The sequence below is a fragment of the Corvus cornix genome, chromosome Z (assembly GCF_000738735.6).
Source record: "Corvus cornix cornix isolate S_Up_H32 chromosome Z, ASM73873v5, whole genome shotgun sequence".
Taxonomy (NCBI): Eukaryota; Metazoa; Chordata; class Aves; order Passeriformes; family Corvidae; genus Corvus; species Corvus cornix.
Window position 1 is genome coordinate 45,715,703 of NC_046357.1, and position 72,089 is coordinate 45,787,791.

At 40.6% G+C, this 72,089-nt stretch overlaps 2 protein-coding genes and 1 long non-coding RNA gene across 3 annotated transcripts; 1 reads left to right on the forward strand and 2 right to left on the reverse strand.

The window, feature by feature from the left end:
• Nucleotides 1-10,295: 10,295 nt before the first annotated feature.
• Nucleotides 10,296-46,296, reverse strand: PGGT1B (protein geranylgeranyltransferase type I subunit beta). Its single transcript, XM_039566796.1, is given in 11 exon segments — nt 10,296-14,614; nt 14,617-14,751; nt 16,939-17,047; nt 17,318-17,502; nt 19,210-19,255; nt 24,794-24,926; nt 26,391-26,542; nt 32,260-32,327; nt 40,540-40,658; nt 46,071-46,117; nt 46,119-46,296. Coding segments are annotated over 11 exon segments (1,128 nt in total). The 5' UTR covers nt 46,209-46,296; the 3' UTR covers nt 10,296-14,570.
• On the forward strand, nt 26,790-38,699 carry LOC109144862. The gene is made up of 3 exons (XR_002045859.3): nt 26,790-26,878; nt 27,265-27,360; nt 38,502-38,699. It is a non-coding gene; the product is annotated as an uncharacterized LOC109144862 (long non-coding RNA).
• A 93-nt stretch (nt 46,297-46,389) lies between the features above and the next one.
• Nucleotides 46,390-55,262, reverse strand: CCDC112 (coiled-coil domain containing 112). The gene is made up of 10 exons (XM_039566794.1): nt 55,160-55,262; nt 54,708-54,823; nt 53,430-53,551; nt 51,765-51,854; nt 50,364-50,439; nt 49,389-49,779; nt 48,195-48,593; nt 47,414-47,509; nt 46,683-46,801; nt 46,390-46,605 (listed from the first exon to the last, which is right to left on the reverse strand). Exons 1-10 carry the CDS (start codon nt 55,205-55,207, stop codon nt 46,575-46,577), a joined length of 1,488 nt encoding a protein of 495 aa, XP_039422728.1. The 5' UTR covers nt 55,208-55,262; the 3' UTR covers nt 46,390-46,574.
• Between the last annotated feature and the right edge of the window lie 16,827 nt (nt 55,263-72,089).

Sequence of the window (72,089 nt, forward strand, 5' to 3'; positions counted from 1 at the left end):
GTTCCCTGACCTCTGAATTATGTTGATTCTCCCAGGACAACGATGACAGCTCTAGATTTTCTCTTTGATCTCCTTCTCTGTCTTAGTTGACTTCTAAACTAAATCTGAGCAGCGAAGCCTATTCAGATGTTTTTGTCTTTCTGTTCCCCTAGGACTGTGAGATATTTTCCCATTCCCATTGCACAGGGAATCCAGTCAAGCACACACCCTCGACAGCTGTCTAGCACCATGGTGAGGCGGGTCTTCTCCCACTGTGCTCCTGAACACCACACTTGAACTCGTTGGCCATCATCACCTGAGGAAATATACTTAAAGAGTGTTTGAATCTAGTGGCAGGGAGTGATATGGTTAAGGGCAAGCACAAATAATTCAGTAGAGAGGAGAGAAAGGGCATTTCCATTTTATAGTATGCCAGGGGGCAAATGGATCTGTGCAGATGTACTTGCATCTCAGACAACTCTATCATTGAGCAATGGAGATGCAAGAAAGGTGATGTTAAAGATAGTAGAAAACTGTGCTGGTATTCAGCATGAAATGCTTCACTCTTGAATTGTACACACGAGCAAACATTTGAAATAATGAAAAAAAACCACCTCTGAAATGTCAGTGTGCATGCCTCTGGTAAAGACTGTGACCTGCTTTTATTCTCTGATCAGCATTCACAGGCCTGCATCCAGCTCGAGTAATATGAAAGAGAATCCATGTGAATACTTTATGAATTTTGTATAAACTCCTTCCTTCCGCAGGGAGTGATGTAGATGTGAACTGTCACTGGCAGAATAAAAATTGCCTTGAAACAGAAGATCTGATGGCTGGAAAGGTGTTGCAAGCAGGACAAATGAGACCAAACTATTTCAGAGATCACAGTACCTGCATGCAGACCTAAACCCCATCTCTATAGTTTTTCTAGGCACCACAGGGGCATTTTCCCCCCCATTTTTTTCCCCGCCTGTGCTGCTCTGGGGTAAACAGAGGAGCAAAAGTCTCTGGACTCTCTTCACAAGCAGTTAGAAAACCGTCTGCTTCTGTTTCTCTTCCACATTTTAACTGAGATCCTTCTCAAAATGGCCAACTCCTGTACCTTCCCCCTGACAGCCATGTTAATAAATTCCACTCGGGATTCAGCCTTAGCCCGGGATCCCCAGATCTCTCTCATGATGCAGCTGCCAAATCACATCTTCATTTTCTGCTGGAGAATTTGATTTTTACCCTTTCAAAGTCTCTAAACTTCCTTAGTGATCTAATTTTTACCCACCATCACCACAGACTGAAACAGGGTTTTATTTATTTTTATATACTTTATCCTAATAGAAACTGGCAAAAACATGAAGGTCACTGAACATACAAGACTTAATATGGCAAATAAACAACAGGAGATACTGAAGCAGTTCTGCTGCTGCTCTATAGCTAACACAAGATACTTGGCTGCTAATGGCCAGATGAAAGATTCTCACCCTTTCCCTGTACTTCTTGCTTCCCTTTCTTCTGGCTGCAAGTCCTCGGGCACAAGCCAAAAAAGAGAATTAAAAAGTGAACTCCAAATCCACGATATATTGGAGCCAGATATTTTGTTCTACTGTGCTGAGACCTTTTTGACACTTGAGATACCTATCTCTAGACTTTTTGTCGTGCTCCCTTTAAGGACCTCTGTTCAAGTTCCATTAATACATGTATTCAGTATTTTTGAGACGCAAACACACAAAAGAAAGTTCAGAGAGAAAACTGCATCTGCACTGTTTGAAAAATTACCTTTATGTATGATTTCCTCCTAGCCTGTCCCATATGACACTAGCAGAGTATCACATGCCCCTGGGAACAAGCTCATTTAAAAAATATGGGTTAAGTATGTAGACTACTATTAATATTTAATGTATTGAGTATGTTATTAGATATTTATGAGGAATAAGCTAAAGTACATAATTATGCATACCATGAATATATCATGTAATTGCCATTTTTTGTTGCAACTACAGTTAATCAAGCTTGACAATACAAAGAAAATTTGGGGTATCTAGAGTTTTAACAATTATTAATTGAGCAAAACACAGAAAGCTTGTGTCTATTAATTTACTGATTCTATTCAGTTACTTAAAAGAATGTGTCTAATGAAGAAATCAGAGACATGCAAATCAGAGAAAGATAAGGGAAAGATGAGCACTGCTGAGATCTGCATGCAAATTGTTGTCATGTATGTTTTAGTAATTTTGTGTGTTTTGCAAAAGAGGCAGGTCTGTAACTGTGAAGGCTCTGAAGAATGAAGCATAGACATGAAAGCTTTTTAGGCTCAGCTGGCCTTCAGAGACTGTTACACCCTTCTACAAAGCCTGTCCAATTCACACCTTCAAGGTTTAAATGCGTCAGCTGGGCTCCGGTACTTTTCTTTCAGCTTAACTATACCAGGATTACATTTGACTTAACTTTCCTTTTTCAAAACGGCATGCTGTGCTCCTGCAATGAAATTCATCCCCTGCATTTACCCATGGGTTAATGAAGTCTTTAATCCCCTCTGAAAGTGGATTTAGCTCCCTGCAGATTGGCTTTGCACAGAGCAAGGTGGATGCAGACCCTGCTGTGCCCAAGGGCTGACCCTCCCAGTGTCTCACAGCGCCAGAACGAGCCTGCCCCTTTACCCGTGTGTCCCCTGGGCATCTGAGGCTCTCCAGAACCTCCACACCAGTAACTCCATTTAACACCAGTATCCAGCTGGGATCAGCATTTAGGCATCCGTCATGCTGCTGCACAAGTCATGACATCTGTCACCTGCCTGCAGGAGCACTGACTTTGCAGCCTCCTGGAAGGGAGCACAGCATTGATGAGAGTTCCTGTGCCTCCTTCCTCCTCAGAAGGATGACAAAGGCGCTGGTGACCTGTCAAAGAACAACTGGCTCAAACAAAGTTGGCTTATGTATATAAAGGGATGTGCACCACAGAGCAAAAGGCCAGAAATGTCACTTAGAGCAGCTTGTCTGAAATCACTACACAGCAAATTGTTCCTTCTAGTGTTAGTAAAGATCCAAGGGTGGAGCACCATGACACTCCTGCTCCTTGGTCCTGTTGTGTGGAGTGTGGAAAGGATCTGGGGCATAAATTTGTCCTGGATCTGAGATGGATGCTAAGGCTGGCTGTCGCAATGACCGCCACTGACCACTGCCCAGGCTAGCTCCTGCGGTGTGCAACAGGAGCGCGGAGCAGCTGGAGGCTCTTGGCTTTAAAGCTGCTCCTCAGGAGCTCAGCTCTGCCCACGGGAGCTGAAGCTCCAGGCACAGCAGCTGTCAGCAGTCCCCGACAAGGGAGAGGATCAAAAGTAGCAAGGAGGCTTGCCACACGGGATAATCCAAGTTTATTGGAGGCAACTCCCAGCAGACAAGCCTCGAGCAGCTCCAGGGAACCTCTTATAAAGAGAGGTGTTACAATGGGGATGGCTTAACTGGGGACCAATAGAAATCTCTGTACTAGGTTGAAAACAAACCAGTGGGAGGCACCAAGTCAGAATAACAATTTAATGGCAATTAAAGAAAAGGAAAAAAAAAGGTAAAAGAAAACACTGTCAAACTGACAGAGTCAAGATACAACCTGACACCCTGTTAGGCAGGGTGGTGGTAGCAGTCTGGTAGAATGGTGGCTGCAGTCCTCTGAAGCGGTGATCCTGTAGTAAAACAGTCTGCTCTTCCTCAGGAAGTCCAGTGGTGGCTGTGTAGCTCCTGTCCTCTGGAAATCCAGTGGGAAGCCAGTGTCTCTGGTCTTCAGCCTCAGATTATATCCACGATGGGATGCTTGGTTCCTCCCTCTGGGTGGAGCATCTCACAATGGGGTAATGAGTCATGAGGCCAAGTGTTGATTAGGCTCATTAACAGAAGATAGTCCGGGGGGAGTTATCTCTGAGTCAGGCGGCAGGACAATGATGGGCCATTAACAGAAAGATAGTCTGGGGGGAGGAGGCAAGGAAACACTGCCCCACCTGATTTCAACAGCTGATGGGGATGGTAATAGAATACACTGCAACCCAGGACAATCTCTAAGGGAGGGATATGGACGAGGATAGACACTTCCTTGGGCCAATAGCCTCAAGGGGAGGAGGGAAAGGGATCACATGCCCCAATGGGGCATCGAGATTTAGCGGATTTCCAAAGGGGGAGGTATCTAGAGGGGTAGGGTCTCGGGGGATAAGGGTAAATTGGGAGGTTTCAGATGATGGACACTGGACCTTCGGGAACAACAGGAGGGGTTTGGGTGATTGATAGGGAAAGAGCTAGAACAAGGGGAGGAGAACGACCATGTAGGGAGCACCGGGGGAGCAGCTTGGGTCTGGGGGAAACCAACTGGGAATAGGAGTGGGGAAGGTAGGGATGAACCATTGGGGTACAGAAAACTTCTGTAAAAATACAATAAAGGTATCGCATCACCACAGCTGGCCAGCAGTATTTGGGGTCCAAACCCCCAAGTCATGGCTCTGCCTGGCTCCCCCTGTGTGTTGCAGTGCAGGGGAACCAGAGCACCACGGGGTGCAGAACCACAGGGTGCAGAAGCAGAGAGCCACAGCCCTGAGTGTTGTCCCACAGACACCACAGTGCAAAGTAAGCTGTTGCCATCCTGGCTGGGTGAGCTTGGTCGCCTTCATTTTATGGGTCACAGGCAGAAGCACAGTCCCCCGTGATGTGAGTCCCTGCCATGGGCCCACAAGCACTTATGCACTATTCTGGAGCTTCTAGAAAATGAAATCTCCCTGGATTCCCATGCAAAGTTCTTTTCATTCCTTTGGCTTCTACAGACCACAACTTCAGCAGTTGTCATCAGCATACTTGAAAAGGCCTCCCTGATGCAGCAGCCTGAGTGGAACAGACTTCCCTCCAATTCAGTTACAAGACACTAAATCCACAGAGGCACACTCACTTTGCCCTGCTGTGGAGAGGAAAGTCAAATGCATGTTAGTGTGTCAAGGGTGACCCCTCTCAGTGTCCTCCCCAAATAACTTGTCAGACAAGGATTTCAAAGAGGCTAAAGATAGACTAACTCCTACTAGTTTGGAATATTGCACTATTTATTACATTTTTACTGCATTTATGTTGAACTGAGGTGTGTAAAATGTTGGCAAAATGGACATTTTAGCCTGGTTTTTTTAGGGCTTTTTTTTTTTACCATTACTTTAAAACAAACAAGAATAATCTGCTCCTGACTGACAGCAGTAGATGAGCAGAAGTGTTTAGGCTAGAGCTGTCTCAACCCATAAAAAAACCACATCTAAAGTGCCTGAATCTTCATTTGCCAGTGTTTCCAGAGCACAGAACTTCACTGGAGTGACTGATATTTACTTACTAAAAAAACAAAAAAAGAGTTTTCTTTACATCCCTGTTCACTCCAAATCTGGCTAGCATCAAAAAGCACTGGAAAGCTCAGTTCGTTCTGACAGGACAAGTGGTCTGTGGGTAGCTGGAGTAGGCTGGGGCAGCCAGTAAGGGAATGGGAGGGGGGTCCAGTCCAGACTGGCTATCAGATCAACAGCTGCTGCAGAGTTTAATTTCCTTTTATAGAAGGGAAACTGTGGGAACTGTGGCTCTCTGCAGTCGGTGGAACCTTTGGCTTAAAAAACTGCCCTCCCTGGGGAACAGATGCTATGTAACATCTCGAATGCCTGCGTGTTTGCTCAGGTTTCTGCCACAGCTAAAAACAGTGTGCTTGTGTTTGTTTTATGCAGGGACCTGTGAAGCATCCCTTTTCCCTGGCTTCTGGACCATGACTTGAGTTACAGGAGATGAGAAAGTCCTGAGAGGTTACAGGCAGATGGTAAGGGAAATGCAGTGTTAGGACCGTCCAGGGGCAGAAGGAGAAATGTGCCAGAAGCCTACCTGCTGCTATGCAAGGGGCCCCATGGGGCAGAGCACGGGCTCGGGTGCCTGCCTGGGTTTGTGCTGGTGGCCACTGAGCTCAGGAACATGCCCGCAGCTTCACAGGGCTGGGGAACAGCTTTCCCACTAATAGCTGTCATTCCCAAGTCGTGCTCAAAGCTGGCAATGCCCCTCAGCAGGAGAAACGTGTGCCTCTGCTGTTCCCTCACTCCTGTGTTTAATAAAAACTAGGATAAACCAGCGCTGGCAGAAGGGAAGGCGACAGGACTTGTCTTATGGCCAGGGAAGCTCACCTTGTTAACACAGTTAACACCTTTTCTTTAGATGCCCACTATCCCAGTCCTACTTGTACCAGCAGCTCCTCATTCTGTAGAAGGAAGTTGTTCGAGGCTGGAGGTTTTTTAGGCCAAAAACAGATGTCAAGGCAGGGAGCCATCAGAAAAAATTGGTGGTAGTAGCAGTTTGCATGGTGTGCACAGGAAGCTATCTATAGCAACTGTGAAGTCACAGAGGGCACGTTATCACCACCCTGCAGGTCTCATTCTGGCCACATACATGGAGTTATATATAGAGCCGTACACAAAAATATAGAAGAGCCCTGTGCCTGTGTTGGAAAGTCTCATCAGAACTTCTCTTGAGCAGACTCCTGTCCTTGGCCTCACCAGAGAACTGCATATTTCAGAGGATATTTTGGAAGGATGCTGGACAGCGAGTACCTCCCAAGGACAGTTGATGTGTAAAGTACAAGACCAGAGTGCATGTATGCCCAGTCTATCTAAGATTTCTGATTTCCTCTGAAGTATTTTTGGGCTATTTATAGAAACCTTCCCCTTGCCCCGCTTTCCCATCTATGTACCTCACAGGCTAGCTGTAGGATAAACCAGAGCAAAACTCTCATTGGTTTAAAAATTCACAGGCTGGGATTTTGGGGGAAGTGGGGGTGGTGTTAAAAAAAATATTGAAGTGGAACTAAAGAACTGTAAGAAATAGTCCAGGAGGGTCCTTAAGAGCCCACCAAAGTGCCCCAAGGCAGGATGAACTGTCCCTACACCATGTCCAACAGTTCTTAAGCTGCTGTGAAAGAGCACCCCTGACAAATGCTCCCTGGGCAGCAGGTTTACACAGATGATGCCTTTCCACACAATACTTCTCCAAAATGAGTCTGAATTCAAAGGAGGCTTTAATAATAAAATAAACAGAATGGATGTTGGGACAAAGATTAAAATGCAATTTGGTCAAGTGAGCTTATTTTAGTAAGGCTTGGCTGTAATTTAAAGAAGGTTGTTAAACATAGACTGCTGGACAGCACAACAGCAAATAAATATACCTCTCTGCTTAGGGTAACCTTTAAATTAACCAAAGGCAGCATGCAATTTCAATAGCAGTCTTGAATATTTAGCTTTCTAGGCAGCATAGGCACCACTCCTGTCCCACAAGCACTCAGTAAGGGTGATAAACCACAGAAAAACTTGTTTTGACTTTTGTCATTTTTACTTCAAATTTTCCTTTTGCAGCTTTCACATAAAAGGATAAGGTGGGATCCTCCCTCCCAGAGTGAGGCAGAGCCTTTGTCTCGTGCTGGAGCAAAGGGAACATCGAGAGAGCCCTGGATGGAAGCCTAGGGTGGATCTTGCAGATACAACCCCGCAAAAGCCTCCATGCTCTCCCAGACTGAGCATCCAAAGCAGCTGCTTAACTGGTGCACAGATGTGGTGGTTCATCTGGGCTGGGCACCAGGTGCCTACTGAGCCGCTCTATCACTCTCCTTCCCAGCTGGACAGGAGAGAAAAATAAGATTGAAAAGGACTCATAGGTTCATATAAGACAGTTTACTAAAGCAAAAGTGAAAGTTTGCACATGCACAAGCAAAGAGAAAAAAATAGGTTTATGTTGGGTCCCTCCCCCTGCCCTGTGGTCCTGGGAGAGGGGCCCTGGTGGGAGGCACGGGGTTTCCCTGCCCCTGGTCAGCCTCGTTCCCATTGGTTGTTTTGTGTTCCCCTGCGCGGGCAAGGACCCTCGGGTCCCGGGATTGCTGCAGTTCCTTGGCAGAGCCCGGCCATGCGGCTGGGGAAATAAACATCTCTGAAACATCCATCAAGAATCAGCCCATATAGATTTCTTTTCCACGGGACTCCTTGTCTGATACACGTGTTGCAGTATCCGCACTGTAACAGGTTTATTCTCTACTTCACATTGGCAAGTGATGTTCAGCAACTTCCTGGGAACGGGGCTTCAGCACCTGGAGTGGTTCCTCCAGAAGGCAAACATTGTAAATAAAAAATGTCCCCTTCCTCATCCTTTTCTTAGCTTTTATATCTGAGCGGATGTCACATGCTATGGAATATCCCTTGGGTCAGTTGACCTGGTTGTGTCCTCTCCCAGAATCTTGCCCAGCCCCAGCCTACTGATGGGGTGAGCAAGAATGCCAGGGGGACAGTGCTGATGCTGTGCCAGCACTGCCCAGCAGCAACCAGAGCACCAGTTATGAGCACCTTTGCAGCTACCAGGGCAAAGCACAGCACTGTGAGGGCTGCTAGGGGAAAATGAACTCAGACAGACTCAATACAACAGGGTGGCTCCTGGTCCTCGAACTACGGCCTGGTTATCATCACTGTTACGAGTTAACATGGAAGCCACCTTCACAAGCAGGCTAAAATTATCAAAACACAGCTACCACATTCACATCTCTCTCCTTGCATTAGTGAATTTAATATAAACAACTTACCTGGCAAGTTGAAAGCTCTTTCCTTAACATTTTTAATTCTCAAAGTGAGAGCATACAGATTGTTATCACACAGATTTTCTCTTCCTCTATGAACTTTCTCTTTTTACTTCAAGTCAGGACCATATTCTTCCTCAGAATTCTACTTGTTCTCCAGTGATAGTGGCCTGTCCAGTCCTATTCCCAAGTACAGAGCCTGTACCTGCAGATAGACATTTTAACGGATGCCAGTCTTACCTTGGTGGAAAGCAAGACCAAGGAGCAAATTCTCCTAGAAACTATGCTAAGGCATGTGGAAATAAGTAGGTGATTTGTGACAGCCAGCATGGCTTCAGTAAGGGCAAATTGCACCTGACAATTTTGGTGCCCTTCTGAAATGGGCTTACATTGATGGGTGTAGAAAGGGAAACTGACACCATATACGTGGACCTGTGTAAAGCCTTTGACACTGTCCCATATGACATCCTTGCTCTAAACTGGAGAGGGTGGACCATTTGATGGATAAGGAATGGTCTCACTCAAAAGGGTTGTGGTCAACACTAAACGTCCAAACAGGAACCAGTGATGAGCAGCCTTACTCAGGGGCTGGTATTGGGACTGGCACTGCTCCACATCCTTGTGGGCAGCAGGGACAGTGGGACTGAGTGCACCCTCAGCAAGCGTGCCAATGACACCGAGCTGCGTGGTGCTGTCCACACACTGGAAGGAAGGAATGGCATCCAGAGGGACCTGGACACGCTTGAGAAGGGGCCTTGTGGAAACCTCATGAAGTTTAGTACAGCCAAGTGCAAGGTCCTGCAGACATGAGTACAGGCTGGGCAATGACTGGATTCAGAGCAGCCCTGTGAGAAGGCCTTGGGAGTGCTGGTGGGTGAGAGTCTGGACATCACTCAGCCATAAGCACTCACCCACAGCCCAGAAAGCCAAACGTGTCCTGGGCTGCATCCAAAGCAGCGTGGGCAGCTTCTGCCCCTCTGCTCTGCTCTGGTGAGATCCTATGTGGATTGCTGTGTCCAGCTCTGGGATCCTCAACATAAGTAGGACATGGACCTTTTGGAGTGCATCCAGAGGAGGCCATGAAGATGATCAGAGGGCTGGAAAATCCCTCCTATGGAAACAGGCTGAGAGGAGGTTGTTCAACCTGGGAAGGAGAAGGCTCCAGAGATACCTTCTAGCACCTTCCAGTATCTGAAGGGACCCTACAAAAACATCAGAGAGGGACTTTTTGCAAGGGCATGTAATGACAGGACAAGGGGGAATGGCTTAAAACTGAGAGAGTAGATTTAGATTAGACATGAGGAAGAAATTCTTCACTGTGAGGGTGGTGAGGCACTGGGAACTGGTTTGCCCAGAGAAGTTGTGAATGCCCCATCCCTGGAAGTCTTCAAACCCAGGCTGGACTAGGCTCTGAGCAACCTGATCTGGTGGGAGGTCTCCCTGCCCATGGCAGGGGGGGTGGAACGAATGATCTTTAAGGTCCCTTCCAACCCAAACCACTCTACGATTCTATGTCCTTACAATGTAGTAATCAAATAAGGCACTTTTCCAGAGCCTCAAAAATAAAGTAGTAGTGTCAGGGTTTGCTGCCTTTAGTGGGTTCAGCTTGAAAACCTTTGGAGGTTATCATTCTCTGTGCCCTCAGGAAGACAGCTCCTCACCCAGAACATGTAATTTGGAAAAAAAGACATGACAAGAGCTACAGTTCAAAAGAAATTACAGTTTTCCCTTGGTTTCCCAACAGTTCATTGAATTTTATTAAACTCAGAAACCAATCAGGCAAATAGAGACCAGGAACACAAAAGCTTTAAAATGGTGAATGGAAAGTGTAAATCTACAACACACTGTAACCACTCAGTGGAGTAATTTAATAACCATTTAGTATAAAGATGTTGAGACTTTCTTCTTTTTCACCCGATACTGTCTGAAATGAGGAAAACTTGTTAAGTAGCCTTTTCTTGCAACAGCAAAAAAAGAGCTTTTCAGAACCACCACAATATTAAACATCAACCTAAACAGACCAATAATCTCATTCAACTGACAAATTTTGGAGATGTCTCAAATTTTGGTTGCAGCAATAGCATCTTCTTACCTAGGCTCTCTCTGCTTCTCATGCATGTCCTGACATCTCTTTCACCCCCACAGGGACACTGATAGCAAGGTTTCTCCAAAATGCCAGGAGATGGGCTGTCCACAAAGGCTTTGACTTTGGAAATCACTGTTTCTCCCCTTCTACACTAGGCAAACCCATACTGAATGGCTTACTCGGTACAAAGTTGAAATGTATTTTTCAGGGAACACAACAGTTTCTACAAAGTATTTAATTTTTATACTGCCATCCATGGAGAAAGCACATTTGATGTAGCTTCTTCTGCTCCTCTCAGGTTGTTTTTTTACCTTGGGCATTAGAGCATGGAGCAAGGTACTCTTACTATGTGCTTCAGAACACATATTTCTGCAATGCCCAACTTACTTGCTAGTTTTTTTTCAGTGATAATGATTGTTCCATTTAGAAAAAACAGTTCTCAAGATGAAAATTCATAAATACAAACATACTTAGCAGCAGCCTTCCAAAATGGTGTTATCATATCTGCCAGCAGCTATGTACAAATCAAGCGGCCCTGAAAGCCTTAGTGACAATGTTTATATCCCCAATCCTCAGATCCTATGGAAAACACACATTTGACTTCCTTTGTTCAACATACCATTTTAAACCCATTTTTCTGGAAGAGAAACTTGGGCCACACATAGAGTTTGGGAGTGTTTCAGATAGGATAGAGGCACACACGTTTGTCAGCCTGATAGCCAAGAGGTTTTACATCCTCAAGCACATGGTAAAGCGATTTAATGCATTAATTTCTTATGTAAGTTCAGTTTCAGCAATGTAAAGTTGTGGTTAACACAAAATTATTAGAGGTAGGTAATAATCACATGGTTTGCTTTTTCTAGCTACATTTAAACTTCACAGTTCACATTTAAATTTTAGCTGTATTTTGATGTATCCCCTTTAAAAGTGATTTTAGGTTACGGACTTCTGTGAAACTCTTGTCCATTGTCTTCTCATTTAACATTTTTCCAGTCAGAAGACACAAAAACCCACAAAAATCAGAGAAGCAATTCAACACAGTCAGAATCCAGATGTCTGCTACACAGGAACATTCAATATTCATCATTTGTTTGCCTGACATCAGTTGGGGAATTTAGAATGGCTAATCATGAATGCAGAGTTGGTTATTAATACAGATTTTTGTCAACTTAAAAAAGATTAAAGATTTCAAACCAATTAGAGTAATTAGACACTCAGCTTGAGGCGAAGGCATACATATTTTGCTGCCTTCATCAAACTTTGGGAGTTAATGAGAAACAAATACACCTCGTGCAACCTTTAGGAAAGGCTAGCTCTGCTAGCCAACATGCAGCCTGAAAAGATGTAGAATAACTGGGGGCCAAGGAGACATGAAATGTAAAATCCATATAAAGAACCCAGGGTAGCTTACAGATACAGAAAGCAAAGCAAGAAATATTATCTGCTTTTTGAGGCAGAAAACTGTTAAATTACTTGCCATGAGAATTTAAATTCTTATTCACATAATATGATTTTTCACTGTTACCCCCTTATTTTCTGCTGAGGGATCCAGATGTCCCTCACAGATGAGAACCTGGTCACATGTAGGGCAACTCAGGAACCATAGTTTAGGATTTTGCAAGCATGGATTTGCCTCACGACAATCAAATACATCATTTTTTATGAAGCTAAGTAAGAACAAATATTTAGGCTGTTTCCCAGCAGAGACTAAGAACACCTTATTCAACTCTTCTGAAATTCAAAGCTACTCCCTCTACTAGGGCATGTAGTAAATGCTAAAAATCTCAAAGATAGTTCACCAGCAAGGCAGAGCAGTAGTGGGGATGGGTAGCTACAATTACATCTCATCTTCATTGCAACTACACCGTGTTCCAGAAACCCATCCTACCCTACCTTGAGTCAACTTGTGGCCACCATCTGATGCAAAGACAAGCAAATACTGTGCTATTTTGAACAATTTTGACTTCAAGATTTTTCTTGTTTGGTTTTAAACGGGTTTTCATCTAGGTAGACCCCCATGACCCAAGAGACTTCTGCTCAGGGAAGCTACTTCAGCCTTTGCTGACCAATATCTGGTTAAGCCCCTCCAGGAAAATGGGATTCCCACAGGAACTGCTGTAGTGAGCCCCCTGCCTGGGAGATCCTCTTTTAGGTATCTCACTAGTTCTTTTTACTTGTGGCTGGATTTCTGGTCATCTCAGCATGTGAGCAGCAAAACTAATTCCCAAGCTCTGTCTTCCTCTCTTTAACTCCCTCATGTTCCTTGAGTCATTACCTTTCTTTCACGCCCCAATCTTACCCTAGGCAGCTCAGATCCTTTCAACCAGTTTGGTTCCATTATTACTCCACATTCTTTGCTCTTGCTTCCAGCCTCAGTATCTCCCAGTTTCCAGTTCTCTTACTCTACAACAGTCCTACTCAAGTACCTCATTCCTCCTCCCCAGTAACAGCCCTACAGTTCTCTTGGTTCCACCCCGTCAGACTTCCTAGTTTTTCCAACTATTTAGTCTCTCCTCCTCCAAATAAAGTGTCTCCTGGGACATGTCTACATCATACATCTTACTGTCCCCTGCTCCTCCTCTGCTTTTCCAAGCAGATCACTATCGCTAGTTATGCTCCCAATGCTGCCATGTAAATTAATCTGCTATAGAAATAAAAACTATTTATTTAGGTAAGAAGGCTTCTACAGGTTTGGACACTGAGATTGTTCTGGTAGCCTAAAGATACCTATTGGATCTCTACAACATGTGTGCTAGGGGTACAACTACACTACCCTTTTCTCTTGCCCTGCATTGCAAAACAGGAATCGTGTTTATCCCCAAAGCTCTTTTTGCTGACCAAAATGGTCTACGATCCTGTCTCTTTGGGCTCAGCAGTGGCAAATGGTGCACTTAATCTGTTTTAAGAAGTCTTCAGCTGTCTTTGGAACCTTTAGAAAAAAAAAGTGCTGGTAATGACTGGCAAGTAGAAAGATGTCATGGTATCTAGTGAATGCACAAACTGACCAGCCACAAATACACCAGCTGCAAAGTTACTTGCTTCAACTCTGAACAGCACTTCAAGCATACAAATTAAGGCACTAGTAAAGCACTAAAGAAGCTGAGAATGTTCATCATTACTCTAAGCTGAACAACTTCAATGTATTGCAAAGGTTTGTCTTTGGAAGCGGGTTCTAATGCTACTCTTGCACACAGCTATGCTTCCAAAAGACTGGGTTGAGTATCTCTTATTGACACACATCAATATCCCTTCACTCCTAGCAAGCTTCACATGAAGAAACTATTTCAGATGAAAACTCTTTATCTGGCTAACAACCCACTGCATCTGTGTAAAACCTACTCAGAAGAATTCTGAAATCCATTTAGTAAGGCCACACAACTTTAAAAGTCCAGTATATTGAATAAAATAATTTTATTTGTATTTAATTAATTTGTTTGTGAAAAACAAAGTTTATGGAATCTGAAAGCTGATGATAATAGGTAACTTTTAACTGAGACTTAATATGGGAGATTCTCTACCCAAAAATATGTCAAACAGTAAGATTATAAAGAACTTCAACGTTCTGTGCTATACTGTATGATATGTAAACAATTTTGAAAATACTTCCCCATTATATATTTTGACACAGTATGCACAAATTTAAAAAAATAAAATTAAAATGAAGTTTAAATGCCTCAAGGGATTTCTTATCAGTAAAGCCATCTGAAAAGCCATTTACAGTCTGCGGTGACAAACTTCTATATAATCATTTCCCTTTTCACAATGCAGAATAACCTGCTGAAGGCAACTCCCTATCAAAGTGATGCCAGCAACACAGATCTGATTGTATGACTCCAGCACTTAAAAGAGCACATTGGTTATACATGGCTTTTAACCCTGGGCTACAATTATGCTACCAGAACTAAATTCAAGTCTAAATCAGTCATGTAGAGAGGCGTGTGTCGTCTGAACGCTGTTTAAAGTCCGTGTGTTCCAGATCTGATGAAGGTGCTGAAGACGCTCTGATGCTCTTGTGCTTACATTCAGGGCGGGATGAACTTTGCAAATACCAGCTTCTCCAATTAATGACAAACCACAGATCCCAAAGTAGGCATGTAGAGCATCTGAAAGAAGGACAGAAAAGAAAAAAAAAGATAAAATTTCAGTCTGTAACAGCCAAGTGTTCCTATACTCAAACACCCCCAAGTAATTATAGCCAAGGAAAACAAATAATCAACTGCTATTTTAAACTTGAGTTTTGATGGAAGGAAAACACTTCTGCCCAAAGCTACCAGCATGAACTAAAGTCCAGATTTCTTTTGTAACAACTTGTGCACTACTTGATTTTTTCTGAGTGCCACAGCCAAAAAAGCAAAAGGATTTAAGCATCTGAAAATAACCAGTCCAGAAAGCAAATTTTTTTTCTTGCAAGCATTTTTTGGCTGGTTACTCCATGAGCAGCTAACTACTGAAACAACAAAATTAGTGCCAATAGCTGCCAACAGCAAGACTTAGAGAAATTGAAGAAGCCATTACTTTTCCTAGCTTCCCTCCTTCCTGAGAGATACCCTAAGGATAGGAATTCATGCAGCTTGATCAAGAGATGACTGCTACCAAAATGGGATACTCTTACTCTCCTATCCCATGCTGCTCCTGATGTCCACCTTACACCAGGGTTACATGTGGCACCCAGACCTGCCCCCAGCACTCGAGGTGAGGCCGCCCCAGTGCAGAGCAGAGCGGGACAATCCCCTCCCTTGCCCGGCTGGTGATGCTGTGCCTGATGCACCCCAGGACGTGGGTGGCTCTCCTGGCTGCCAGGGACACTGCTGGCTCATGTTCAACTTTCCGTTGACCAGAACACCCAGACCCAAGGCCCTTTTTGCAATGGTGCTCTCCAGCCTCTTGTTTCCCAGTCTATCCAGATGCACACCCTGGACTCGCCCTTGTTCAACTTCATACGATTGGTGATTGTTCATCTCCAATTTGTACACTCTGCAAGACTTCTCTGCCCTTGAGTAGCCAACAGCTACTCCCAATTTAGTGTTGTTTGTGAACTTATTTAGTATTCCTTCCAGTCCTGTGTCCAAGGCATTAATGAAAATGTTGAAGAGCACGTAACTGAGGACAGACCCCTGCGGAACCCCACTAGTAACAGGTCACCAGTCTGGTGTCACTAAACCCTTTTTGCCCAATGCATGAGCCAGTTGGTCACCCATCACATGATGTGTTTACCCAGCCATGTGCTGGACAGTTTGTCCAGAAGGATCCTGGAAGGGACAGTATTGAAAGCCTTAGGTCACAACTGGCTTCCCTTGGTCAACTAGGCAGGCAACCTTGTCATAAAAGGAAATTAAGTTTAAGACAGGATAAGGCACTTCACACACAACAGGCGTTTGAAACAGACTTTTCTGATCTCCAACTCACAAGGTAACTGTTTCATTAAGATAAACCAAAACACTCCCTCCAAAAATTCCTCCGAAATTCCTCTGAAATCCTAAACTGATTTTCAGGCAAGTGGCAGAAGCAAACCTATCAAAAGCATGGTGTTGTCAGTGTGGTTTCACCTCAAAAAATTCTGAACTGTTGTTCAAAATGAAATTATGAAAAGATTAAATAACAGGGCACAGATTCTGAACAGACTCTTCCTTTATCATGACTAAATTTTTGTCTTATTTGGTCAGTTTATCTTCCCTGTACAAAATCCCATGGGCAACACTACTGGCACAAGCTTTGTTTTCACAAGTTTGTAATACCCAAACTGAATTCCAACAACTTTTAAAATGAAGAGATTTTAACATCCTTTTGAATTTTTCCTTCAAATTATCCACTTCCAAAAGCATAATAATTAACTTTCAGATATATACGTACAACCACAATCTGCAAATGACAGTACGGAACTATGTAAATTTTGACTGTTTTTACATATATCAATGACTTCTCAATAAGCTGAAATGATTAATTTACTAAAGAAACAAATGTTTTAATATATTAAACTCAATTTACAGAGATACCTACAGCACAATATTCCCTTTAAGCAGAACAGTTAAACACATACTAAATAGACAGTGATACTCTTTTAATAGTAATCTAAACGACAACAGTTCACTTCCTCTGCGGCTGTACAGGGAAAAACTTCATCTCCCTCTTTCTACTTCAAAAATGAAAACCTTATTATACTTTGAGGGCTTTTTTTATCTTTTTTCTTTTATGGAAGAGTACGATTTCCCTTACACCTCTCACATGTCTGACTGCTGGAATGCATTTCTTACTTAGAACACACTCACAGTAATTTTGAAAAGTTGTATTACCTGGATGGCTATCTGGCCACTTGGCAAATCCACCAACAAGGCGATCTTGAGTTGACAGGATGTAATTTCGGTTTTTCTCAAAATTTGTATACTGGAATACGTTCAAGAGCTGAAAAGAAATTAGATCGTTACAGTAATATACTAAGTCTTAGCATATTTTTAATACTAGAATTTAGTGCCTATTTTTGAGATAAGCAGTGACAGCACAGACAGCACTAATCTGGTAAACCTCCATTTCCTGCATTTTTGCAAGATGAAAGACATTGGCGCATATTGGTGCACTTGTGTCAAATATCTAACTCTTTCAAGCAGAGAAAATGGTGCTTAAAGAAATCAAAACAAGTGAATAACTATACTTAATAGCTGTTCTGTACACTACCTTCAATGTTGCTCCCACCCAGAAGGAATAGCAAGTGTCTACAGGTTTGTTGGGACGTCCATGGTAGCCATTCTGTTGTCTCATTATACACCATCTTCTTATTCTGTTCAGTTCTTTTTCTGAAAAAACTTCCTCCAGTTTGCCCATCAAACACAGAGATGCAATACCACAAAATGTAGAGCCACCTGTGAAGAGAGAGCAGGGTTTGCAATGCTTTGATGCAGAGATTTTCACTGAAGACTGTATGATCTCAGTCAGAACTTTAACTAAGTTATTAGCAATTAAATCAGTGGACTTTCAGAAGTATGAAAAAATTAACTTCAAGTCTAAAACTCAAGTAAGTAAGAAGACTCTAGTTCAGCAGGTATGTCAAAAGGGGGGAAAAAAACCCTCAGCCTAGCTCTTGTAGAAATAAACCAGATCATTTTCTTAAAGCTGTTTTTTCTCTCAATGCTGTGCAATTTACATTACACAGCAGTCCAGAAATAAGTAAATGGCATTGGAACAGAAACATTTCTTCATTTGTAACTTAAAAAAGAAAGCCGTTGGGATGCCAGCAATCAGACTGAAGCAGAGATGCCAAAGACAGTCTCAGACACCATCCCTCAGAGGATATAAACAGACAGAAGTGTCTGGTGAGCAGAAGGAGAAAAAAAATTAAAAATAAAACTTAAAAAAAAAATCAGAGTTAACAGTGAAAAGACTCCTGGACTCTCATGGTTGTAATATATACAAACTGTGCTTCCAAGGAATTTTTTGCTGTCAAGGAAACTGCATGGTATATTAGAACATAAACTCATGTTCTTTGTGTAGGCCGGCCATCACTTTTTAAAGCCCATCAAAATTTATTTTGAGTCTAATACTAATACTTTGATATGATAAAATTAGAGGCTGGGAAAGACCATAAGCAAGCTGCTAACACATGACTTTGGCCCCAGAATTCCTTATAATACCCTGGTGCTGGAAGACCTCTGGAGCTGTAAGGTTATTTTCATTCTGATGCTGAAATGCAGTACAAAAAGGCTGCTGGAGTACTGCTATCTGTTATCACTAACACTCTACAGAAAGTTAGTTAACCAATTGTTTTAATACCAAGGGGTGTAATTTAAATTTTTCAGCTTTATTGATCCAGCAGGAAGGAAACACACAAAATCCTATTAAAGCTCAATACTAAGGATAAAGATAGTAAATATTTTGTAGAATCATAGAATCATTTAGGTTGGAAAAGACATCCAAGATCATTGAGTCCAACTTTTGACCAATCACCATCTTGTCAAATAGACCACAGCACTAGATTTAGTATCAGTCACATGAAAGTCAATAGTTCCTCTGTCACAAGCAAACTGCTGCTTCGTAACATAGAAACATTTTGCTGAAAAATACCTTCTTAGTATTTTAAGTCTCTTAGGGATTCCTGTCTTCAGATCTACCAACTTTTTACAAAAATTAATTGTTGCTTCAAGATTTGAGCCCACAACAGATGCTGTATGTATCACAGGAAATCTTTCTAGGTTTTACCAAAGCTGTTGAAATTGGAAATAATCAGTTGCATTGCACAAAATCTCTTGCAGACAAAACCGTCAGAGTAACAATGACACGTGTGGAAAAAGTTTGCTCTGTCAGCAACAGCTGAGATCTACAGCCAACACCTTTCAACAAAACACTCATGAGGTAAGATTAATGGAGGTGATATATTAAGAGCCCATCTATTCAGATATTAAGCTAGCTAAAGGAAGAAGAAGAAGTGATATTTAGAGGCATGTTTTGGATGTGCTCCTCCTCATATCACTTACTTAAAAATCAGAAAAGAAGGAGAGGTATGGCATACCCTGCACCTCTACAGCATTTTCAATACCGGTCTGAAAGGTGTAGAACACTTTTAACATTCTTACCATGAGATTCCAGTCCAGCTCCCTGTGCCAGGCCATTATCATATGACTGAAGAAAAAAAATCCCACAAACCAGTTACTTTAGAACCACGTCACTTTGACAGACATTACAATTTCTTACTTTACTAACAAAATTATCATCAGATCATAGCCACAATTTAATCTCATTAAATTCTGAACCTCCAAAGTTCTTGGCACAAAACAGTTAACAAATCAGCCCTGTTTCAATGCAGGCAGTTTTTATGCCTTTCATGGAATTTTAGTTGTGACATGTGTTAGAAACCTGAAAGTGGAAAAACATATCTTTGCCAAAAAAAAAAAAAGCATGTAATGCAGGTATAAAAAAAAAAAGGATGTGTAATCAAAACAAAACGAAATTAAATAGATAATTTAATCTCTCTCTAATCTAAGAGCAGTTTAACATTAAAAAAGGCAAAATGCAAGGTACTACTGCTGTAGAATACTCAAATCCAAGCAACACTTTAGTAAGAAGCATGTACATCAGGCTTTTAAAAAAATGAGAAGGGAATTAGAAGCAAGAAGAAAATTATAACATACATTGGAATAAGCTTAAATTTGCCTATAAAATATTACTGTTAAAAAGAACCGTTACAGTGCTGAAAAATCACTCTGTTATGTGCAACATAAGGAGAAACTCAAGTCTGACAAAGCACCGAGAATATGACAGTTCACGTCTGTCATGAGTAATCCAGGAACAGCTGTATATGTAAGAACAATAATCTTTCTTCCCTAAAAATCCATTAAATCATTTTACTTCAAAAGAAACAAAGGATCATATCAGAAGTTATTCATAAAGTGGAAAATGTTTATTTTACAAGAGTTCATAGAATACTTAATAAATTATCTCTGAACAAATACCAAATGGTTTAGTAGGAGCAATGAGGTATAACTTTTGAAGTTAAATTACATAGGTCTTACATATTCTAAGTCAACTGCTCAATTAATGATTGGATCAATATCTGATCAGGCAGTTAAAAAGCAGCAAAAATCTTTCCCCCCCCATCCTCCAGGTGCTGACTATGAATTTCTCATGTTTTCTCTAAAGCAGTGGCTAGTAGATACAGGACACCTTGACAAACCACTAATGATTCCCACAGTCCTTACCAAAGAATGGCTACAGGACTATCCTGTCTTTAGAAATTACCTAAGGATTACTTTGTGTATCTGCTTTTAAAGCTGACATTAAGAAAAAAGTAAGCAGAAGTAGACACAGAAGCTACATTAAAACTGTATTCCTAGTTTTGAGTTGTTGCTGCAAGCTGAAGCAACTAAAAAGACTAATATCTGATACACACACTTCAAGCTACAGCTTGATTTCTCAAGCTTGAACTAGTAAATTTTAAGTAATGTCTATGAATTTCTGAATGTTAAAGCACACAGTGTGAGCTCTTCCTTTTGCACTGCCTTTTGAGAATGCAATACAAATGTGCTGCCACACTCCACAGACGCATTAATTGCTAAGAAAAGGCAAGCTGATTAGCAAAGCTATGCTGGCAAAGCTAATTAACTCTACAAACAGCAATTGTAAAAGGAGGTGTCTTGCTTTATGTATGACAAAGTAATTAGCTCTGGAGAAAAGCTGTTAAGTGTGCATCCCAGACACTACTATGTTGGGCTGTACAATTAGCTTCAAATTCTTATAGATAGTAGCTGACCCTTGGCTAACTGATGCCTATTTATTTACAGACAGCAGCTGCTCTTTGGGGACTTGTGTGCACTAAAGAACTAGGGAATACTTTTATTTCTTTGTCCTTTTGAAAAGACTCAAGAAGTCGTATGCAAAAGGAGCTCTTGATTACTGCAACATGAGAACTGCATAATTAAATACTATCCTCAGGAAACGTGTAAACCCAGTTGAGCAAAATTCACTTCACAGTCTACAAGTTTTACAACCAGCTTAAATATATCAACAGACCAATATAACTGCATTTGAAGAAGACTATACTAGAAAAAGCAGATGATATTTTTAAAGCTTTTTGCAATTTCTCTACTTTAAGAAAACCAAGCATTGTTGTAAAAAGCAGTGTTATTGAGTCTCCGGAAGTCATTCAAAATCTCAGCATCCTAGTTGCCTTTTGATTAGTGATATATCTGAGTTTTGAAAGACAAGACTCAACCTACACTGATAAAAATCGTGTGTATTTTACTGAGAATAAAAGTGGCCCAGCACTATTTTTGTGATCAGCATTGTATAAACACATTTTAGTCCAATGACAACAACAGGGCTATTTATTCTGTATCAAGATTCAATTCCTTTTAACATTTTAAACGTTGTTTATGTTCCAATCTTCTGCTGTCCTTGACACACCCAACTACACAAATACACTCTCTCATTCATCTGTATTGAATTGTATGTCACAATTCTTATACTGTATCACTAAAGGCAACAAATTCCAAAGAATAAGCTAAAAAATCCACAATCTTATTACAAAGATTACTGTGTTTAACCAGTCATGCTACTCTCAATCCAGATTAGTTGCACTTCACATGTATGCCAATTTGAAAAACTGAGAAGAGTTCTGTTAACTGCCACATGCTTCATCTAGGTGCAAATGAGTGACAGACAACAGCAAATCAAAACCACACCTTTCTGTCAAAGCAGTTTAGTACTGAGCAGTGCAATCTCTTTTGTTCCACAGTAACAATAATAATTCCATAACAAAAGTGCCAGAATGCGGAGACATTGTAGCAAAACAGGTATAAGCATTTAAAATAAAGCCTATAGCTATATTCATTGTATAATTAGTTACACAAGGAGTAACAAAATAATCTCAAATAGAATTTACTTTGTATTGTTCCATTTTATAGGTTAGTTTTAGCACCATCTACAAAATCTTAATGGGAGAAATCAAGCTAACATTCTTGGATGTCACATGTCACATTCATTGTATTTATTTATGAGATACACTTTAAGAAATACTTGGCTCCTGTGATAGGTAATTGAACCGAAATACATCTCAAGGAAAGTGGTGAAGAGATGAATGAAAGGAAGGAATAAGCACTGCTGTGAAATGATTTTCACAATGGGCTAGTCCCTGAATGTCTGAGACTTCTTCAGACACATCTGCAGCTCTAAATGTGACCAAGCCAGATGCAAAGGTTTTGTGTCTTTTCCTAGAATTGCCAGACACCTTGCAACTGAGTTAATTCACAGAAATACTGGTCTGACCAAGGAGTGCAAACCCAGAAAACACAGACAGAACTAGTATACATGTGCATGCCAACTCTGCAGTGAATTCAAAGCACACTAGTGGTTTAAAGAAGTTCTACTGAACAGAGTGTATAGTTAACCTACAAATTCACAGTAAACCTGGACAAAAATACAGCATGTCTTGCTGCACATTTCTAAATGCTAGGATGACTGCTGCCTGCAGAACACTGCTTATAGGATCTAAGTTACTCTCTGAGCTAGCCAGGAAAAGACACAATCTTTGTGATCAGTGTCTTCCGAACTTTGACCATGCCATGACTCCAGGTCTACTTTACTGGTGAACTGAAATATTAATATGAGGCCTTCCAAGATGTCTTGCCCTGTTCAGGCTTCAATTACTCATTTTTTTTTAAGTGGTATCAATTTTTCCAATAAGGGCATAATGATTGGAATGTGCAGGTACAACAATTAATGCTAAGATCTAGAAGCAAAGTATAAATCTAGTTCAAGATCACACTACACAATAAATCTCCAGTATCATTTCAAAGATCTAAACTTTAAAAATCTCCACTTGCCTGCGCTATTAAAGGCCTCACCTGATGCTCTCTAGTTCTGTCTTAGAAAGAAATAGTTGCTTCTTGCTCCCTTTATTTTTTCAGTGCTACTTGTTACCTTACACACCTCTGTCACACTCTACTTAACAATCTCATGTCCAGAACAAAGACTCCTAGTACATTAAATACTCCTTTTACACAATCTGGTTCATACCTTTCACCATTCAACTCAACTTTCTTTGCCCCTTCCTAGTTCCACCATTTCCTTTGCGATGAAAACTGCACTCAGATATTCACAAGGTTAACTAACAAACAGTGATGTACAGAACTACAATGAGGATTTTGCTCCTGTGTTTTCTTTTGTATTCTTTTGTAATACTTGATTCTCCTTTTGTATCTCTGCAAAGCTATCTGACTAAAGACTCATCTCAGTAAACACAAAGGTCCAGAAAGGGTCAGAGGAGGAAGAATTCTCCTGACCTAATCAGTTTGAGCAAGCAGTCTGCCTAAGCTCCTCCCTCAGACTGTGAAAAGAGAATGGATAAATCACTGTCCTTGGGTGAAACCCACTGAGAGGATTCAGTAGGGATATTCTCATCCTGAGAACCCGTGCTGAGTAAGGTGAGCTACCAACTACAGGAGAAGGGCTCTTATGGGATGCAGGGGAGGAAGATTCAAGGATTGTACAGAAAATGCCCTTGTTATGGACTGTTCTCTGGGGAATGTAGGGGTGTGCACGACTTACTATGGCATGGCTAGGGAAAGGACCAACGGTAAGAAAGCGAAAATCAAAGTAGACTGGGGAAGAACAAGTAAGTGAAAACAGAGGGGAAAAGGGGATAAAAAGTGTCACTAGGGTGTGAGCAGACTGCAGGTCCATATCCTTGTATGACTGAGCCCTGGCCTTGATCACCTTTGTCTGTCCAGGACCATGGCAGTGTGCCAGAAAGCTTCTTGAGGTGAACACTAAGAAATATTAAGGCATCCAACTACCTCCTTTAAAAATAAACAACAAATAAAAAACAATTTGGTCTGAAGCAGGAGATTTTAAAGTCTTTTTTTAAGCTTGTTTCTCACATATATTTTACAATCTTGCTGCTGGCAGCAACTACTGAAAATACTCATTTACAACAGAAGTTGTGTGTCATCATAAATTTGGGTCTTTACCCTATGTTTACTGACACTCAGGGAACTGCAATTTTCAAGCTTGCTCAGCTTCTTTAAAAAATTGTATTTCAATGTTGGAAAATGTAACTCAAACTAATGAAACGACATTAAAAAAAATGGAAAGCTCCTTTACTCCAACCAAATATGAAGACAACTTGCACAGACACAGAAAAAAAGATGTGTACATACTCATGAATATTTTTCTTCACTCCAAGTTATCTAATAAATAAATAATGGAGTGCATGACTGGAAACACTTAAGCATGAACTGGTGTCAATAATTAGCTTATTTGAATCAGTACATCTTTTAAAAAGCAGAACTACAGCTCAATGAAACATGAGGATTTTACTGATACAGTGCTTTACGCACCTTCTCTAAGTTATGCAAACATCACACCTCAGTTTCCAAAAACTTGCTTTTGATTTTTTAATTATTTAAAATAAAGAGGATTTTAAATTTAATTTGCAGTGAGCAAACACAGCAAATAAAATTATCTTGCTAGCACACACATTTCATGAAAATACATATGCAAAAAAAAATGTACTTTGTAATTCTCAACTTGCTAGAGCAGGAAGGAAAAATAAAGAAATTACCAGAATACTTCAGTTTGGACAGAGATTATTTTAGCCATAGTTAAGAAGAAAAGCTATAAGCCTTAAAGCATAGAAAGAAATAACATTTTGTGAACACTCACCATACTTCTTCTAATGTAGTCTATCGCTTTCTTCATATCCATGCCTGACCAGTTATCAAGCATGTAGCAGATGCAGGAAGCACAGTACACAAACCTCATATCATTCTCACTTCCTTCCAGCACTGCACAGAAACTGAAAGAAACATTTCTGTCTTTAGACACTGTTTCGGCTGTTACACCAGAAAATATGAAATGCAGTTCAAGGAATTGCGCAGTGTTTTCTTTGAAGATTAGTTTCCAGTAGTCTCATAAATATAACCCAAAGCTACACTAGATTTTCTTCATAGAAGATGTGATTCTAAGCCAAGGAAAATGAATAGAACTATTAACATTTAGGGGCCTGGGTAACTATTTCCAGCAATGTAATGACACTGGTGTTTATTTATTCCAAGATGTTTATGCTTACAGTCTTTCTCCTATTAGTGTAGATACAGATATATGACTCAGCATTTTACCATTTACTCTTTTGGGCAGAATTCTTTGACTTTCTAGAAATCCTAATAGCTCACAAGGCTTTCCTTCCGTACTGCAACTTCAGGACCAGTTTCCCAGGTATGTATAAAAGTAATTGCTAATACTACCATTTCTAATACAAATGGTAAATGAGCGTTTCATTTCTTATTGTCACAATCTCACCAAACTCTATGAACATTTTACAATTATTGCACCTGGGCTCTTTTGGCACAATCTCAGATACTCCTAAGATGATGAAGGATGCCCTGATTTGGATGCTTGTATCAGAAAGTGGCCACCAGGACCAGGGAAGTGACCATCCGCCTGTATCAGGCACTGGTGAAGCCACACCTCGAGTGCTGTGTTCAGTTTGGGCCCCTTACAACAAAGAAGACACTGAGGTGCTGGAGCATGTCCAGGGAAGGGCAGTGGAGCTGGGAAAGGGTCTGAAGCACAAGTCTGATGAGGAGCAGCTGAGGCACCTTTGAGTGTTCAGCCTGGAGAAAAGAACACTGAGAGAACACCTTATCACTCTCTACAACTACTTGAAAGGAGGCTGTGGGAAGGGTTGGTCTCCTCTCCCAAGTGGGACAGAGGAAGTGGCCTCAAGTTGCACCAGGGGAGGTTTAGACTAGGTATAAGGAAAAATTTCTTCATCAGAAGGGTTGTCTAGCACTGGAAGTGGCTGCCCAGGGAAATGGTGGAGTCACCATGGCTGGAGGTATTTAAAAGACATGTAGATGTGGTGTTTAGGGACATGGTTTAGTGCTGGATTTGGCAGTGCTGGGTTAATAGCTGGACTTCATGATCTTAGGGTCTTTTTCAACCTAGATGATTCTAAGATATACAAAAATAGGTAAAAGGTTGAATTACCTGTGACAATAAATAAACCTTTAATTGTTTCTTCTGCTTGGCAAGCCTCCATTTGGTTCAAAGAACTAGTCAGTCAGTATCCTCTGATGACTTAACAACTTGCAAGAAGCCAGCATACATATTGGCATATCTTCTATGACTGATACAGTTGCCAACCAAACTATTTGCTTATAGAACAAAAAGATTATAGCTACTTTTTAAAATAACATGTTTCTTATGTTTCATTCCACATGTGGGTTGTGAAAGCTGCAGAATATAAAATATCTTTTACCTTCCATCCTCCAGCTGGAGAGCTCTCAGTCCTGCCAGTATGGCATCTTTATTTACTCGACTTAAATCATCCCCAAGAATAACCAGACATGATAGTCCTGTGTAAGTCATTGCTATGTGTCCACTATCATAGGGATGAGATATACCTGGACCCTAAAAAAAGAGGAAAAAAATAGAAATACTGAAACATCACAAGATCTTATACTACAGCAATTTTTTTTTTTTTTTTTTTTAGTCAAGAGGCAAACAAATGACTTTTCCCTTCACTCATTACGGTTAAACTGAAGGCATCCTGCTCAGCTTTCCTCGTCAAACTGAGCTACTGCATAACTCTGCTAACCTTCTAAATACTTGGTCAGCAGGAAGCTTTGGAAAAAAGCTTTGCCAAGAGCTATATTTGTGCAACAGTTAAGCAAAAAGATGGGATCTCTTCAACTGTGCCTAAGTTTGTCCTGACACACCACTGGGCACTAGCTTCCTGGCAGCTGGGTAAGCACTCTTAAAACAGTCAAACCTCTGGAGGGCCCCTCCCTCCAGCAAAGATTTTACAACACAATGATCTACAAGGAGAAAGCAGTGTGAGAGATTATTAATAATCTCTCTGTCAACTGAAGCAATACCAAATTAGCCACTTATCTACTTTCATCTATTTTAAAATAATAATCAGAGTTAAAACAAAGTATTTATACACCAAATAATCACAAAAACATAAAATATCCTGAGTTGGAAGGAACTCACAAAGATCACTGAATGTCAACTGAGAACCTAAAATGATAGCTAAATGCTGACTAGTCCCACAATACAAATAACAGAAATGAGCAAGGGATTGATACAGCTGTGCTAAAATTATTATTTTTCTTTATGGTATTTTATAGGCCCATCCTGGACTGTACCACTTCATGAAAACAGAGACCACATGTAACAAGATGACTTTGGATACTTGGGATGGTTCAGTTGGGAGCAACTGCAAGGTAACTATTTCAACAGAATAAAAGCTATTTCAATGCTGAGTAGTAGAGATAGATTTTCAAATGATATTTTACTAGCATTATTGTCTAATCAGTTGTAATTCTTATTTTGCAACTCATCCTAAAAACACAAGAAAAAAGCAGCATAAAACCAAAATTTAATATTATGTTATGTGTAACTGGCATTTTTCAGGCAAGTTATTATTTCCAAAGCCAAAAGGTTTTGCTTCTAGTAAGAAACTGGGAGAAAAATTGTTACTAGCCACCAGACAGCAACAGACTGCTCTTGCACAAGGGAATCAAAGACGGTTGAGAAAGGGAGGCAGAAAACAAGGTGAAATGGCTTCAGCAGCACTGAAAAAGCTATGTAACAGAGAAGGAGAAGAGGAGAGGGAGTGCTGAGACCTGCACCTCCTCTCCCTTATTCCTGGTCCTGGACCCTCTCTTGAGAAGGGGACACAAATCTCAACAGCTCCCACTCCCACCCCTGTGCTGCAAGTGCCCCCATCACTGCCTCCTACCCTGCACGTTAAACAGACATATAGGGCACATTAAATTCCTTTTGTAAGGAATTTACAAATTCGCTGACTGACCTGAGCTAATGCACTGGTGCAGACATACTCTGAAAAGACAATAAAGGAAGTATGGCCAGGGCCTCTTCTCTATGCACTTTGCCTTTTGTGGTAACTACTCTGTAGGTCCCACAGGAAACAGATTTACTTGAATCTCAGAGATGGAGTAAAGAGTTCTACTCTATTGGCATTACCATCATGTTCTCCACAATCTCAGCCTTCTTTAAAAGGATTAACACTTAAAGATGTAAGGTGAGGGGAAGCTTTCAAACACTTGGCTCATCGATGTGACAGTGTTCCCCACTATATAATTTAGAACAGCTATTAAAATGTAACTCACAGCCACCAAGAATTCCCACTGTCCACTGCAGAGAGAGCTAAGAAACTCTCTCTACTGTAGAAGCATGGGCAAGATCTCGTCAAACACTAATAAAGAATGCTACTGAACATACACTTGCACTGGCGCAGTCCCACTTTCAAGAAACTTTCTTCTCACACCTGGCACTGTTGCCCCAAGACAGGATTCTTTCGCCCAGGATGCCAATCCACACATGGAGTTTATTAGATTTGACATGTTTGCACAGAGGTGTGTGCTGGGTGCTAAGTACACAAAGCCAACACACCTGGTTACAGCCAAGAAGCATTGATTATACTTTCAGAATATGTAAGTATGCAGTTATCTAATTTCTAAATACATGCCTACTTAATAGCTGTTGGACAATTTTTTGCATACTTTGATGTAAAGGTACAATGTAATTTATGTTTATTGCAGATGTTCAGTGGGTAGGGGTCTTCACTTGGAGCTGGGTAGCCTAAGCCTTAGAGGTGTGTTTTTCACATTATGATGATTTGAGTTCATTTAAAGCACACGATTTTAGCTGATTTAGCTAATTTGAGTAAAATTTACGGTACGTTGCCAAACGCAGTGTCTAGTCGCTAATTCAAGATATCTCTGCTTTTGTGATCTCTTTACTTGTTTCAAAACTGTTCTGCAAGATCTTGCCATTTCTCACTTCACAGAACCACAGAATGGCCTGGGTTGTAAGGGACCTTAAGGTCATCTAGCTGTAACTCCCCTGCCATGGGCAAAGACACTTTTTCGTAGACCATGTTGTACAGGACCCCTCAAAATATATTATAGAGATGTCTGCTTAAAATAAAAAAAATACATAATACAGAGATATTTTAGCCCAGGCTTACCAGGGTCTTTATAGTATTTATTTTTATCTTAAATTTACTTTTGTATTCTACTTATTGTTATCTTCTCTGTGATTCACTCTGCAAAATATTTTTAACTATTCATCTCTCACCAGTATGAGTGTTGCAGCCTTACAATGTTGTGTGAGGAATACAAAAGAAATATTTTTTCCCCAAGTGAAAGCTATGTTAATTACCACAATCTTACATGCAGCTTACTTGCAGCTACTGGCTTTCAATTTAGCTCTAAAACTGATTCACAACACTTTAAACAGACTGAAAAGACTTAGGCCCATCTGAAACTTTGAGGAGACTGTTCACCCCTAAATTAAAAAGCTAGTTTAAACTTCAATAACACCAAATCAGAGAGAGTGCAAAATCTGGAGCCACTTCAGTATATAATTATTTTCTAATTCTAAAATTAATCATGTTTTAAATGTGATGACAGAGGAGTAACTCGTAGCCCTCATTCACACTTAAGACTGTTACAGTTTGTGAGGGCTGTGTTCTGAGTTGGTGAAGTGGATATGCTTTAATTTTACTTTTGCTTCTGTCCCAAAAAAGCTGAAAAGACATTACCATCAAACACCACAAATGCAACAGCCGTAACACCTCAACTCCCAAACCAAACCCAAACAACCTATCCTTTAGTAAAGTTGGATATTCCAACATAACCCTTGCTCTTTTCTACTGTTTTGAAAGGTCCCTACTGACCAAATAGATTTGGCTATCTCTGATACCACTGACTCAGAGTTCAAGAATGAAATCACTCTAGCAGCATGTAATAAACAGCAAATGTCAATGCAAATCCAAAATACTTACAGGCTTTTCAAAAAATATTTTTCAAGGCAGATTTAACAGAATGTTTTTAAATAATGAATAAAGAAAAACGATGTGACTGTAAACAAATCTCAGAGTCATAGCAGTGAATTTCCAAGCCTTTTTTTCTGAGTTATTTCAGAACATTTCAGGCAACAGTACTGGAAATGCTTTAAACCTTTCTTGGCCAATAAATCAAGCGGATACAATCCTTCAAATGCAGATACAATGAATAAAGCACTGCAATGCTTAAATAAAAACCACATCCACATGCAAACAACTTTCTAGAGATAGTGACCTTGTAGCTAATTTCCACAGGTTACACAATTCCACCCCTTTATCCCAACTGTATATTGGCCAACACATTCTAAGACACTAATGGATTGCAACATATTTCCAGTAAAGATAGTATTTCAGTATGAAGCATATACTATAGGAAGTTGAGAATTAAAACACCACCAAGTGTTGGGAGGGGAAAACAATGCTTTGCCAATATTACACACTTTCTGTTTTCATGGCCCTTTACAAGATCTCAGAACTATATCCAGAATAAACCCTTCTAGCATCATACACTGGGGAGGATGTGAAAAAGGTTTCCAAAAGTATGCACTGATACAATGTACTACACTGTAGAGCTGCTAAAGGTGGGATACAGCTGGAAAAGAAATGTAGAGTCCAGTGTGCAGGAAGGACTGCGAAAGTACAGTAGCTCTGTCCTGTGTTTGAGAGTGAAGAATCAAATCTCACTGAAAATTGGATGAAAAATCCATGAGAGCACTAAACTAGCCTCTGCTAACCTCCTTCCTCTCTTTTATTAAAGGCACTTTCTTTTCATATGAAAGTTTAACTCTCTTGAACCTCAGTTCATTGGGCTTCAAAGCATCCTCTCTTACAGTCATGACAAACAGGGATGAACAGAGCCTTGCCTAAGTCTCCGGGGGTACCAGGTACAATCAAATACACATGATTCAACACAGGAAGAGAAATACCAGTCGCACTTGCAGCACTGACTTTGGAAGAAACAGTCAGGCCCAGCCTATTAATACATGGCTCCCTGGCTCATGTCACTGCCAAGATTTTAGGTGTTTTTTTGACAATGCGATGGCCTACATGGCACCAGACACATTGGCATCAGATGGGATTCACCCTTCTCAAAGGACCTGGACAAGCTCTGGAAGTGGGTCGTGGGAACCTCATGAGATTTAGCAAGACCAAGTGCAAGGTGCTACACCTGGCATAGGACAACCCCAGAGCGTGAGAAGAAGAGAAGCCATTGAGAGCAAAGGACCAGGGAGGTGTTGGTGGATGAGAGGCTGGATGTGACCCAGCCATGTGCACTCTGCCCAGAAAGCCAAACATGTCCTGGGCTGCATCCAAAGCAGCGTGGGCAGAAGGGGAAGGAGGGGATTCTGCCCCTCTGCTCCTCCCTGCTGAGACCCCATATGGAATGCTGTATCCGCCCTGGGGTCCTCAGCACAGGAAGGATGGGAACTTGTTGGAACACATCCAGAGGAGGCCACTAAGTTCACCAGAGGGCTGGAGCACCTCTCCTATAAGAAAAGGCTACAAGAGTTGGGATTTGTCAGCCTGGAAAAGAGAAGGCTTTGAGGTGACCTTTGTGGCCTTCCAGTTCCTGAAGGGACCCTACAAGAAAGATGGAGAGAGACTTTTGACAAGAGCATGTACTGACAGGACAAGGGGGAATGGCTTCAAACTGAAAGAGGGCAGGTTTAGATTATGTATTAGAAAGAAACTCTTTACTGTGAGGATGGCAAGACATTGGATTAGATTGTCCAGAGCTGTGTAATCCACACCCCTGGAATTGTCCAAGGCCAAGCTGGATGAGGTCCTGAGCAATCTGGTCTAGTGGAAGGTGTCCCTGCCAGTGGCAAGGGGATAGGAGCTAGATGATCTTAAGGGCCCCTTCCAGCCTGAACCATTCTATGATACCAAAGAACAGCACATTCTGCACCACTTAATTAGGGCTATTCTGCCCTTCTCTACCTCATGACAGCTCCTCAGCTAGAGAAGTCTTCATTCATTAGTAAAAGACCAGAAAAGGAGGAAACTGCACTGAGATAAGCCACAATTTGTATGTCAATTTCTTCACTGCTGTGAGAACTGAAGTTCTAGGTATCATTTTCGTATGTTTCTCAGGCACATTTCTTAAAAGTTCTGCAAACATTTCACTATTAACAGTACAAAATTCCCTGCCTTCCAGACATTCTGTAATCATGCAGTAAATATTATAAAAAAGACACAAGATCATTTATTGCCTAATTTAAAACATTTCACATATACATTCTTAACTGACCTTGGAGGGATTGAATGGCATCCCTAAATATGAAGAGCCTCTGAATCCACAGCGATTCATGTTTGATCCTGGAAAAGATTAAACAACACTCAACTAACTTGTTTTGTTGAAACAATCATTATAAACCATAATTCTCTAATGAGATCAAGATCTGCTAGTTCAACACTATCCACAGCCTTAATACAGTGTGCATGTGTTTCGCAGTTCTCAACCTTAGTTTGTTATCTCTCTGATTAACAAAAAATTAAACAAATAAAATCACAAGCAAACTTAACTTACTTACTGCTGCAGTGACAAAACACAAAGCATCAGATTTTCTTTTAATTTGTTGGAAACACAGTTTGTATCACCACAGACTTGTCTTCTATGCTCACAAGAAAAAAAGAAGAAAAGGACTGCTCCCCTGGGAAAATGGCCAGAGTTAACATATTTTTTTATTCCTCTCTGGATTCCTGCCTGGTAATACCGTCTGTTCCCAAGCAGAACTGTTTCAAGATACTTCGCAACATGTTCAAGGACAAACAATTCGCAGTTTTAAGTACATTGTAGCTATCAAACATTTCTGTCAGTGATTCAGTGTAATTTGTTTCAAATGTGTCACAATACCTGAACATGTAGCACATAGAAGTGTGAACCACACACTGTCAACAGTTAAGTACAGCTTTGCAGGGCTCAAACTTGCTTTTGCATGGCAAAACCTCGGTTGTTTACTGCTCGGTGTCTGAAAGTAAAAACCTAATGAATGCCACAGTTAAACAGCAGCTGGCTGTTCTTAAATCCTCTCCATGTTTTCTAAGTTATACAGCCATTAATCTAAAAAATCCTCACGGATATTAGGGAAAATTGCACCAGAATAAATAAGAATTAATAGTTATAAAGCTGAAACTCTAAGTAACATCACTATGCAATATGGCCTACAAGCTCTGGTATAACTTAGCAGCATATTACCTTCTAATTCTAAATATAGTCTGTATATATGCAAACTTCAAACTAGAAAGGTTTTATTAGCCTAAGAATTTCTACTTGGCCTAAAGTACGCAACTTTCTCTGCAAGACAAGTCTTTGGATCTAACTGACATGGAGCAAAACACCTACAATTCTCCACTTCCTCCACAGTTCAGACAAAAGTACTTTTAAATGATGCTACACACGTAACAAAAGCAACTTCAGCCTGCTGAAAAGCTGGTGTGCCATAGTCAGATCCACAAAGAGGAAAAAGAAAGAGTATCTGTATTTGTAGACAAAAAAAAATTTCATAACTGTTTTTTTTATTATAAACTAAACATTCTCATAAGAGAACATTTGTCTGTTCACTCCCAGAGTCAAAAACTTGCATTTCATGTTGCATCAGCCTCTGGAAAGCACAAAAAAATTGAACGAGTTTTAAAGACCAATCTAAGGTCTTGAAGGACACTGCCCAAAAAAAATCACAATTTCAAAAATGCCACAATGTGAATTAATCAGTAAGGGAAGACCTAGAATTCCTGCCTGGTAATTCCCAGATTTCCTAGGTGACATCATGGGAAAAAAAATCACCATTCACTTTCATTTTCAGTAAAAATGAATCTGCGTCTTAAGTACTTAAACAAACTAGAACACTCACTTTGAAATGATACTAGTGCAGAAACCCTTCATCCAGAAGAGAGCTGCTATGCTACTAACACACAGCTATCCAGGCCTGCTGCAAAGGGAAACATGCTACAACCAAGACAGCGCTGCAGTTGAACAGAACTCAGCTGATAGTTGCTAGATGGAAGGATTCATCCCAGAAATACTGATCCCCATCACTGGCCTTTTGGAGTGTAGCACATAGTTATTATCATAGTAGAAATGACAGCGTGAACCACAAGTTTCATGCTACTAGTGTTTTGTATGCTGTCAGTGGGTCGCTTTGATTGTCTTCTGAATTCACAGATAATATACAAATAGATTAAAAATGAAGTACATTAGTGAAATCATGCCCTATTACTCCCTTTAGATGTTAAATTTTCATGTAGTATTTGAAAATCTTTTCTGTGCTACTAAACTTCTATCAACTAGAAAACAGCATTTGCAATTTTAAAATGTTGGAGTTTTAAATGCATTGCTGTCAATTTAAAATCTATTTTGACTCTTTCTGTCAGTACTTCTGATCTCCCATTCTAAACTTCTCACACTGGCTCCTAAGAAAAAAACAGAAGACCAGCATGCCCTTTAGGGCAAACTTCGCAGGGAATTTTATCCTGTCCTCAAATGCATTAATCTGCCTGCAATAGATGCTTCCTAGACGTTTGGTATTACAAGTGAGTTGCTAAATCTCTAGTCACAATACATGCATTAAAAAATAGAATTCTTAGTTGATAAAGGAAGCATTAAAATAGGAAGTGAAAACAGCTTGTTTTTACCACATGACTCTACAACACTGATGTTGTGTCTCAAAATGGTTTTTTAGCATCCTGTGAACATACAAGCTCAAAATCAAATGGGAACCAAAGGAGAGTTACAGGAAATTACTGTCTTTCAGTTTATGAAAGAAACCTGATAATGTGAAATAGAATTTTCTGTGAAGTTGGTTTTACTATTTTATTGCAAAGCACTCATACTTCTCGTTTTATGTAATAGTTTAGTATTGCTAATCCAACTCTTTACTTTCTTGAAACAAAAATGGGCTGTGAGAATCAGAAATAGAATTAAAAATGAAATACACTCAAATTAAAAGGATATGATCACAGCTTATGTCCCCTGGGAAAAACCTGCTAGAGTGACCAGTTCAGCTCCAGCAGTTTGCTGTGCATCAGTCCAACTGCAGCTATGAAATGGTACCACCTGCTGTTCACTTCCACCATTAACCTTACTCAGCCACTTTCTGCAGGAGCTTAAGACAGAGCAAAAAGTAATAAATATTTCATAAACTGCTGTGTAACTACTGCAAGCTGAACAAAACACATCTGGAAAAACTCTCCTCATTTGACAACTAAAGAAAACCGACCCTTTCCAAAACCAAAAGACTTCATGCTTAAATCAAGAGCTGCAACTTTCCTGCGAAGAAAAAGAGGTTACTTATGTATCCTTAAGCCAGAAAGTCCTTAAGATATGTAAAAGAGCTTCACGTGATGACCACAGAAAACTTATCCTAAGAGCTCTTTTTTTACAGACAGAGCATTTTCGTTATTTTTCATGATTTCTCTTGCAGGGAAGGATTGATAAACTTTTACCACTACTTTTTCACATTCAGATTATCCATGCATTCCTCTGGCTGCAAGGGTTCTCTCCTTTTGCTAAGTACAGGAGTTTACATACATTATTAAAATCTTATAATATATTAAAAAATCATAGCTTTAACATAGGCTGATTCAGTCAGTACATCCAGATAAAAGTAAGCATAAGCTCTTCTCACTGAACTAGAGCTTGTAATTGTTCCTGTAAATCAAAGCACTACAGTATGTCACCAAATGCAAAGTTGAATTCTCTGAAATGGAAGTCCATTATACATCCAGATAAATACTTCAAATGTAGCCATTAAAGAAAGTTATGTTGGAGGAAAATTTGTATTTTTGCTCAAGAAACTCAGGATCAGAAAGCTCAGATGTATCAATGATTTGAACAAAGTCAATGTCATTTTATACATTTTTTTTTGGTACTGCCACATTAGAAAAAAGAATCATTAATACAAATCTAAATTTAGACTTTGATAGAACTAAGTTTTAAGTCTGTCGTGTAACATATTGGTTTTCAGTCTGTTATCCATGGGTCCTGGGGATTCAGACCAACAAATAAAATACGTTTCAGTGTTCCTTTCAGTTCCATTTCCTAGTACATCAAGCTAGTGAAGCATCCAGCTGTCAAAAAGTACAATTTTCTTCCCTCGCCCTCAGTGGGCTGGCACTGGGACTCCTAATCAACACAGTTCACCAATGCAACACAAAGCTAACCTTCTGTTAGATAAATAAATGCATGTTTTTCTGCCACTTCAGCAATCTCTCAAGCAGGGTCAAACAAATGCCACTGTTCCTATGGGGGAGGATGGTGGATGAATATGGCCAAGCAGTGTGCTTCCACTGTGTAATTTAGATTACTTGAGTACAAAGTACTCTCTGGATTCACTCTCTTTTAAAAGTGCTGAACTGGCTTTGAATGTGACTTGCAAGAAACTGGAATACATCTTCCTTAAATTGCTACGAGTTGCACTTTAGGTAGGTAAACTTGAAATTCTGTCAAGAAGCTGCACTATGAGAGGAAAAACAGCAAAATACTGATATGGTAAGGATCTTAAGAACAAGCAACTAGTTAAAAGAGGGTCTTTTGTCCCTTTTCCAATTTCACTAACACTTCAAAAAATACGTTTTAATCTAAAAACGTATCATTTCTGGTAAGGCTTGTAAAAGAACACCCTCCTCAAAATGAGAAAAAAAAAGCACTTTTTAAGATTTCAACTTCTTTCTAAAAGGAAACAGAATGAGGTCTTCTTGCAGTGAGCACACAAACAAAACCGAAACAAATATTAGTTATGCACCTAAGCAAAGCATTTACTAAAAGGGAAGGAAAGGTAACAGTGGCCAAAGTCTATGCAAGATAAAGCCAAACTATTTAGTGTGAGTTACAGAAGACAGGGGCCCTTCAAACAAGCAGAAGGCAGCAGTAAGTTGAAGCATTCAGCTAAAAATATGTTTCCGTTTGAGGGTCAGTTTGCACATGTGACATGCCATTCCCTCCGAGTAAGAAATGGTATTGAGCCAGTCTCTGGAAGACTTGAGCTAAAATTATGGTACCTAAAGGACATTATCTGTTTGTATCACAGCTACAATAAACCCACAGAAGAATACAGTCTATCCTGACAGACCTTAATCTTCAGTTTCCTTAAGTGCATTTTGATTAGGCTGACAGACCATTTATTTGTTTTCTTACTCAGTAGATCAAGATCTCACCACTTAAGTATCAGTGAACTTTAGTTTCACATAACATTTCAAAGGCTACAAACCTCTGAAGTGAAGCTATCATTAGCCATCAGATATATTACATCTATCACTAAATACAAACATGGCACCTAAAACTATCACAGCGTATTGTGAGACTTCATCTAAGAAGTGCTCTAAACCATGAAATTCTAAATTTTCTAGAAGGTTCTGTAACACTGCTGTTGGGTTGACTCCAAACAGCAGCTGAGGCAAGAAAATAGAGATGGAGAGAAGACTCACAGAGCGAGACAGAGACAGTTTGACAGGTGAAGCCAAAGTTCTGGGCACCCAGCAAAGCAAAGTGGGAATTAATTTACTACATCCCATCAGCCAAGCACGTGTATAGCCACTTCCCAGAAAGCAGGGTCTCAGCAGGTGTAAGGGTTACTCAGGAAGACAAATGCCAGAGTGACAAACACTTCCCCCTTTCTCCCTCTTTTCCCAAAAGCTTTTATTGCTGAAAATGATGTCAGATGGTGTGGAGTGTCCCTCCAGTCAGTCCTGAGGTTAGCCTGGGTCAGCTGTCCTGACTGTGTCCCCTGATATATCTGCCATGGGAAAAGGAGTGCAGAGGAGGCAAAAAGAGCCAGCCTTGACTGGCACTGCTCGGCAATAGCTGAAAGACTGGTGGTTGCCAACACTCTTTCAGTATCAGGCTCAAAACACAGCAGCTTAGAGGCTACTATGAAAAAAAAGGAATTCCAGCCCAGCCAGTACACTTACTATAACAGTTTTTGATAAAAATAAACAGACACTAAGTTTGCAAAGCATCAACTGTTCTGTCTCCCATCCACTGGAAAAAAGACTGTAAGGCAGCAGTAGTTCTCAAAATAATTTGAGTTTACCATCTTAAAAACAATGCTTTAAATAAAAATCAATTTAAGTGCTGTGCATAAAGGAATCTTTGGAGGGACAAATGTGAAGTGCAGAAAAATTTATTTTTCTAATAAGTATTTCAGGAATTCTCTTTTTGACTGATACTGAACTTTAGAAATTCAACCACTGATGCAATCAAGAACAAACCCCAAGATTCTGTAAAAACATATTCCCATTTAAAATGTAGCTTTTAAACTGGTTTTCAGTCCCAGAGTCAAACTTAGTGAAGAGTTCTATCAAGTACAATAGAGTTACTTTAGACTGGTGGAATTCATCATTATAAAAAGTATTCTAATTTAAATGTTTAAAAACCAATATTCCCTGGAAAGAAAGATTTATTAGAATGCATGAAAAAAATGCTGCAATAGCATGTTTCTTTAAAAGTAAAATGTTGTGCTTTCTTGGTCTTTTTTTTTTTTTTAACCTGGACAGATTCCAACCCATCAAGTTAGCAATCGCCTCTTTAACTAGAGATGCAGGAGCACTTTGAAACCAGAAACTTCAGTGCCCTAGCCTACCTACCACAGTTCAGTTACTTCTTCAAAGAGACCGAAAGAGGGAGCAGGAGCTCTGCTGCTGGGAGGCTGCCAATTAACAAGCACTGCACCCACCAAGGATTAAAAAACAGAGAGCCAATGCATTTTACTGAAAGGAGATATTACAGGAGCGTAGGTGTTTCCTTCTTCACATTTAGTCATCCAATTTCCAACCTGCTGCTATCATCATCATTTACATTTTGCACTTTCTATCGTCCAACAGAAAAAGCAAAAATGAAATACAAATAATGCTAAAGTTTCAGTAGTCAAGCGACCAGATAAGAGCAGTGCTATTACCAAAAGCGTAAGAAGTTATTACAGTATGATACAAAAATGCAAGACTGAAGGGAAGCTTGGTCTTCTAGTGAAAAGAAGAAAGCACAGAGTGCACTGCCAAAAGTGCGCTCCCCAAAACTCCCCTCAGTTTAATAAGGGGATGATAGCTAGAAAAAGAAGGAGCACATCTCCACTGAACCGTTAGTCTCCACATCTGCATGCTGAGATTTTGACTGCCCTCCCTAGGAGGCTCTAGACAAGAGCAATATTCTGAACTTTGGCCACGTAGAAACCCTCAGAGAATTACTGCTTACTGTCAAAGACAAACAAACAGAAATGCCCGTTCTGATCTCTCTTCTTGCAAACTTCCCTGTTCTTTTGGAATGAAGTCCTGAAGACTGCGATAAAAGTCACAAAGTGAGCTACTCCTAAAAACAAAGCATGTACACAGTGGAAAGATTTTTTAACAGTAAGGCACAGGAACCTTCTAATCATTAATAAACTTTGCAGGAATAATTATGTAATCCAAATTTTCAAGAATCAATCCTGGAATACAACACAAGAAAAAAGAAATCTATTAGAACTAATTTCTGTCGTGGATCTGATGGTTTCTAAACCTCCAGAGTAAGAAAAAGGGTTTTTTTATTACTGTAAAAATAAAGCATCAGCAGTCTTGATTTCCATATGCTTACTTCATAAAACTGATTTTAGAGACCTAATTTGTAGTATATAATTAGACAAGATAATATAAAGGAAACACACAATTTTCTTTCTACATCCATCCAAAGTGCATGTTCACGATTTTACAGACAGGCACCTGGAATTGTCTTTGCTCTGGAGACCACCAGCCTGGAGCTATGCCCACACCAGCATTTAACATCCCAGCACCTTCTGTCATAAAGCAGCAGTGCCTTGCCCACATCTCCCTCCCTCCTTCCAACCCCTTCTACTGCTACCAGCCATTCACCTGGGCTGCCACAGAAAAAACCGCCACCACCAACTAGCCTACAGGAACAGCACCCCCTAACTTCTTGTCAAGTCACCAGGAAAGGAATGTTTCCTGTGTGTTCCCTCACCAGCTTGAATCTGCTGTGCAATCTGAGGAAAACTGGGATTCAGCAGCAGCACTATTCCTTCTCAAAACCTTGGGTGAATTCAACCTTCACAGATCTAAGGAACAGATCTTTCTTTCTCAAGCAGGGACTGTGTTTATCTTTTTTGCTTCTTACCCTTAAACCTCCAATTTTCCAAAAGCTGTTGTAAATAACCACACCTAAGATCAGAGCTCCTGGCATTGGAGTGGAAGTCAATATAATCCTAGTATTAATAGTATTCCTATTAGACTTGTAATACTTTCACAACATATCCATTTCTTTTAGAACCAGGTGAAACATTCCTCTGAGATGCCTAAAAGTGCAACTTCATTATACTATTTTAAACTGGCTTATGTTCAAATTAATTTCTGGTTTTTCTAGCTTTATTATTTGCGAGGGAGCTATTTCCAAGATCTGCTCAACATCACTACCTGAAATTATCAGGACAGCACTTCAGGAAGGTCAACCTTGTATTTTATAAAAACAAGAGCCATCCACTATTCCCCAAGTAAAAAGCAAAAGTAAAGATGTTAATATCAATAAAAAAACTAAAAACTCACTCACTGTCTTCTGTGGGAAGGACCTGCAGGGAATAAATCCATTCTATTATATCATCTTTGTTCACCACATCTAAGGAATCCAACATATCCAGACCAGAGAGTGCGAAAAATGCAATTGTCAACCTAAAAGAAAAAGATAAGACTTACACTTCCCACCATACATATCATGGGGAAATTAACAAATGGTTGCAGCAACAGATACCTCTATGAATTCTCAGCCTTTGACAGTGGTGCAACACAGAGCCTAGCTCAGAGTACATGAAATTTATCTACTGGACAAAATAATGTTCTTTGTACTGAAAACATTTCTCTGTCTCAACAAGGTTTTTCATATAAGCTGCCCCTCCTTTTATATAATAATGACATGTCAATTCAAAATTTACCTAAGGGCCTGTCTACCTGAAAAAAAAAACCCCAACAAAACAACCCACTACAAAGTAAACTAGGTTATGGTATTAACATATCGAGCACTAGCTCTCTGTGAAGAATTCTTACACAAACAATCCCCTAAACATGCATTAGGTGCATATGCAAGGTAACCCTTAACTATAGTAAGCTGCCTCTCATTGTGCCCCAAACCCAACTTCGGATGCTTAGATGTCAGTGTCAAACAGCAAAGCCTATTTTGTAAGCAAACAATGTATGAACAGGCATATAGGATGAATTAACATCTAGAGGTACTTATTTCTGGTCCTTGGGTGTAAAGCAGGCTACATGACTACCTTACTTAAACATCTAAAATTAAGCATGTCACATTCAAGTCTCCAACAGAGCAGTGAAGTAGCTAGCATGCTGAATGTCCTTATTTCCTACAGCTTGCTTCCATGAACATGGGCTATCATACCTGCTAACTAACACCTTCTTTGCTAGGTGTGTCTTAACTTAAACTATTGCAGCCACCCACGGCATGGCCCTCCAACAGGGATTACTCACTCTGACAGAGCACCTGAGCAACTGCACTGGGTTAGGAACCTGGGAGAACTTGCTATGAGAGAAAATGCTCATGTAATGGTACCTTGGATGTTCTGACTCAGACTAAAATTAGCTGGATGTATATTTTGCCACCCACACTTGTCTGCTGATCTTTCTAGAAATTCTTGTTCTCCTTACACCAGATAAGATGATGGATTGTGAAACAACTGCTACACATGCAGAAACTACAATTCAGCATGCCAAGGAAAACCAACAGTTAATAACAGCTTTCCTTAGGAAATGAAGCTGTAATTTGTATTTACCTCACAAACTGGTGAGCCACCTTGGCCACCAGTAGTTGGCACCTCTGAAGAGACAGATGCAGACAGAAGCCTCCAGAGCCACTTAATTTCTGCATGAGGTTCTGCATCAGAACCACAAACAGTAAGACCATGGAAAAAATGGTGATGTGATCCAGCCCAAAGCACACAACCAAAATAATTACTCTAATTAAAGCACAGCAGCCAAATGACAATGCAGCAGATGCTAATCTCAATAAAGTGGCACAACGTCCTAGGGTGACATTCCTACCAGTGGGCTGGTAAAATATGTATCTTTACTATTATTATTTCCAATAATTATCTGAGTAGAGAAAGCCAAAAAAGTATGTTGCACACAGAAGTATTTCTATCTGGAACAAGAGCAAATTTTAACCCTTCCAATGACTAGGAAATTGTCTTTCAAAGTGCAAAATTAACACTTCAAGGCTTATATCCACTTTTACCATCTATCAGACCTCTGTTTAACCCAAAATCTGACCCTGGATAACTAACTAATTAAAAAAAAAAAAATAAAAAAAATCACTAATTTCACTAAAAAGCCCCAAGAAATTTATTGTGCAGTTACAATAAACTATTTATTTGAAACATTGCCTGTACGTTCTGATATTCACAAACACTGACAGTCTTTTACTAGAACTATTTAAAATACATTTTCACTCTATTTTACCCAGCTAAGTTACTTCCAGAGAGGCACAAACAGCATGCCAACATCAGCACTAGAAACTGCTACAAAGTAGCTCCAAAACCACAAGGTGATACATACAATACAGACAGTAAATCTCATCTACAGTTAAAAATGCATATGTCAGATATATGAATTTAAAAAGTGGTTTTACATATAGTTAGGGTTCAGTTCACTTATTCAGAGTTGACTGTGTCTCCAGCATTACTAAGGAACAGCCTGTACTGTGTTGGAATTTATGTACGGTGGGCAAGAACAGCCGGCACCACTGGTCATACAGAGGTTACAACGCAGCCATTTAGGCACTGAATCCTTACTTCATATGCTACGCTGCCTCACAGAAAATTAACAGACATATGTCCTAACAAAAACAACTCTTAGCAGCACCTTAGGTGACACATGCCAAGAAGTGTAAAAACTTTATCTACAGCTACTTCCACACAGGATGGCCAACAGAACACTTCTGATGACAGATCCAGACCCCTTTGTCTTCAATCGTGGACAAAGACTACAATTTCACTGAAGAATTCAGAAAGCATTTGAAGTGACAAATTGAGAAACTGATTAAGTGCACTACAAAGAGCACCATGAAGGACCTGAATCTTAAAGACTTCAGAGACCAGCAGAGTTGCATTCTCCTGCAAAACCTCAGTGCTGACAATCATTGTGTATGAAACACTATCAATCAGAATGCTTAAAAACTACTCTTGCTGCAACTACTGTTGCATGCAATAGCTACAGATAAAAATAATTACAAAGGCTTTGAGCAAAGAAGTTGAGTAGAGAACATGAAATGAATTCTCTTTATTCCCCATTATTGTTTGACAATCTACAGCTTAAGTTGGAATGCACCAGCACAGTAAGGAAAATCTCACTCTCTACTACCCTTGTCTGGTGACAACAAATACATTTTTCTACTGCAGTGCAGTGAAAAAAACAATCTGAAAAACGACTTTATTTATTTGACAAATTTTTCTTTAATTTAGTTGAGTTTCCCCATCTAACTCACAATGGAACCACTCAAATTCAGGAACAGGGGAAATAAGAACAAAAGGGTAACAGCATTTCTTTCTGCAGCTGTATAAGCTCCAGAGGTTTGCTGAAGGTTTGCTGAACTCTGTGACCTTGAACTTGGCAAAAAGGCAAACTTAATACCCTTGAGGTCAAACTGGAGAAGATGCATTTATGGTTCAATCCCCCACTTCGCATTTGTCGACAGACAGGTGCGCATCCCTGCAGAACATGTCCATGTTGCCAAGGGCCTCTGAAGCTCACTGGTCCCATCTTTTGCAGAACACAGGGCCTCAGAGGAGATGACCCAGGACCCTGACAAGCCATGTCCTCAAAGGTAACTCCATCACTTCAACAGGCAAACTTTTCACGGTTAACTGTTCTAACAGCGAAAAACGTTTTTCCTACAGCCACACAATTCTCCCCAAAGTACCTCATTCCCACAGCCTCCTGCCCCGTCACTATGGTCCCTTGCAAAGAGTACACCTCCATCTTTCTTCAGTGAGAAGTAATACCTCTCACTAATGGAAGACTGATTAGATCCCTCCTCCTCTAGGCTGAAAACATCCCATTTCTTTAGCTATTTTCAGATGTCAGTGGGGCTAAGGTTAGCTATTTGTGTTATCACTCTAATACATTTGCATGCTGTTGTAATTTTAAGACCTATAAAAAGTTGAGCATAGGATACCTAGACTTCCTCTTGCTGTCATCTAAAATAAATGAGAAAGTAGACTGAAACAACAGCTAATTTTTAATGAATAAATGGTTTACAGCTCTGCAATCAAAATTTCACAAAATTACAGAATAGCTGGGGTTGGAAAGGACCCCTGGAGATCATCTAGCACAACCCCCCTATCCTAATACAGGTTCACCCAGAGCAGTTTGCACAGGATCATGTCCAGGCAGGTTTTGAACATCTCCAGGGAAGAAATTCCACAGCCCCTCTGGGCAATCTGTTTCAGTGATCAGTCACCCCCAATCTAAGAAAGTTTTTTCTCATATTGAGATGAACCTTCTTGTGTTTGTGTCTGCTGCCCTTTGCCCTGTCACAGGCACCACTTAAAGAGTCTGGCCCCATCCTCCTGCCACCTACCCTTTAACATACTTGAATGCATTGGTAAGATCCTCTCTCAGTGATCTCTTCTTGAGGCTAAACAGACCTAGCTCCCTCAACCTTTCCTCACAGGACAGATACTCCAGTTCCTTAACCATCCTTGAAGCTCTCTGTTGGCCCCTCTCCAGGAGTTCCGTTTCTAACTTCCCTTTTTAATATAAAGTTGTGTTATTCTACACACAGCTCAGCACTATCTGTACTAGTCCTTACATCTTTATGCCAAGTGTTTGTGCTCTCAAATGAAATAAAGCAGGATGACCTGACCAAAGATGATGCCATGAAGATTTTTTGCCTTTTCTTTTATACCCCTGTTATACCTTTTTTTACAACTTCTGTATTCCTAGTGCTTTTTGCCTACATTCTTGGACTTGTTTGTCAAGCTGAGAGACTAAACATTTTAGAAGCTTCGTAGCCAGGGATCAGTGTGCCCCAGACCCCAAGGTCCTCTCCAGAACACATCCTGTAAACCAAGATAGAACCATCCAGGGGAAGGTTCCTTGGGGAGGGGGGCTCACTCGAGCCTCTCATTGGGGAATCTTTGATAGATATGCTAATTAGGAAAACCTATAATGTTATACCCGATCTTTTGGGGGGGTGCATTTTCGCAGGGTGCATTTCGGTGCATTTGACCTGGATGTGTGCACCTAAGGATCCTTAAAATAAATACCAAGGTAAAATCCCTTTTCCCCTTCTAACTGTGTATGACTCTTGATTTTAAGACCAGGAAAAGGCATCAAAGCCATTGAGCATTCCTCATAGCATGACCTGCAGGACATTACAAAATGGAAAGAATCTTACTATTTTATTGCCTGAATAAGATTATCAAACTATCTACGTGTCTCCAACATTTTATCAAGTGCAGCTTGATAATCGCATTACTGGTCTTCTTACACTTCAGATGTAACTATCTTAGGTGAAGACTTGAAGAGGATCAAATAAGTACATTCTGAAGCCGTAAGAGGAACAAATGCCTCTCTAATTCAAAGTGAGGAACATACTTCACTAGTATTTTCTTTTATACTAACTAATGAAGACTTAAAAATATTTGTTACATGAACAAGAGTCTTCTGCGTGCTGAAGTGAAGCTTAAGTGATTTACTTTAAAATGGCTTCCAGAGTGGATTAAGAGAGTGAAGCACTGGATTTAAAACAGATTAGAAGATCAACAAGTCTTCCCTCGTGGATGTCAAGCACTTTACGCGAGCAGTGACTACACCCCTACATTAACACATTTTCTGGGAGCCGTCTGCTGGTGGGCAGATTTATAGGGATCCGCTTCCTTTCCGGCCGCGGGGCGCTGCTCCCGGCCGCGGGAGGCGGCAGCGCTCCGGGAGGGGTTTCCTGTCACCGCCACCGCCCGACGGGAGGGGAGCGCGGCCGGGCCCCGGACGGCCGGGGGGCGCCGGGCGGACACGGCGGCGCCCGTCCCGCCTCCCACCGCGCGGGCCCGCCGGAGGAGCCCGGCCCGCTGCTACCTGCTGGTCTCCAAGGACGAGTAGCGCTCGGGCAGGATCTGGAGGCACCCGCTGGAAGAAGCGCACGTGCCGCTCCCGCAGGAAGTCCAGCCGCTCCGGCTCCCCCGAGCACGGCGCGGCCGCCGCCGCCATCTCCATCTCGCCGCTGCTGCCCGCGCCCGGCGCGCCCGGATCGCGTCACCCGCGGCGCCCGCCCCGGGGCGGGGAAAGGGAAGGGAAAGGGAAGGGGAAGGAGCGGGAAAAGGCAAGGGGGAAAGGGAGGAGCGCTTCAGTTCACCGCGGGTGGCAACCGTCCGCTTAAGGAGCCGTCACAACCGGCTGCAGGGAAGATGCGCTTTTAATGCCAAGGGACATCATAGCTGGCCGGTCTGATAGCCGGCATGTCAAACCCGACACTCGCAAAATACAGAGGTAATACACGTCATGGGTCAAGGAACTCTGTGCCGGCTCCCGGGAAGCGCTGGCTGCTGCTTCGTCCTGCGACAGGGACAGGCTGGTGCGCGGCTACAACCCTCCTCTCCAGGCTGGGACAGCTCTGACAACAAAGCAAAAAGGCATGAAGTACAGAAGTGCACTTCTGTCGTGCTGCACATCCACCGGTCCCCTCCTCACCTCTGAGGAACGCCCAGCTGCGGTTCTGCAGCTCCTGGTGTCGTCTCTTGCCTACGTTCTTCCCAGCCTTTGGTAGGTCTGTTCAACCTGGATCGGTCTTTGGTGACCCGAATCTCGACCTCAGAGTGAAACAAACAACCAAAACTCTAATAAGTCTTTTTCGTTCATCACAAAAGGAGTTCTGTTATGCTCACTGGGTCTTTATCGTAGTAGCAGGTGCAGAATAAACAACACAGCTGGCCAGCCAGAAAGAGACACTTCCCTCCACGCTACCACAGGGAACAGGAGAAGGGTGAAAACTAAGGGTGGCAGCAGCTGCTTGCTGTCGTTGAATTTTAATAATTTAAAAGATTAAACTCTTGTAAAACCCAGTGTATGTAAAATGCTTCTGGGAGCCAGCCTACTTATTTAACCAATGGTAAAAACAATTTCGAAAAAAAAAAAAAAAAAGCCACCACCCATACTGCAGCTCGCTTTTATGACCTGTAGGCCTTACCCAGTGAAATACTGCAATGAGATACATAAATTCTCAGGATTTTTTCCTACTTTTTTGAACACTGGAACAACTATGCCTGCTGCAATTTAGTCTCCTGATAACGGGGCATGACTTTTTGTTTTCCTTTATGAACCATTTAGATAATTGAAAACTACTGCTTTTTAGATGAATGAAGAAAAGTCTGCTTAAATCACCAAGCTGCACACATCTCCAATTAGAACAAAGAAAAAGTTACCTTCTCTCTTAATTTTGCCAATCTTTTTTCTTCTTCTTGTTTCTCTGTCTCTTTAGCGTGTTTCTGTAAAACCCTTAGTTCCAGTTTATGTAGATCCTGAAACATAATGAGTGGAAAAGCAAACTTCTCTTTGGAAGTAAAACAAATGATACAAAACTACACATGCAGCCTTTCTACAGCTTTTTTTTTTCTTGTTTTGAAATTATCATAATAGTAAAGTTTCACTAGCTACATGTGATAGCTTGTCCTGCACAAAGACATTATAGTTACATGGCTTGAAAAAAACCCCCAGTAGTTTCAGCTATTTATAAAAACTTTAGTGTGAATACAGATAATAATATCAGTTCTCCAGTAATTGCATTTACATTGGTATGGGATCTGACTTTACCTAACAGGTACTGAAACCCGCAGGATATTCAAACAACTCTTTCTATCTCCTATCTGAATACAACACTCAGGTCCTCTGACATCTTCTTAGGCAACACAGCCCAAGCAGTTTTTCCCAAGTAAATTATTTACTGAAGAAATAAAACCACTTCTATATGGATAAAGAAATATGAGCTTGAGTAATCCTGCAGAATTTAGATATTGAAGAAAATGAGCATCTTTGTTTGAAATCAAGTTTCATACTGTTTGTCTGCAATAGATGCTGTTACTTGTATCAATAATGGATTTACATTAATGAAATTTGGATTTTAAAACCTGTTTAACTGATTATATTGTAGGAGGAAGTCGCAAATTTAAAACAACAACATGCAAAAATGGAGATGAAATTACGCACATGCTCTTGAAACTTAGAAATTTCTTGTGCAGCAATTTGCTTCCTTTCCTCCTTTTCAGTTTCCTCTCTCGTCTCATTTTCAAGCTTTTCAAGTTCCTCCTTTACTTTTTTTTGCAAGGTATTCCTTTCCAACAGTAACTTCAAGTGGCTTTGGCACTCTTGTTGTTGCTTTTTCTCTTCTAGTTTTAGTTGTGATGCTTGATCCATTGCAAATGCTACTTCTTGCTGTTTCTTCCAGACTTCAACTGCTGCTTGTTTTCTTTTTCTTTCTTCTACTTTTTGCTTCTGAGCTTCTTCACGCTGTAGCCATCTTTCCTTGAGCATTTTTTCTGATTTCTCTTTCTCCTTCAAGTTTCTTTCTTTTTCTTGCTGTTGCTTTTCTTTCCACTTTTTAATTGACTACAAGAGACCATAGGGAAAAAAATCCAAGGTTTCCATGAAAATCTTACACATTCACATTGATTCAGTCTGATGAAGACTTATGTTCCAAGGACACACACTACACAGAGGAATTAAAAGTCTGTTGAAGGCAAAACTTAAAGCCAAGAAGTACCTGTATCTGTTTTCTCACTTTATTTTTTCTATTTTATGGATCACACAAGCAGGTTTAACAGATGTCTGCTAAAACTGTTTCAGATATGGCAATCATAATAACTCTGGGTAGTTATGAATGTCGATATAATATGCTTTTTTAAATGCAAACATATTACAGTTCTTACTTTTTTTCCAATTAACCCACTGTTTTATAGTAGTTCTTATGTGAGTATATCTTTTATTACTGGATAGTTCTTGAGGGAATCATAATTCTGTATGTCAGTCTGTCGTATGTGTATTGCTTATAGGTGGGACAGACATTCTTAGGGACAAATGTAACAGGAAGACAGGATCACTTACAGCTCTGGGCTTGGCACCTAACCTGCTAATCACTGACATCAAAAGCATTTATAATATACTTTGGCAGTACACATCCCACTTCTCTGTGTTGTTAGCTCTATGCTCGTTTGTAATTATTTTTTAAAGACAAATACTTTGGCAAGTTTGGGATGCTAAAGACCTCAGTTATATACCATCAACTGTAAGACAAATCTGCCTAGCACTACTACCAGAGAGGCAGATACAAAAATAAGACAGTATGCATTTTGAAAATAAGTGCTTTTTCTTAAATCTCCAAAAGCCCTAGAGGGGTTATTTTACCTCTTTCTTTCTTTCATGTAAAATTACAAATTCTTGATACCATTTGTCATGCTGTTCTATATCTTCTTTTGTTCTTCCATTGAGATACTCAAGGGCTTCATCCATGTAAGACAGCCTTCCTCTGTATTTTGTCCGTATCTTCAGAAAATTTTGATGATCATAATCATCCCAGCCTCCTTGCCGCCCTCCTGTTCGCTGAAGAAATCTTTCAAACTCTATTACTTCTTTGGGTAGATGATTTTCCAGTGTTTTATCAACTGTGACCCTGGCTGATGGTAATTTCAAAACTTTTTCTGCTGTTGAGCTCCCTAATACCCACAGTTCCACTTTTCTCTCAAAGAGACTGAGCTCATTAATGGCAGCTTTTTCCTCTTTCAAAAGCTGTTGATATCTGAAAAGAGACAAGCACTGAAATGTAAGGAAAAAAAAACAGTATTCATTGTCCATTCACCAAAAATGAATTTTGTAATTGTTCAATGCCACACAAAAGCTATTCTTCAAAGATTAAGAACTGAAGTGGTAACAGCACAGTTATAATGATCCGATAATAAAGCACTACACAATGAGAATTAAGTTACCCTTTTACTGAAAGAACACATTTATGGCATGCATACAATTAACTCAATCCCCTCCTGACACCAGTGGAGAGAAAAGGAACCCCCCCAAACCGGCTTAGACAACACAACAGCAACAACAAAACCCCTACAATCTAATCTCTTCTTCAGCCTTTCCCTAGAAAGGTTATTCATAGGCAAATCGTTGTTACATTGGAATGCTGCAATAGCTGTATAAACAGCCTCCCTAAAAGGCAGCTTACCAAGATTCTAATGCTGATAGCTTGTGCTTTGATATACATACCATGAGAATCACTACCAAAAGAGTAAATCATAAGAACAGTTTGCTAGATTAATGCAAAGTTTTCATTGTGTCTTATGAAAGCACTTTTTCTAGTAGCTGAAGCATGGATAAACATACATTTGCCTCTGTTCCTCTTTAAAAGCATTGATTGCATTTTCAATTTCTTCCATCATTTCCTTGATCTTGTCAACAACTAAAAAAGGAAAAGAAGAAAAAATTATTTAACTTAAGAAGTCTACAGTGTTTATCAGCACTGTCCAGAAATGCAGGACTTGTGGAGACTTTCAGGACACATATTTCTGTGTACAAAAAAGCATGCATTTCCATCTCGCACAGCCTTAAAAGAGAAACTCTTATTTATTCAAAAGGTGTGTTTAAGAAGTGACTTAGGTAACTGGATGCAAATCCCGATATAAATGTTTATTTCCATTAAAGAAGTCTCATCTTGACTGAGCTTCAACTGATTCCCAGAATAAGACAGCCTTATCCTAGAGTTCCACGTTTGTTTTTTATAACAATACAGTTAGTGACTTAAGCACACTCAACTCTGGTTTATACCAGATTGTAGCAATCCTATTGAACCTGAATCCTATTGCCACTGCTTTTACAAAGCTGACAAAGAAACATCAAAGTAAGACTTAGTCCTGTACTGTCAGCGTGCTGTAGTCCTGACTTTAAGAGGGTAATACTGCTGTCCAGGGAAGATCTATTTTGCACTGGTACAAAATCCATCCATTAGATTACATTATATTATTAGATTAGAATCTGTTTTACATCAGCACAACATCTCTATGGACGCACTGAATGTGTAGTTTAAATAACCTGTATTTTAGTAAAGCTATATAATCTAAACCTCTTATTTCAGCTTTCATGCCTTGTTAGTTCTTAGTATCTTCACTGACAGTTTAAGAAGATAATGATTTTTTTTAGATAAAACACTGAATAAATGAAATGGGATGCATTTTATCCAGCATCAGCAAGCCCTCAGCTAGTAGGAAGGCCTCTACCTGAGCTCTGCAAAATAGTAGATACCACATGAGAATGGTTCTTTCAGAGCCTATTTCCCTAAAGCTTTAAAACATCCAAACTGAACAAACTGCTGCAATATTTTCTGTAGAATATTCCAATTTACATTTCAAACCATGTGGTGGCTAGAAATGAGTTCCGTGAAGAACCTACCCTGTGACCTCTTACCAGATCAAAGGGAGTTACAGGGTAGTAGAATACCAACTTTGTTTTACATAAGGCAAATGTTACAGATGGGAAATCTAGCTTTCAACAGCCTCAAGGAACAAACACACACCACTTGTAAGATAAAGTAAGTTTCTGATAACACAGAACTGCAGAGTCTTTCACCATTTCTTAGGTTTCTGCAATTTCTAGGTTTAGTCTTCCCTTTCCAGATTCCTGCAAAATCATAAAGACTGGAGGAGTATCCCAACTCTGCAGGAGAAAGACAACTATGCAAGAAATCTGTCTGTAGAGGAAAATGTTTTTAAATCTGACATCATGACTTACACTCTGGTGTAGGCTTCACATCTTTTAATTGTTGCTGAAGTCTCTTCACACTGTTCTGTATTTTTAATAGCTGCTGCAGGATTTTAGCTTCTGTTAAACAAAATAAGGTGCTGATAATTCTAAGTTTCTTTTGCATTAAATTCAGTACAAGAACAAGAGCAATGAAGTGTCCAAAATAAACCAGGGGTTTGATCTAAGCAGGGACAAAATTCTGTTTGATGATAAGAAACTGCCATAATACTGAACATTTTAACTGGTAACTGCATGTAGCTGACCATGCAGTTAACAGTTAAAATGCTTAGTATTTTAGAGGGGAGATTCCTAAAGGGAAGCTTGGAGAATATTGCCTATGTAGGTGATAGCTTCTAGGGTTTTGAGGCAAACTTTGACTTAGGCTTCAAAACACTCATTTATGAAGAGAAAACAAACTTTGAAAGTGTATATGAATGTACTACTTCAGTAAGATTAATTAATTTGTTGTGTTAAATAGAGAAGAATCAATGTTTTCTTGCCCTCCAAGTATGTGTGGACTTATTTGCATTGTTACCACTTGGTTCCTCATGAGACCATACAGTACTGAAGAGGATGAAGTTCTGGATACACCTTAGATATTAAGGAGCTGTATCTTCTATCCTAAAAGATTTGGATTAAGGAAGGTATAAGGAAGGTACACATTCCTGCTGAGACCACAGAAAATCTAAAAGCACACAGATCATGCTGAAAGACCTGAATGCAGTAAATGGGAATTGGGGGCTGTTGTACACTTTTGCATCTTTTAGGATATACTCCTTCACATCTGACATGTAGTGCCTGACACTTCACATCACTGTCCTCTTTATTATCTCATAGCATCATCTCCATCCATGTTCCATGCTCCCTTCTTAATCATGGAAAAAATTCTGAACTTATTAGCTTAGTCATTCCTCAGAAACATTTATATTTCTTAAGGACTGCAAGATGCAAAGGATATTCTAAGATTCCTTAAATAAAAAACGTACATCAGAACACACGCAAATTTGTAAGATGAGGATACTTTTAATTGTTTCTACATTCCTTTCCTTTCTTCAACTTATTTTGATCTATATCAGATGGCATAGCATGATTTATGTGATTACTTTTGAAAGCATTCAAGTACTGTAAGTAAAGAGAGTAATTTTTTTCTTGAGTTACATTATCACCTGTAAGTGGAACAGATACTGTAGGACTGTGTAACATCTCACAGCACTATCTGAACTAGGAATATTCAAAAACTAAAAAACTGCAAACACAGAACAGTTTAAAAGTATATTTAAAGGCAGCAATCAGTATGTGAATGCTGAGGTAAGAATATTTTTATTGTACCTTAGCTGGACTACATTATATTTTGCAGTATACACCCAAAATTGATTCAAAGTGTTTTTAACAGTACCTTTTCACCACAGTCATTTTACATTGAAGATTAAAAGAGAACAGTTAATAACATAGGGGGCCCAAAATTTTTATGCTCCTGAATTTTGCAAGTGAATTGTGTGTTTATAAGCACATGGTGAAACACTACACTTACTAGGATCTATCTTCCACCTAACTCATCTCTCTGTACTACCGGTTTTTAAACCATTTACAAAAACAACACCATATAAAAGGGGGGAAAAAAAACCAAACAAGCCCAAATAAAACCCCACTTACTTTCCGTTTTCCTGCTGACAGTCATGCTGCGTTCCAGTTCCTCTAGTAATCTGTATTCTACCCTGAAATCACTCTTCCTATTATAAAGGTGTCCATTTCTGTCTTTTTCTATATTTGCAAGCCTAGGAAGAAAGGGTGCCACACTGAGTAAGGCACAAACACTTAGCAAAGCCCCAAGATTTTCCAAGGTTATTGTGCAGCCAAGGCTGTGTTAACAGGAATATCTTAGATTTTATACAAATCCATGGTTTGTTCCTACAACTGTTTTCAAAGAAAATCTTTCTGCAGCTGTAACACTACACACCACTCAAGCACTTGAACAAGAGAAAGAAATTAACAGGGAAATCACCTCACTGGCAAGCAGTGGTTTACGCACTGAAATTCTATGTGCATGCTTATTCTCTGGAAGCCTATGAGGATTTTCCCTGGAAACGCGCAGGCAGACAGGCTGTATTAACGCAGTGGCACACCTAGATGGAGCCCCAGCACAGACAACACTACAGAGGGACGCTGAGCCTCAGTTAAATGGGATGCCTCATTTCAAGCTGCTTGATCAAGAACATTACCCAGCAGTCAAATTTTGAGCCACAACCCAGGATCCAGGGTAATCAAGATGAATTCGATTCAGTCACATAGTGTAAAACACTGCTGTGAGATTTAAGTACCCTGTTTAATCAGGATTCACAACTGCAAACCTCTCCTTCAGTCAGATGGCTACATTAGCTGTTCCCCATAAAGCTCACCTGTTTGAGAAGAAATCTCCCTGTTCTTTCAGATGCCAGTGTAGTTGTAATCAGCACTTGGTCAAGACGTGGGGAAACAGATTTAAATCACTTCTGTGCCTCAGCTGTCTTGACCCCTTGTTTTCCAAAACAGTGGCCTAGATATTTTAGATGAAGTCTTTCAATATTCTGCTACTGCAATTCCCCTTTTGTTGGGATGTCTTAAGGGCTTTAGGTGCTTCGAGGATCAGCACAGCTAAGTAGGAAAACTGAGAACTCAATTGTGCCACACACACACACTTCCTTTTCTTTGCACCTAAGAGTATCAGTTCTTACTAAAGAACATGACTGGCCTAAGTCCAAATTGTAATTGGAACAATGGGACATTTTGGAGGTCGTAAGCCTATCCTGAACTTCTGTAACAACCACAATAATCTGAGCTCCTGAAAAGGAAACCTTTAGCCTAAAGACTTCATTACCATATATTCTTAATTTGAACCTCGAGTTATTGTTACCTCCAGAACAGAACGAAAACATGATGAAGTGTTTAACTTACTGAGCTTTTAGCTTTTCTGCAGTTCTTATGAATTCAACTTTCTTAGCTCGTTCAGCTTTCATCCTCCAGCTCTGAAATTGTCGGCCAGCACCTGCAGTACTGGAACAGCTCTCATTCTGTAGATAACAAAATCAACTGTTATTTACAACCAATTTTTTTTTTTTTTTTTTTTTTTTTTTAATGCTCGTTGGTTAATTTCAAGCAAACAACACCACAGCGCAGAGTTCGCTTTTCTACTGCCGCGATTCAAGTAATTTTAAGCGGAAACTGAAGTGAGGCGTGACGCACCGGCGCACACACAGAAATGCCCTGCTCGGCAGAGACAGCCGGTTCCGCCACAGCGGCGCGGTGTCGCGGGCTGCGGACCCGCGGCCAGCCCCACACGCCCGCGCAGCCCCGGGGCTCCTCCGGGAGGCTCGGCCCCGCCGGGCCCGGGTGCCGGCGGCCTTTACCTGCAGCCGCCCGGCCGCCGCCGCCAGCGCCGGGGCCAGCGCGGCCATGTTGCCGCCGGCCCGCTGAGGGGAAGGGCGGCCGCGCCTCTCGCTGACTCCATTTAACTCTTTTCTTCCCTTCATCTGCTGCCGGAGGGCTCTTCTTACTGGCCTTGGTTTCAGTTATGTGGGGATTCAAGGGTTTGTAGTGATTGCTTCTTTCAGGAAAACTGGGATATACGCACATTATCCTGTCACAATCTAAAGAGTTCCCCATTATTCAATAAATTTTGGGGGGGCTCAAGATCTTGTTTCTCACTCGTGTACGAATCAAACTTTCAAATGAGTTGCCACTTAGCATTTCTGTGGAATAGAAATAACACTCATGCAGTGGCTTTCCTGCTAAAGAGATTTTTGGAACCGGTGTTTTCCCAGCTGCTGGACACAAACACATCCACAGATGCTGCCCGAAGGGCTTGCTGAAGACATTTTGTTGCCTAATTGATGTTTTTAACAGCACTTTCCAGATACATTTTTCCTCTTTCTATTTTATGACTATACTTGTTCTCTTTGTATTTGCTGAATAGGAATTGAAAGGAGAACATTTCAAACCTGAAAATATTCTTCAGCATAAAATAAAGAAGATTGTTCTCACAGACTGCTACTTGAAAGGCTTGTAGAAGTATTCTCTTCACAGCAGTGTTTCAAAGTCTTTTTTGTCTTGTCCTTCACTATTGGATGTAAGAGAAAAAAGTAAGTTGTGTTAGCATTTGCTTTCTGTTGGTGACTGTCAGGCCTTCCAAGTTCCCTGTTACTACGAGCAGCAAATTGGTCACTGGTCAGGGACTACTCCACAGGAAGCACCTGTTTTCAGAAAGTGCTTTAATAAGGTGTCTCCACTCATAGTGTAACTCAGATGTGTTCAGTAGTTCACCAGTTTCTGGATGGTGAATCTCTAGGACTGTTTTACTTTACTTGTGAGTTATTCAAAATCCTGAGGACTTTACACAGGTGTTCTGGAAACCATATGCAGGGATATTTCAGCTGTCGGAGCATAGTTAGGCTTGGTTACTTCTGGCTTTGGGCACCAGGGATTCGCACATCAAGTTGTGATGCTGGTATAAAGATGAACCTTGGGTTTCAGCTGTGCCAGGACCTTACTTCATTCCCTCTACAGAGCAGAACTCATTTCAGCCAGCATATGCCTGCAGTGGGTTCATTTTTACTGGGCACCAGGACTCCACAAAGATGCTCCATCACTTGTTCTGCTCAGCAGGACAGGGGAAGAAAATAAGATGAAAAACTCATTGGTTGACATCAAGGCAAAGGCCACACTGGGAAGCAAAAAGATTTATTCTCTAATTGCTCTTAGCAGGTAATGTCCAGCCACTTCTGGGAATACGTCCCCAGTACATGTAGTACAAGACAAACACCTTAATAAAAAAATTCACCACCCCTTAGCTTTTATTTTTACAACATCACATGGTATGGAATGTCCCTTTGGTCAGCTGTCCCAGCTGTTTCTCCCCTCCCAACCTCTTGCACACTCCAAGCTTGCTGGCCTTTGTGGGAGGTGTTGAAGACAGCCCTGATTCCACCTGAGTGTGCCCTGATGACCACACGGCCCAGCAGGAGCCCAGCCCTGGAGTGGTCTCAACTGTTGTGGCCACAAACACAAAGCACAGCTGTTTTCAGACTGCAACAGGGAATATTCGCTCTATTTCAGCCAGACCAAATATGATGCCACAACTCTTGGATGGCCTCTTTGCCAGACAGGTAAACAGGTAATCTGAATCCAGAAGAAACAATCTAGATAATTACGTAATTTCCTTCTAACCTCTACCGCATTCGTTTTCAGCTTAGTTTGGTATTTGAAGTCAACGAATCCCTGACTTCTCTCTGTGTTTTGCTTCATGAAATCTTTGAAGATTTGGCACAAAAATAAGGCATGGAAATACAGCAAGAAAAAATTAAAACTGTTAAGATTTAAAGGAATGGAGTATACATAGAACATGAAAAAAAGCTGTTAACCTGGAAGATGCAATCAAAGAATCGATCTTGGTCACCTTATTTATGGCAGAAGCCTCATATGTCACAGCATTGGTTCAGCAGTATCTGACATTTTCTGAAATCCTTCAAGCCAAATAGAGAAACAGGACTGCACCAGAACTTAATATTCCTATCCATGAGATCTTTGAGGAAACCACCTATTTCACCATGAGATATAAGCATCCCCAGAAGAAACACTTTTCTGAGTAGTTTCTCTTCAAAGTGCCTTTTTTTTTCTTTTATATTGGTGACTTATTTCTGAGACCTCAACAGGAATGCATAAGGGCAGTTGTAAAGTATCAAGCAGAAAAGACAGACACGATAACAGAAGCAGACTGGAATTAGTTTAAAAGAGGAAGAGTAAATTAATAAACAGAAGAAATCAAAGTCTTTAACCCTCTGAGTGTAACTATCTACTTGTGAAGGCATTCATAAAATTGTCTAGTTATCCCACCATAAAAGGACCCTGTTGCTGCTATCCTGGGCTTTCCCTGTATTTTTATTTTTGGAAATGGTGTGTCCACTCTAGCCTATTTTCAGACATGCAAGTCAGAATTAAACAAACTCAGGACATGAGTCAGTGTAAGAATTAAAGAATAAATAAAATGGATATGAGTGCTGAAAAGAAAGCTCTTGCAGGTACATGGATGATATGTGCTTATTCTGGGCAACTGTAATAATGGGCTGGGGAGGTGAGGTGGATAAGCAGAGTATGGAGGAAAGCTGATAGGTGCACCTGCAGTAGTGCAAATGTGAGCAAGGATCAAGGCTCTGCACTATGAAGGCAGGCTGCTTTCATCTCTCTAGCTTTTGTCCACCAGGTGTCATCTGAGAAGCACATGATAGCTACTAAAGGCGCTTTTTTTGTTTTGTTTTTGTTTTTTTTTTTTAAGAAACCAACGGCAAGCTTTTGGTGTCTGTAGATGGCAGCGCCTGCATTCAGTGCTTTGCCTGTCTCTATCCCTCTGTAGGGGATTATCTGGCCCCACATTGATACTATCAGCTCCCCATTTGTTTGATGAGGACTGAGTGGTCATCACTTTTTCCTGTGAGTCCTGACCTGGAGCGCTGGCAGACCCGACAGCCTGGACACAGACATGTTTGTGGCTCTGCAGCTGCAGCCCAGTGTCAGTGTCCCCCAGTACCTTCTCCTGCCAGTGCCTAACTTGCCCTCGAAGTCAAGGATCTCCAGAGTAGACAATGGCATTATAGAAGATTCATTTTTTGTTCCCCAGATGAATGCCTATTGCACTCACGCAAAATCATTTTCGCATAAAGTCCCTCCCCTCCCCTCCCGTGAAATCTAGATTTCACAGTAAAATTGAAATGGAAACCAAAGGGGAAAAGAAAAAGCCCTGGAAAATTCCATGGGTCCCAAGTGAACAGGAGCACATCATTTTAGTGTTCCTCACTGTGCCGGTTTGGGCAAATTTGGAAATATATCCTCTGATAGAAGGCAGGTTACAACCAACCCTCCCCCACCAGGTTCGGGAAAAAATGAATTTTCCTCAGAGGAAAGTGAAAGAGATAAAAACTATTTATTTAACAAACACACAGGAAAAGGGATAATGATGCTAAATGATAAAACTTCTCGATCTGCTGAGAGAAACCTGGGGAAATTTCAGAGTCCTTCCGTAGATCTCTCTCTCCTCTCTTTCCCTTGGAGCTGGGACGGGATGGGCCCCCTCCTCCAGGGCCTCCACCTCGGTGAAAAAAGTCCCGATGTGTTCTGATGTTGAAACAGTCCAAAAAAGAAGAAGGGGAAAAAAAAAACCCACAAAAAACAACCCACCAAAGTCCCAGGAAAACAAAGGTTCAACTCTCTGTCTCTCTCAAGAGAAAATGTAGCCAAAAGCTGGCTGAAAATCAAGCTGCTTCCTCCCGCTCCCACCGCTGCTGAACGCAGAGAGCCGTCTGTATCTCAGTGTGTCCTTGAAACATGAAAACAAACTGCAAAACTGCTTTGAAGAGTTTGCTCATTTTTTTTTTTCTCTCCCCCCTCTCAGGCTCAGTTTAAAGGCATAGAAAGCCACAAAATTAATTTCTGGGCATAGGGCAGCGATATGGGATACAACATCATAAAGTCACCCCAAGACACTCACTTTCTCCTGTTTTATAACTATGTAAAAGACAACTGAATAATTATTCATCCTATTCATTCCTTTTCCCCTCCAATTCTTTCCTTCTTTTTTTTCCCATTCTCTAGAATTTTGAATTTATTTTCACATCATTTCTCATTCTTGCCTCTTTTGTAATTTTCTCCTTCATCTTCCTTTCCTGTTACAAAAAGGAGAAAGAAAATATTTCCCACAACTGTACTTGAAACTAACGAAAAGAGATAGCAGGGATGCCAATAAACAAACAATTCCTAATGTGTCTGAAGTCTTGAAGGTTTTCTTGAAAATCATTCTGGATGTGATGAAGGCGTTAGTTCTAAGTTCAAGTCCCAGTGTTCCAAAATACCACCCTTCTTAGGTCTGGCAAGCAGAGGACAGAAATGTGCTCTGGCAAAATTACAGAAGATTTTAATCTTGGCCAAACCTCAACACAGCAAAAAGTTGGATGCTGTCCCTGGTACACATTTGTACATTCAATCAACAACCTTAGCAGCTGCCTGTGTTGGGAACTGGCAGACTGTATAGGTCACACTATTACATCAGTCATGCTGGGGCTTTAAGACCTTACTCAGCAGCTGTCTCTGCCACTTTTTCATCACAAGTTTTTAATTTATCAGCTCCTATACTGCTTTTCTGTAACTGGTCATTAATGCAATCAAGTGTGATTGACTTTCTTACGGCCTTTTGTTGCCCTTCTCTGCTGCTTCTGCAAAAAACCGACTGCCTGCTTTGGGCTGTTGCGAGTTTTTCTTCCTCCTGTGACCTAAAGGCCAAGAGTTGACTAACTCAAGCCACACTCAGCAGCACTCCAAAAACCTCAAATACATCAGAGGCAAATAAATGAGAATGTGTTACCAATGTAATGAAGGTTCTCTAGGGAAGTGTGTGCTGCAGAAAAGAGAGAGGGTTCCTGGGTGCCTGAAGAAAATGGCTGGATAGAAAGATGACCTGTACTGGGTGCAAGTGCAAGGATATTGGTGAAAAAAAGCAAACCTGACATACACAGATAAAGAGAATCACCTAGTCTGTCACAAGTGTGCAGCCTAGCATTGCTGCAATTGGAAGTGTTCAAGAGTTTTGGCACTGCATTCCTAACTGGCACATTAAACCCCTTAATTTTTATGATTGCTTTTCTTTTTCTCAGTTCTGATCCCTACCGGCTTGCTATGGTAGCTATGAGAGTTAAGTGATTAAATTAGTGATCAGAATTAAAAGGTGGAATTTAGAATGTTGTACTTCTACATTTTTTCTTTGTAGTTACCCTCAGTCCTTATACTTGAGCAGCTGAAAGAGCATGTGTGTGAGTTGGGACTGTAACTGCACAACCAGCACAGCAACACACAAATCTCAATCACAGCCACAGTTTTCACCTCCATTGTTCTGGATATATGGCTGAAAGATGCAAGACACAGTCACTGCTATTTAATGTGTCTTTGTAGTTTAAAAAGGGAACACATAAACACAGTCCATTTACAGCAAAAAATCCCTAGTATTGCCTAAATGCTGATTGAAAAATAAACTTGAAATGAGGACAACATTTACTATTTTCATGGCCACCATAAGGCTACATCAGTTTCACAGATTATTCTGGATGTCAGTAGCACAGAGTTAAACATTGTGATTTTCACAGATTTACTCTTGCAATGAAAAATAGCCAGTTTTACTCACATTCACTGAGTTTTATTTGACCATTCATTTATCAAAGAGAAGCACTATCCAGACCATATTAAATATTGACTCTAATTTTACACCTGGCCTCAGAACAGTTTGCTGGAAAATGTGATAGTACATGTGCAAGAATATACCAGTCTGTGCCAATATTAAGTCAAGTAAATATTTGCACAAAAGACGTGGTAAAATTCTGTGGGTGTTAAATAGGATCTTGGTACTGTTTTAGAGGAAGGGATTTATCATATTGTCTGTTCCCTTGATCTTTCATGGTCTTTCCCTTGTGGAGTATACATTCTCAGAAAGTCACGTGATGCTGGGATAAGTACTCCTGGTTTCTGTCCTGACAATGTCCCAGTGAAGTCAGTAGGAATGTTGCTGTATGAACAAGTTGACACAAACAGTGCTTGATGCTTTTGATAAGGTTTTGGATAAGTTTTTCAACCCCAAATACTACAGAAGCAGCATTGACAAGCAGTGAGATAGGAAACAGAGCTCAGGAGGCTTTAAAGGCCTTCATTTAAGCTATTGTCTTAATCTGTAATTTTCCTTGATTTTAAAACAGTACTTAGAGCAAGAAGCCATCCATTAAAAAAACTTAAAAGTGGAAACAGATCGGCTACAGGTCAAGGAGAGAGACCACCTCTTACATATGCAGGGACTGATCTGGTAGCCTGCTGCCATTCCCACAAAACCGTGCCTGTAGCAGTACCTCTTGGTGACTCATGACACCAGTCTTGTGGCTCCTAGCATAGCCCCAGGAAGCTGACACTGTAATAACAACCTGACAAATACTCTGTATTGATGATTTGCAGATGTGTTTCAAGACAATGATCTCTTCTTACATATTCAGTCAACAAGAAGCATGAAGTGGCATAGAGTTTTTTTTCTCTTGTATTGCTACTCCTGCATAGCTACCTTAGAAGAATCTGCATAGCCATTTTTGATTCCTATCTGCAGTAGACAGAAATCAGAAAACGTTTGAAATGAGCAAAAAAGTCAAAATAGATCCAAGGAACATTAGTTTTAATCATCTGTTGGAAACCTTCAGTGTCAGGTAAGGGTTGTGCTGACAGGGATTGAAAATGATATAATTAGTAAGCAATTCACAGCCAAACTGAGGTCAGTACATTTTTGTAATTTTTATTCTTTCCTATTCATGTTTTTTGCTTTTCTTGAGATATCAGGGTTTTGTCCCTTTTAAAGCAGAAAATGAAAGCGGAGCATTTTTGATTAGTTCCTGCCTGTTGGCAGAACTGCAAAATATCAAGCTGTTTTCAGTGAAAATGAATGGGCTATCAAGATGTACGAAACACAGTCACTTGTGTCTAAGTGAAGAAAATCTTTACATGCATAATGTGATATCAAATATGCAAGGTGCTGGAGACGGCTGGGGCAAAATAGCTCACAGTGGAGACACAGTGGTGCAGTGAGTCTGGAGCAGTGGCAGGGATTCAGAGGATGTCAGTCCTGCCCCCAGCACAGCTGCTCGGGGGTCTGAGGCAAGTCACAGAGACACCATTCAGCCCTGCACTGGAACATGCACTCCAGTGCTTGGGAGCTTGTGTGGATGGTGCTGAGGAACTACCACGCACACAGGAATGACTGTGTTGAGAATTGCATGTCAGCATTTCTTTAACCGTTCACTCTGCAGCACACAAGACCAAATAAAAATTACATCTGCATTTGCACTGGGCCTGCTGCTAGACACAACTATAAAATACATGATTTAGGAAAAAACCCCATGCAAACATAGAGTGTTGGTATAGTATGCTATCCTTGGTAACATGGACACCAAGCCTGGAGGTCACAGTGGCCTTTAGTTAGATAATCCTGTAAGGACCAGAAGTATATTTGGTTGGAAAAAACTGCACTGTGGGGCACCACAGAGGAAGTGAGGGACACTTGCTTGATTTCTCCTCAAACAAGCTCTTGTACCAGGCTGAGCCATGCTGCAGGCACTGATAAGGAAATGCTTGCTGCAAGTCATACAATGAGATTTTTTCCCTTAATGAAGTCTTTAATAAGACTAATGCTGCTGATTACATGTCTGAGAGAAAATAGCCTGCATGAGGAAGGTGAGAGGCTTGACTGTATGTTACAGAACTTTCTGACAGATTGGGAAAAAATATGTATCACAGTATATTTCATAGTTACTGACTGTTGGTAGGGGAATTTGCAGACAGCCTGGGATAATTAGATGATTTTAGCTGTGTATTGCCTAAAATCTAAAGGTCAGGTTGAGATTACAAGTGGTTTTAATGCTGGTAAGAGTAGTATGTTCACAAAGCCAGCTGCCAAATGGGTGGTTTTCAGTGTAGGCTGTTCTGTAGCATTGCTAAAAATAACATCCACAGGTTTCCACTTTTTCCTGTGTTCCATGGGTAGTAATCACAGGCACCATCTACTTCCCACATAAATCTTCACAGGATACTTCTGAGCTCCACTCAGATGAGTTACACCCAGAGCTAAGGCAGCACAAAAGATAGTTTAAAGATGCTTTTGCCCTTGCCACTCCCTCCTTGCCTTCTGGCTGAGTGGTCACTTCAGTACCCACAGGACAGGGAACCAAAAATGAGCAGGAGGATGCCAGGACTTTTCCCTTGTCAGAAGGCACACTTCTGTAAATTGATGAATACACACTGTGAGTGCCAGATAAATAAACAAATAGCAGTTATTACTAAAGCCAAAGAAAAGACAGATGTGCACCCTTTACAGATATTTAGCTGAAGCTGTGTTGAGAGAGATATTAAACCCCTGAACATACAACAGTCCATTTGGAAGCATATTCTAGATTGGTACATGATAACGCTGGAAAACATGCCTCAAGTTCAACATTCCCCTTGGAAACTATTTCACTGAGAAATTCTACCATTAAGCAAAATGTTATATACTCTGACAGAACTTCTCAGGCAATTTGCTCCATTTCCAAGTGAAGTTCATCCTTCTTTTTTTCCTCCTGTGTCATTTTATTTATTGGAGAATTCCAGTAGGAATTCTCTCTCTCTCCTTCTGTCTCTCATTCTGACATCTGTCAAGAGCTATTTCCATTATGCTTTCTTTTAGGGAGAGCAAATCTGGATCCTGACCATTCCTGCTAGTCAGATTACAAAATCAGAGCATGCCACTCTAATGAGAACCTTTAGTATCTCAATTGTATCCTGCAACACTGATGATAATAAAAGTTTATGACAAGGTACTGTGAGTTATCTGACCCCTGCTGTGCATAAGAGGAATTCTTTTTTTTTTTTTCCTGCCTCTATTGACCTTTTAAGGTTTTTGTTTGCAAACTGGCGGGGTTTTGTCACACCAATACACAGAGCACTCAAATGAGTACCATTTGCTAGGACTCATGGACATGAGCTGAGGCACGCTCCTGCTCTGACAATGCTGATGTAATGCTTGGGGAACTACACTGCAGTGAGATGCATGGCTTTAGCATGATCTTTGTGTCAGAGGCTTCTACTAACACATCAGCTATACACACTAGCATTTCACTACCTCTTTCAAACAAAAGCAATGCTTCTGACACTCTGTTTTCGTGCCCATGGCACCAGACCCTGCTATGCATTAAAGGTCACTTTGTGTCATTTTCCAAAGCTGGCTAAAATGGCCCAGAAGGACTTTCCCAATGCACCCATGTCCCAGGTGGGAAGGACCTGACGTGTTTTGTATTCTGTTCCCCAGCTGAGGGCTCCGGGCCCACAGCCAGGGTCGAAGCTTGTTCTGAAATAGGAGGCCACATACCTGGAAAGGGCTGAGTTTGATGGGGATCTGGGACAATGAGTCCCACCATACAATATGTGGTTTACCTGCAGACCAGCATCTGTGGTTTTCTCTTCCATCCTGCCCTCAGTCTCCTTCTGGGTGCAGTCAATGTGATGTGAGTGTCTGACTGCCAGATTATGTTTCACATCACAACTGCTCCTGTTGTGTTTGCACTTATGCAGGTTCCGGCAAGGGTGAAGGGACAGACACAGTCCACAGCCATCAAGTCAAAAGGAAATGCTGGGCATTTCAAATCTGACTGTTACATGTCATATCTCAACTTACTCCCAGGAATATGCAATTGAGAAGTGACCAGAATGTATTTTAACCCTTTCATTTGGTACAGCTTTTACATAGCTTGGCTTTTATCCAATGAGATTATACTCGGGTGGATGAAGAGGCGGATGCTGTCAGAGCCCTCTCTAGCACTGCTGCTGGACCATCTGCAGGAAATAAGAGTGGCTCCTTGGCTGTGGAGACACCCATTCAGACTGAGCCTGTGCCTGTCAGCTCTGTCATGTCACATGTAGTGTCTGTTGGTGTCAAATCCTTTGGCACCCAAGTGCCAAAGCCTGTAACCAGGTACATGCACAGATAACTTGACATGGTTGAGCAGGTCTCCCATAAAACAAATATTTGTGGTCTCGGATTCCAAGGTACTAAGGAATATGTTACACAATCCCCATGACAGTACTGATTGGTAGCCTCACCTCATATTCTTGTGGGAACCTACTGATAGGTATATGTGTTCTGGTTTTAAAAACTTCTAAAAATAAGATTAGCTATATTCCTTGTCTAACAGCTGTATCTTATCTCTCTTTAAAGTATATCTTCAAAATGTTTTCTTATTTTGCTATGTCTAGTTTGCCAGAAAGGTTGAAGTGCTCTTTGTAAAGGTCACAGAAGAGCAAGGAAATGAAAAGAAAGATAACTGCTAGGACCACAATCAGCAATTAGAGGAAAGAACAATGGCAAGGGAATGTACAGGTGCTTTTGAACCCCAGTGCAACTCCTGAGACTTAATGCACAGCAATTAATATTAATCCAAAACACATATATCAAATTCTTCCAGGTACTTTTCATTTATAATAGCAAAGCTTTGAACATTTCAGTCATAATGTGCTTTTTAGTGAGTCAGGCCATGGTGCTCCATAGGCACTTTTTCTGAGTTAGGCCCCTTCTGACCAAAAAAATGTTGCCTAAAACATCATGTCCAGAAGAAAATGTGATAGAAAATTGTAAAGAGTGACTAAACCCCAGACCTACGCCTGAGATGTCTAAGCATTTCTCCTGATGTGTGGAAAGCTTTCTGTGGGATGCACCTGAGATGGCAGCTGCTGTCAGAGCTCACCAAGAAGTATTAACAGTAAATGCCATTTTCTCTCATGCTCCAGTTCTGAGGGCAATTTCGTTCCAACTGCACACTTGTTTGCCATCTGCTGAGTGTTGACTGGGAGACATGAATGGTGCCTGTGCAGTTCCCCCATGCTGTCCTGCTTTGGGGCAGCCCTGTGCACAGCTGGTGCGGTCACACAACTGCTGGGTGTCCAGGGATGGACGTCCTGAATGTTCAGACATATTTCCTGTACCAGATTGTAAAAGAATGTTGAAAGGACTCAACCCTCCCCCAAAACCTCCAGAAAACCCCAGACAAACAAACAAACAACCAACAAAAAAACCCACCCTTCCCCACAGTATCTGTGTATGTACCTAGATAGTGGCAGTAACCTCTGTCTTTACAAACATCTCTGTGCGTTATACTCACCTACATTTCAGTGTGTTACATTATTTTACAAAACTGGCCTGCTTCTTAAAGACATAATTAAATTGAAATACCTTTCATTATGGTGATTAAGGACCATTGGGAAGTAAAATCTTGTACTTTACTTGAAATAGAAGTATTCACTATTTCCTTGAGAAATGTAGACAATGCCCACTGAGTCTCAGATACGCTGTGCTATGCTAATAGTGTATGAGGATAAAATTTCTTTTTCTTAAACAATTAATACCTTATCCCTAGAGAAATACAGTTTCTAAGTTGGTTTGGACACACTGTCATGCACGAGTCTTTTGAAAATCTCCGGGGTTAAATCATTTAAATCAGATGTCATTTCTACAGAAACCTGTACCATGGAGAATAGACCCACCTTAGGCTCTTTTGTTTCAAAGCCAAATGCTCTCCACTTGGACTAAATCAGATGTTCCCCTGATTATAAAGACTAGCAATAGTAAATTGATAAATTTCACTGCATATGCATTAGTAACCCCAGTGGATGTAGTTGAAAAGCTGGTTTAAAGCAGTTACCACTTTCATTTTAAATTGCTGAGCAAAAGCCAGTTGTCTAAAAGCCAGAGATGGGTCAGTATTACAAATTTAGTGCATTGTTTGCAGAACTGCTCCAGAAAGCTGCGTAGTCTGAAAATATTCATGACATAGCCAGAAAACAGGCAGTAAACACTTTTGGTGCTTGTTGAATTGAAGGGCTGAACTGCTGTTGTTTTCTTAATTGCCTAAATTGTTAGCAGACCAGAGGTTAGTGGTGTTTATGTTTTGAATACAATCCAATCCAATATAAACACTAGCATTAAAAAAAAAAAAAAAGTAGTCTTAACTGTTTTTTGGGGAAAAAAAAAAAGTTGATACAGAAAAAAATATTGATATAGAAATTCATCAAACAATATGTTGAATTACTCCTACAGAATGCACGCTCACTTTTTGAAAGTTTTATGCACAATCCAGAAATGTACTGGTCTCTGACTTTTGATGATAATGGTAGAAGTTTGATTTCTAAATACCTTGTAAACTTCTGTCTGTGGATAAGTAAGAATGTAACACCTGGACTACTACAATGTGAATTAGAAAGAGAAACATTAAACCTGCTGTCCAAGGTGTCTGTTTCTTTAGTCTTAAGGGCATTTTCATTTTTCTTGTCTTTTGTCAGTATATTAAAGGTCTTCCAGAAATTTATCTTGCAGAAAAATGCTAGCACCCTTTCACAATACCTAGACAAAATCAATATGTTGCTATGTGTGTGCTAAAGTGCATCTAACATCACAATGCTTGAGCAGGAGCTCAAATGATCTAAATAAATATACAGACCTCTGTTTTCTAGCTTTTCTTTGGTTTTTACTCTTGCAGTTTGAAGGTACTCTAACATAAATTTAAACATACACTAAATGTTAGATGCATTAAATGAGTTGACACCAGAAGTTGGCGTCCCAATGAACATGACATCAGGGTCACAGGAGGCAGTTCATAGGAGGAAACAAGCCCTGCCTTCTGCTCTGGTGTGTGGCAAATTCCTCGGTGGTAACCCATGAGCTTCTGAGGGGCAACCTGGGAAGGAAACAGGAAAGGCAAAGGCTGCTGGAAAACCACAGCCACAGCTCACAAGGGAATAACCCCCCTGCAGCAGGATGCCCACCATCACCTGGAGGCTCCCATTGGGACACATCCAGTGGCTGCCTCCAGAGGCTGATGAAGGGCTGAAATGTTGCAGTTGTGGTGGAAATCTGCTCTTGGGATGGTGACCACGTGGAGACACATGGCTGTCCCAAAATAGCTTCCAAGGGTGGTGAACAGACTGCACACCTCCCAAATGCACGTGTTTGCCAGGGGTCCCCTGTCAGGCATCTGACAGATATTTCCAGAAAAGGACTCTAGTGTTGTTCTCTGCATCATATAGCTCTTGCTATGAATGACATCTTCTAAATTTAGGGGGTTTATTTCTTTAACAGAAAAATATTTAGATTTTATCTTACTTGGTGTTTTTCTATTTTACTTTGCCAGCAGAGGACAAGCCTTTTAGATGTTAGAGGACAAACCTGACCTCAGTAAAGTATAAATTTGTTACGGCAAATAAAAAGGGTCATTAGTTTAATATGGATAATTTTTATTTCTTTTGATTGAGTACAGTTCACAGCAGACATAAAATTATTTACTTCAGGTCAATCTTTCTGCTGGCTTAGGAAGCTGCAAATGTGCCAAGTATCTTCCTCCATCTTGACCAAGCGGTATCAGAGTTTTAATTTTTGGGTATATATTCAGCTTCTCTTGTCTACCAGCATTTTCTGCGTGTAGCGGGATAACTCTGATTTAATCAGCACCTTTTCTGGCTGGTGTTCTGTTGACTTTAAAACAGTTGATCTAGTAAATCCAACTAGAAACTGTGCAATAAAGGACTCTTCTACCTACAGCAGTGCATCTGCAGCAGAATGTGCTACAGACAAGCACAGATTTGCCAGGAATTCTATGTAAAGACCCAGCTGCTGAAGCCTGAAGGGTTACACTAATTTTACTTTCTTTCTGGTTAGTTAGAGGTAGTTTAATGTTCTGGGGAATGAATAGACTGCTGCCACAAAGAGAGCTGATTATAGAGGCATATGCCATGTCAATGAGACAAAAAAAGCTATTTAAGTGGTGATTCAAATGTTGTGATATGGGAGAATATACAGGAAGGCCTAATCCAACACCTTCTGGACTCAGGGATGGTCCTTTCATGGCTCTACTGAAACAGAGCCTTGGGTACAAGTAATAGCTGGAAAGTGTTTGAAAACATTACTTTGACAAACAACAATAATATTATAATCCCTTCTTTCTCATAGGAGGCTTTCCTTTATACAATTGTGACTTCACTGCTCACTAAATGTACCTGTGATTTTGCATATTCTGTGCAAATAAATTCATGGGGCCTTACTGGAAATATGTAATATCAGCTTTAGACCTGCCCATACAAAGACTAAGCCTGAGCAAAAGCTAGGGTTTGTAAAGCCGCTTGAAATGAAAGGTATTTGCAAATGCAAATTACTATTATGATGGTAATTTCTTTCCTGATCATGCATGATACTTTTTATCTTAGAAAATTTCACTTCTTCATAAAAAGTGTATAGCTATCCCATTTATTAGAACAGGAGAAGATAACATAAATATAAATGAAGTTTTCTTTCAGATACCTGGACCTGAATGCAAAACAGCATGCAGTTCTCTCCCGTTCTTATTGGGAGGACACTTTAAAATGAACCTGAAAATACAATAAATAAGCAATTGCTAGGAGTATAACTGCATTAGAACTTTAGTCTTGCAACATTTCTGAATCTTGACACCTCTTTAGAAGAGCAGTTTCATGACATAGCTTTGAAATTACACACAGGGAAGCCAAGAGTGCTCCAGACATGGTCTCACCAGTTAGAGCTGCCTCTGAGGTTCCAGACTGTGCTGGAATGCCTCTTTGATAATAAAGGATCACCATCTTACTACTTAAAATCAAAGAGATATATACTGTGTTTCCAATGCACCTTTAATATCATGTAAGTACTGTGAAATTACTGCCTGCCATGGAAAAAGTCACAGAGGTAGAAAGACGTCATCTTCTGAAAGTTCTGAAATTTCCTGAGTCATCAGTTTCTGGTGATTCTGAAATGGTAGTGAAGCTGTAGGAGCAGGCTGGGTGTTTGCTGTGCCCAGAGGTTGTGACTGCATGGCTGTCAGAGGGCTGGCAGTGCACAGTTTGTCTCTGAGAGCCCACAGGTCATGCCCATGAGAGCAAGTTGTCAGGTACTGCCCTGCAATTTCACCTACACCTGTTCTGAACAGGCTTACAGCACCATCAAGAACATTTCACAGGCCCAGGGTGGCTACATATTTACTCATCGCTAGATATATTTGTTTTGTACAGCAAAAGGGAAGAACTAAAAACTAATTTTCTCAGAAAAGAAACATCCTCGGCCAACGGGGAAACCATGGTTGCTTGCCACAAGAGAAAATCCAAAGCATGTATTTAGTGTTTGCGTGTTTTCCTACATCTCTGTCCAGAAGAGGACTTTTTCTGAAACGGTGTAGGGGTTGCTGAGTATGGCTTGGGCCAGATTGAAAGGCTGATGTTCTTATCTGGAAAAAGGAAAGGTGGTTAGGAGTCTCACGGAAGGATCTTGCAGGAATTTGTGCACCGTAGAGCTGTAGACTTTGACAGTAAAATACATAACAGGAAAATCTGATTAAGTGCTTTGGGTGAATGTATACTCTAGTAGGCCTAGAAGGTTGATTATCAGTAGGAGTGTTATTAGTGATGTTAGGATTAAAAATCATATGTGTCCTCCCTTGTATAGTGAGATCATTACTGTTTTGTAATTAAGTAGAAGAATTGCAGTTGGAGGGTAAAAAGGTGTTTGGCAGTTCACCAGTTGTCATCGGTGTTGTGGGAAGTAGTAGGGCAGGAAATATTACTGAAAGAAGGATTAGGGGGATTCCTAGGAGGGATGGGCTTGTGAATTGGTCAAAGTTCATGGTCAGGTTCAAGGGGTATTTTTTGCAGTTGTGAGGGTTTTGTTAGAGGGGGAATTGTTAGGGGTGAATGATGGGAGTTTGGGTTGAATGATTAATGAGAAGGTCAGTCATGTTGTTAATAGAATGAACAGACCAGCTAGGAAAGCCCACATGGGGTGAATATGTGTGTGCAAATATGTGTTACACATTCAACCAGTGTCAGTTCCTTTTTCACGGGGATCCAGCTTTGTATTGATTTTTTCCAGGATCTCTTAATTTTGTGGTATTACTATCATTATGTGCTGTTACTGTTCTATGTGCTATTATTAATATGGTAGCATTATTAGGACTATGGTATTGTTATTACAGGGTAATATTCCAACACCTGATATTTAGTAAACCATAGGTGCATTTATGGTCTAAGATAGGAACACATGCAGCTAATCAATATGCTCCCTGCAGACCTGCTACTCTAAGCTTCCTACTCTGAAGCCAAAATGAGGAGGACCATGGGGTACAAATGAAGATGCTCTTGACTTGATTCCTGATCTTGTTTACATCCCATATGCATTCCCTTTTTATGCATCTAAAAGGTAGGACAGAAGTCCTGCAATTTGTCAGGTGAGAGAATGAAATACCACTAGGCTACAAAGCCCAGCTTTGCAGAAAATTAGCTTTGTGTCAGTACAAAAGCATCAGATAGAATGTTTATCAGATAGAATGTTCACCCACCAGCATCATTGCTCAATTTGCTTTGCTTTGGTCATATCATATCATTTACCAAGCTTATCTAGTGGGTGAAACAAGTGGTTGGCATAAAGTGTTGCCCAAGCAGAAAATGAACTGCCGTCAGTTATCAGGGAACACAAGTAAGTTACTGGATTTGTTCGTATCATCTTAAAGCAAAATAAATTATCTACATTTAATTTCTTGTGAGGTGACCTGACAGAGTCCATATCACACTCAAATTAAGAGATACAGTATTATTTAAACTCACAAAACATTGCAAACATAGACATAAAAAAGAAAAATAAACTCCAGAAACACATACTGCAGTGACTAAACACTCTAGATTATGTGTTTTCTA

Excerpts from the sequence above, each read along its gene's own strand:
- CCDC112 (XM_039566794.1), bottom strand. The coding sequence starts at position 55,207 with ATGGCCGCGCTGGCCCCGGCGCTGGCGGCGGCGGCCGGGCGGCTGCAG. Across the intron at positions 48,594-49,388 it reads TACATGAAAGAAAGAAAGAG|TCAATTAAAAAGTGGAAAGA; the intron begins GTAAAATAACCC and ends GGTCTCTTGTAG. Across the intron at positions 46,606-46,682 it reads CAGCTGGGCGTTCCTCAGAG|AGCTGTCCCAGCCTGGAGAG; the intron begins GTGAGGAGGGGA and ends CTTTGTTGTCAG.